The 69,138-nt window shown below is 43.3% G+C and overlaps 3 protein-coding genes across 7 annotated transcripts; all 3 read left to right on the top strand.

Annotated features, from left to right (window-relative positions):
• Nucleotides 1-36,007: 36,007 nt before the first annotated feature.
• On the top strand, nt 36,008-38,182 carry LOC112230578 (apelin receptor B). The gene has a single exon (XM_024396853.1). The coding sequence runs from the start codon at nt 36,195-36,197 to the stop codon at nt 37,308-37,310; it is 1,116 nt and encodes a 371-aa protein (XP_024252621.1). The 5' UTR covers nt 36,008-36,194; the 3' UTR covers nt 37,311-38,182.
• A 7,581-nt stretch (nt 38,183-45,763) lies between these two features.
• On the top strand, nt 45,764-48,031 carry LOC112231103 (NF-kappa-B inhibitor-like protein 1). 2 transcript variants are annotated; one of them, XM_024397658.2, is made up of 4 exons: nt 45,764-46,514; nt 46,604-46,716; nt 46,899-47,010; nt 47,104-48,031. In XM_024397658.2, the coding sequence occupies exons 1-4, from the start codon at nt 46,241-46,243 to the stop codon at nt 47,688-47,690; spliced, it is 1,086 nt and encodes a 361-aa protein (XP_024253426.1). In that variant the 5' UTR covers nt 45,764-46,240; the 3' UTR covers nt 47,691-48,031. The 2 variants fall into 2 exon arrangements, with proteins under 2 accessions (XP_024253426.1, XP_024253425.1); XM_024397657.2 differs by having other exon boundaries at nt 45,781-46,514; nt 47,101-48,031.
• A 1,405-nt stretch (nt 48,032-49,436) lies between these two features.
• LOC112231102 (V-type proton ATPase 116 kDa subunit a2) lies at nt 49,437-65,920 on the top strand. 4 transcript variants are annotated; one of them, XM_024397652.2, is made up of 20 exons: nt 49,437-49,995; nt 52,183-52,261; nt 52,695-52,795; nt 53,074-53,211; nt 53,749-53,870; nt 53,970-54,096; nt 54,208-54,290; nt 54,423-54,516; nt 54,667-54,879; nt 55,248-55,398; nt 55,619-55,758; nt 55,875-56,032; nt 56,959-57,049; nt 60,460-60,578; nt 60,708-60,918; nt 63,549-63,668; nt 63,766-63,900; nt 63,997-64,114; nt 64,243-64,414; nt 64,653-65,920. In XM_024397652.2, exons 1-20 carry the CDS (start codon nt 49,879-49,881, stop codon nt 64,753-64,755), a joined length of 2,592 nt encoding a protein of 863 aa, XP_024253420.1. In that variant the 5' UTR covers nt 49,437-49,878; the 3' UTR covers nt 64,756-65,920. The 4 variants fall into 4 exon arrangements, with proteins under 4 accessions (XP_024253420.1, XP_024253422.1, XP_024253423.1 ...); XM_024397654.2 differs by having other exon boundaries at nt 49,438-49,995; nt 53,776-53,870; XM_024397655.2 differs by having other exon boundaries at nt 49,439-49,995; nt 53,776-53,870; nt 63,766-63,885.
• The last annotated feature ends 3,218 nt before the right edge of the window (nt 65,921-69,138 follow it).

Genomic DNA, 69,138 nt, shown 5'->3' with positions numbered 1-69,138 from the left:
CAGACCAGAGAATATTGTTTCTCATGGTCTGAGAGTCCTTTAGGTGCCTTTTGGCAAACTCCAAGCGGGCTGTGATGTGCCTTTTTACGGAGGAGTGGCTTCCGTCTGGCCACTCTACCACAAAGGCCTGACTGGTGGAGTGCTGCAGAGATGGTTGTCCTTCTGGAAGGTTCACCTATCTCCACAGAGAAATTCTAGAGCTATGTCAGTATGACCATCGGGAACTTGGTCAACCCCTGACCAAGGCCCTTCTCCTCTGATTGCTCAGTTTGGCCGGGTGGCCAGCTCTAGGAAGAGTCTTGGTGGTTCCAAACTTCTTCCATTTAAGAATGATGGAGGTCACTGTGTTCTTGGGGACCTTCAATGCTGCAGAATGTATGTTATCCTTCCCCAGATCTGTGCCTCGACACAATCCTGTCTTGGACCTCTAATGACAAATCCTTCGACCTCATGGCTTGTTTTTTTGCTCTGACATGCACTGTCAACTGTGGGGTCATATATAGACAGGTGTGTGCCTTTCCAAAGCATGTCCAATCAATTGAATTGACCACAGGTGGACTCCAAGTTGTAGAAACATCTCAAGAATGATCAATGGAAACAGGATGCACCTGATCTCAATTTCGATTCTCATAGCAAAGGGTCTGAATAATAAGGTAAATGAGGTATCTGTTTTTTATTTTTAATGTATTTGCCAAAATGTATTAAAAATACAGAGATTTGGATTCACATCATATTCAAAGTCAAATCCTTCAGGCGGTTGCTTTAGCCTTCCTGGAGTGGCAGAAGGGCTGGGTATGAAATTTACAGAGCAGACAGAGCTCCGGAATTTAATATAGAATAATACTGCAGTACTGAAAAATGGATGCTGCTCTGCTCCCTATATGTTCTTATTATCGAAGCGAGGAAAATCTCTCTCCATCCCTCAGTCTGTTCCAGTTTACCATGGTGATCACCAGAGTCACTCGGTCATAGTGAGTAACGACGACTCAAAGACAAGCCATGACTTGTTAAGTGGTTGATCTCCCACACACCCACACTACTAAATGTTGTTTTGAAGGTTTTCATTACATTTGGTTTCCTGGACACTGAGGCCTTCTTTAACCCTGAACCTCCCAGCAGCTACGCCCTAGTCGTGACAGTGTACATGTGCACACGTACTTGTACTCTCTGTAGAAAAAATTTCTCACATGCTTCATAAACAACAGGTGTAGACTAACAGTAAAATGCTTACTTACAGAACCATCCCAACAATGCAGAGAAAAGTATGATAAATAATATGATAAATAATAGAAAAATTGAAAACGTATAACCGAAGGAATACATACACAATGAGTAACGATAACTTGGCTACATACACAGGGAACGAGTCGATGTGCAGAGTTACGAGGTAATTGAGGTAGATATGTACATATACTGTAGGTAGGAATAAAGTGACTAGACAACAGGATAGATAATAGACAGCAAGAGCAGCGTATGTGATGAGTCAAAAGAGTTAGTGCAAAAAGGGTCAATGCAAATAGTTATAATAACTATTTAGGAGTCTTATGGCTTGAGGCTAGAAGCTGTTCAGGGTCCTGTTGTTTCAAGACTTAGTGCATCGTTACCACTTGCCGTGCGGTAGCAGAGAGGACAGTCTATGACCTCGGTGGCTGGAGTCTTTGACAATTTTTAGGGCCTTCTTCTGACCCCCTGGCAGGGAGCTCGGCCACAGTGATATACTGGGCCGTACACATTACCCTCGGTATCGCCTTACTGTCGGACACCAAGCATACCAAGCGGTTTTGCAGCAGGTCAAGATGCTCTCAATGTTGCAGCTATAGAACTTTTTGAGGATCTGAGGGCCCAAGCTGAATCTTTTCAGTATCCTAAGGGGGAAGAGGCATTGTCGTGCCCTCTTCACGACTATGTTAGTGTGTTTGGACCATGATTATTCCTTAGTGATGCGGACACAAAGGAACTTGAAAATCTTGACCTGCTCTACTACAGCCCATCTGGATGGGGGCATTCTCTACCCTCCATTTCCTGTAGTCCACGATCAGATCCTTTGTCTTGCTGACATTAATGGAGAGGTTGTTGTCTGGGCACCACACTGCCAGGTCTCTGACCTCCCTGCAGGCTGTCTCATCATCATCAGTGATCAGGCCTACCACTGTCGTGTCGTCTGCAAATGTAATGATGGTGTGGAGTCGTACCAGTTGTGGGTGAACCGGTCGTACAGGAGGGGACTAAACACACACCCCTGAGGGACACCAGTGTTAACCTCTTGATGCTACCCATCCCGGATCCGGGATCGTGACTACGGCTCAAGCTCATTAGCATAACGCAAAATGCGAAAAAATATTCTTAGACATATTTAACCTCCACACCTACACAAGTCCAATAGCTCAAATGAAAGATAAACACCTTGTTCATCTACCCAGCAAGTCAGATTTCTAAAATGTTTTACGGCGAAAACATAGCACACATTTATATTAGACCACCACCGAAACAAAAGGCAAGCGGCGGCCATTTTGTCCCAGAAAATATAAAATTTAAAAGTAGGATTAAAAAATAAATAATTCACTAACCTTTTGAAAATCTTCATCAGATGACAGTAATATTACATGTTACACAGTACATTTTTTTTTTTTTTTTTCAATAATATGCCATTAATATCCATAAATCTCTGTTTACAATGACGACATTTCAAAAATGCTACTCAAAATGTCCGGAGAAATTATGATAGCTCCGACAGATAACGTCAGATAACAAGCAATAAACATGACTAAATATACATGTTCTACATATAGTTACAAAGATACACTTCTTCTTAATACAACCGCTGTGTTACATTTATTTTTAACGTTACAGAATTCGTTCACTAGTCTATGCTATGAGTCGGCGCTCAGATATTAGCAGTGTCTCCTCTACGTTTGGAGTCCACAGAAACCCAAAATAACCACATAAATATTCCCTTACCTTTGATGTTCTTCGATCAGAAGACGTAGAAGGAGTCATACTTACCCAATACATCGTTTGGTTTCAAGTTGTGCGTCTTTGTATTAGCATATGCTAACAGCTTCAGCTGAAATGCACCCAAAATAACTTCTGCTCCTTCTGGTCCCGCACTCTTGCGCATCAAACTTCAAAATTACATATTATATGTCGACTAAACTGGTCAAACTAAGTGCAGAATCGAGCAAAATGATGTTTTTATCATGTAAAACAATGATAATCGCAAACAAACGAACCGGCTTCAACTGGTGTCTATTGGAAAAGAACGTTCTCCAAATCGGCCGCGCGCATAGAGTGCATGTATGTGAGAGTGAACCGGGCATTTTCGCCTGCCAAAGGATGAGGGAGCGCGAAATTCAAACAATGAACGTGCCAATTGAAAGCAGACATCGCGCTGAACAAATACATACTGTTCCCAGATCGGTAGCTGCCTGGGAAGGGTGGGGGCGATGACGTCAAAGTTGACCCAACTTTTCTCTTGACAAGAGAGAGTTTGGGAGAAAGGCTGCCCTGAGAGTTCTGCTTTACATACAGACATAATTTAAACGGTTTTAGAAACTTTAGAGTGTTTTCTATTCAATAATTATTATTATATGCATATATTAGCAATTTTGGAAAAAAATATTTTCAGTTTACTATGGGCACGCACTTCCTCCAACGGGGGCAGTATTGAGCCATAAGCTCAAGAGGTTAAGGGTCAGCGTGACAGACGTGTTGTTGCCTACCCTCACCACCTGGGAACGGCCTGTCAGGAAGTCCGGAATCCAGTTGCAGAGGGAGGTGTGCAGTCCCAGGGTCCTTAGCTTAGTGATGAGCTTGGAAGGTACTGTGTATTTGAATGCTGACCTGTAGTAAATGAACAACATTCTCACATAGGTGTACCTCTTATCCAGGTGGGAGAGGCCAAAGTGGAGTGCAATAGAGATTGCATCTTCTGTGGATCTGTTGAGGCAGTATGTGAATTGGAGTGGGTGTCTGGGATGATGGTGTGTGAGCCATGACCAGCCTTTCAAAACATTTCATGGCTACAGATGTGAGTGCTACTGGGCGATAGTCCTTTAGACAGGTTAACTTAGCATTCTTGGGCACAGGGACTATGGTAGTCTCCTTGAAACGTAGGTATAACAGACTGAGTCACAGATAGGTTGGAAATGTCTGTGAAGACACTTGCCAGCTGGTCAGCGCATGCTCTGAATATGCATCCTGGTAATATGTCTGGCCCTGCAGCCTTGTGAATGTTAATCTACTTAAAAGTCTTACAGAGAGCGTGATTACACAGTCGTCCGGAACAGCTGGTGCGTTCTGGATGGTTCAGTGTTGCTTGCCTCGAAGTGAGCATTGAAGGCATTTCGCTCGTCTAGTAGGCTCGTATCACTGGGCAGCTCAGCTCACGGCTGGGTTTCCCTTTGTAATCTGTGATAGGTTGCAAACGTTGCCACATCTGACAAGCGTCAGAGCTGGTGTAGTAGGATTCGATGTTAGTCCTGTATTGATGCTTTGCCTGTTTGATGGTTCTTTGGAGGGCATAGCGGGAGTTCTTATAAACGTCCGGATTAGTGTCCCGCTCCTTGAAAGTGGCAGCTCTAGCCTTTAGCTCAGTGCGGATGTTGCCTGTAATCCATACCTTCTGGTTGGGTTATGTACGTACGGTCACAGTGGGGACGACGTTGTGAATACACTTATTAATGAAGCTAGTGATTGATGTGGTAAACTCCTCAATGCCATCAGATAAATCCCAAACATGTTCCAGTCTGTGCTAGCAAAACAGTCCTGTAGCTAAGCATCCGCTTCATCTGACCACTTCCTGTTAGAGTTTTTGCTTGTAAACAGGAATCAGGGGGATAGTGTGGTCTTACTGACAGCATCGGTTTATGGTGGTAAATAGACAGCTACGAAAAATATACAGTGGCAAGAAAAAGTATGTGAACCCTTTGGATTTCTGCATAAATTGGTCATCATATTTGATATGATCTTCATCTAAGTTACAACTATAGACAAAGATAGTATTCATACAATAATTTGTGTGTCATTAGTTTGTTTTTCTTGTCTATATTGAATTCATCATTTAAACATTCCAAGTGTAGGTTGGGAAAAGTATGTGAACCCCCTAGGCTAATGACTTCTCCAAAAGCTGATTGGAGTCAGGAGTCAGCTAACCAGGAGTTCAATCAATGAGACGAGATTGGAAATGTTGGATGGAGCTGCCTTGCCCTATAAAAAACACTCACAAAATTTGAGTTTGATATTCACAAGAAGTATTGTCTGATGTGAAGCATGCCTCGAACAAAAGAGCTCTCAGAAGACCTAAGATTAAGAATTGTTGACTTACATGAAGCTGGAAAGGGTTACAAAATTCTCTCTAAAAGCCTTGATGTTCATCAGTCCACGGTAAGAAATTGTCTACAAATGGAGAATGTTCAGCACTGTTGCTCCTCTCCCTAGGAGTGGCCGTCCTGCAAAGATGACTGCAAGAGCACAGCGCAGAATGCTCCATAAGGTTAAGAAGAATCCTAGAGTGTCAGCTAAAAACTTACAGAAATCTCTGGTACATGCTAACATCTCTGTTGACAAGTCTATGCTATGTAAAACACTAAACAATAATGGTGTTCATGGGAGGACACCACGGAAGAAGCTACTGCTGTCCATAAAAAAACATTGCTGCACATCTGAAGTTTGCAAAAGTTCACCTGGATGTTCCACAGCGCTACTGGCAAAATATTCTGTGGACATGAATCTACAGTTGAGTTGTTCGGAAGGAACACGCAACACTATGTAGAGAAAAAAAGGCACAGCTCACCAACATCAAAACCTCATCCCAACTGTAAAGTATGGTGGAGGGAGCATCATGGTTTGGAGCTGCTTTGCTACCTCAGGGCCTGGACAGCTTGCGATCATCAACGGAAAAATGAATTCCCACGTTTAGCCTAACATTCTCCTGCAAAATGTTTATCTGTCCGCCAATTGAAGCTCAACAGAATGCAACAGGGCAACGATGATGCAACAGGGCAATGACCCAAAACACAGAAGTAAACCAACACCAGGAAAGCTTCAACAGAAGAAAATACGCTTCTGGAGTGACCCAGTCAGAGTCCTGACCTCAACCCGATTGAGATGCTGTGGCATAACCGCAAGAGAGTAGTTCACACCGGACATCCCAAGAATATTGCTGAACTGAAACAGTTTTGTAAAGAGGAATGGTCCCAAATTCCTCCTGACCGTTGTACAGGTCTGATCCGCAACTACAGAAAATGTTTGGTTGGGGTTATTGCTGCCAAAAGAGGGTCAACCAGTTATTAAATCCAAGGATTCACATACTTTTTCCACCCTGCACTGTGAATGTTTACACAGTGTGTTCAATTTAATAAAACATATTGTTTGTGTGTTATTAGTTTAAGCAGACTGTGTTTGTCTATTGTTGTGACCTAGATGAAGATCAGATCAAATTTTAATCAAGTTTTGTCCTGGCGAAGCATAGAAAAACCAGCTAGATGTATCTAATCCATGTCCTTGTTCGGCCACGACTCTGAGAAACATAGGATTTTTTAGTTCTTCCGGTCCCGTTGATAGGATAGTCTCGAACGGGGCTCGTCCAGTTTGTTCTCCAGCGATTGTACATTCGCCAATAGTGGAGGGTAGAAGTTATTTATGTACGTAGTTCGTCAGGGTGCCCGCACATCGGCCTCTCTTACACTGCCTTTGTCTTCGAGTCGTTGGGATTAGGGCCTGGTCAATATGAGCAATATGTCTTGCGCCCCTGACTCGTTGAAGTAGAAATCAAGGTTAGTGATCGCTGTTCTGATGTCCAGAACCCACTTCCGGTCATAGGAAACGATGGCGGAGGCATTATGTACAAAAAAAGTGAAGATCAGCAGAAAAGAACTGACAAAATAGCAGAATTGGTCAGGAGCCCATAAAACGGCTGCTATCCATTGCAGCGCCATCCTTCTCAGATAAATAAGTTGAACTGCTAGGTTTAACACAGTCAAATGTAACAAATGATACATTTATGACATCAATATATGTATATATTTTATTATTCAATACAGTAATAAGAGATCTGTATGTAAAACATTTGGCAATTTAGTCATTTAGCAGATGCTCTTAACCAGAGCTACTTACAGTAAGTGCATTCATGTTAAGCTAGAGACAACTACATATCACAGTCAAATAAATATACAGAATATGAACATTCCAGCTAAACAATAGATACAGCGCCTTCAGAAACTACTCATATCCCTTAACTTATTTCACAATTTGTTGTGTTACAGCCTAAATTCAAAATGAAATATATATTTTTTCTTACCCATCTACACACAATACCTCATAATGACCAAGTGAAAACATGTTTTTAGAAATGTTTGCACATTTATTGAAAATGAAACACAAAAATATCAAATGTGCATACATTTTCACTTTGTAGAAGTCAATAATACTTTGTAGAAGTCAATACTTTGTTGAAGCACCTTTGGCAGCTATTACAGATGTGAGTCTCTAAGAGCTTTCCACACCTGGATTGTTCAACATTTGCTCATTATTCTATAAAAAAAATATTCAAACTCTGTCAAATTGTTTACTGATCATTGCCAGACAACCATTTTCAGGTCTTGCCATACGTTTTCAAGTATATTTAAGTCAAAACTGTAACTCGGCCAAACATTCACTGTCTTCTTGGTAAGCAACTCCAGTGTAAATTTGGTTAAAGTTATTGTCCTGCTGAAAGGTAAATTAATATCCCAGTGTCTGGTGGAAAGCAGACTCAAACAGGTTTTCCTCTAGGATTTTGCCTGTGCTTAGCCACATTCCATTTATTTTTATCCTGAAAAACTCCCCAGTCCTTAACGATTACAAGCATACCCATAACATGATGCAGCCACGACTACGCTGGAAAATATAGTGTGGTACTCAGTAATGTGTTGTATTGGATTTGGCCCAAACATAAAACACTTTGTTTTCAGGACATAAAGTTAATTGCTTTGCCACATTTTTTTTGCAGTATTACTTTAGTGCCTTGTTGCAAACAGGATGCATGTTTTGGAATATTTTCATTATGTACAAGCTTCCTTCTTTTCACTTTGTCAATTAGGTTAGTATTGTGAAGTAACTACAATGTTGTTGATACATCCTCAGTTTTCTCCTATCACAGCCATTAAACTCTGTAACTGTTTAAAATTCACTATTGGTCTCATGGTGAAATCCCTGAGCGGTTTCCTTCCTCTCTGGCAACTAAGTTAGGTAGGACACCTATATTTTTGTAGTGACTGTCAGTATTGATACAATTACAAAGTGTTAAAAACTTTACCATGCTCAAAGGGATATTCAATGTCTGCTTTCTTTTACCCATCTACCAATAGGTGCCCTTCTTTGCGAGGCATTGGAGAACCTCCCTGGTCTTCGTGGTTGAATCTGTGTTCGAAATTCACTGCTCGACTGAGGGACCTTACAATTATCTGTATGTGTGGGGTACAGAGATGAGGTAGTCATTCAAACATCCTGTTAAACACTATTATTGCACACAGAGAGTCCATGCAACTTATTATGTGACTTGTTAAGCACATTTCTATTCTTGAAATGTTGTAGGCTTGCTGAAACAAAGGGGTTGAATACTTAATGACTCAAGACATTTCAGCTTTTCTTTTCTAATTAATTTGTAAAAATGTTGAAAAACATAATTCCACATTATGGGATATTGTGTGTAGGCCAGTGACAACAAATCTAAATGTAATCCATTTTAAATTCAGGCTGAAAAACAACAATAATTGGAAAAAGTCAAGGGGTGTGAAGAGTTTCTTTATAGCGTTTTGCTCAAAAAAATCTGAGAACAGTAATATTTTACACACAAATGAAGGCACCCATAAGCAATCATTTCTGATGAAAAAACACAAATGTGAACAATTTGTTGATAATGTTTTGGAAATAAACTCTTCAAATACTTAAATGTCATACTTGATATATTTCATGCTATTTATAATAAATTATCTCAAGCTGAATTAAGATGTGCAGTGCTACTAGAGTTTCTGTCAGTGATCACCAGTGGTTGGTTCTCACCAGCTTCACCACAAGTGAACATCAACACAGTCAAAATCTACATCTCAACCAGACATTTAAGTTAAAGAATAGGACTAAATCAAAACAAACTTTAGATGCATTTGACAAAGTTTGATTTGATTTAGTCCTATTCTTCCACTTAAATTATTGGTTGAGATGGAGACATGAATCCAAAATATCAATAATGAATTTGTAGACAAACTGGAATTAAAGCCAGACTAAGTTAGTAGCATAAAAGATAGGCCCACATCTCCTTCAAATGTTGATATTTGTTTGCGTTGACAACCAAACAGTAAATAATCTATTAACTTGTCGACAAGTTATCAAATTATATGTTGGATTCATGTCTCCAACTGGACCAAAATTAAAAGTTAAAGAATAGGATTAAACCAGTGGCTCAGATGAAACTATTCAAGCATTAGATATCCTTCCAATGTTGATATTTGGTTGCATTGTCAACCAAACACAATTCCGTATTTATTTTCTAATACAGTAAATAGCCTAAAGTAAAAGGCTATTTTACAAACTAATGTAACAGTTTTTATTCAACCTTAAAATTAGTAACACATCCATGGCCACATTGAGGTTAGCCTACTATACATTTATTTGTATGTAATCATAGAAAGTGTGCATGTCCAAAATAGCATGCATAGGTGGCAGGTCTGTGGGGATGTTCACAGTTGCTATAATAATCTGTGCAGAATCTTGAACAGTCTTGATCATTTGCACTATGTACTTTTAATGTAATCTCAACTGCAATCCAGGTCATTGGGTTGTACTATTAGATCAATTCAATGTCTATTCCACGTTCGTTCAGCTAAATTTAATTGAAAAAAACGTGGACACAATGTTGATTCTACTAGTGTATGCCCACTGGGAACACATTCACCTTTTATTGCAGTGATTTTAGTAATCTGAAACAAATCTCAAAAACAAAAGTATACACCTCACACACATAGTTATGGGCTTTAAAAAAAAAGAAGACACCTGTGTACCATGTCAGATTTTGCATTCCAATATACAGTTGAAGTCGGAAGGTTACATACACCTTAGCCAAATACATTTAAACTCAGTTTTTCACAATTCCTGACATTTATTCCAAGTAAAAATTCCCTGTCTTCGGTCAGTTAGGAGCACCACTTTATTTGAAAAATGTGAAATGTCAGAATAATAGTAGAGAGAGAGATTTATTTAATATTTTATTTCTTTCATCACATTTCCAGTGGGTCAGAAGTTTACATATACTCAATTAGTATTTGGTAGCATTGCCTTTAAATTGATTAACTTGGGTCAAACGTTTCGGGTAGCCTTCCACAAGCTTCCCACAATAAGTTGGGTGAATTTGGGCCCCTTCCTCCTGACAGAGCTGGTGTAACTAAGTGAGGTTTGTAGGCCTCCTTGCACGCACATGCTTTTCTGTTCTGCACACACATTTTCTATAGGATTGAGGTCAGGGCTTTGCGATGGCCACTCCAATACCTTGACTTTGTTGTCCTTAAGCCATTTTGCCACAACTTTGGAAGTATGCTTGGCGTCATTGTCCATTTGGAAGACCCATTTGCGACCAAGCTCTAACTTCCTGATTGATGTCTTGAGATGTTGCTTCAATACATCTACAGAATTTTGCCTCCTCGTGATGCCATCTATTTTGTGAAGTGCACCAGTCCCTCCTGCAGCAAAGTACCCCCACAACATGATGCTGCCACCCCCGTGTACTTCACGGTTGGGATGGTGTTCTTCGGCTTGCAAGCCTCCCCCTTTTTCCTCCAAATATAACGATGGTCATTATAGCCAAACAGTTCTATTTTTGTTTCATCAGACCAGAGGACATTTCTCCAAAAAGTATGATCTTTGTCCCCATGTGCAGTTGCAAACTGTAGTCTAGTTTTTTTATGGTGGTTTTGGAGCAGTGGCTTCTTCCTTGCTGAGCAGCCTTTCAGGTTATGTCAATATAGGACTCGTTTTACTGTGGATATAGATACGTTTGTACCTGTTTCCTCTAGCATCTTCACAAGGTCCTTTGCTCTTGTTCTGGGACTGATTTGCACTTTTTGCACAAAAGTATGTTCATCTCTAGGAGACAGAACACATCTCCTTCCTGAGCAGTATGAGGCTGCGTGGTCCCATAGTGTTTATACTTGTGTACTATTGTTTGTACAGGTGAACGTGGTGCCTTCAGGCGCTTGGTAATTGCTCGCAAGGATGAACCAGACTTGTGGAGGTCTACAATTGTTTTTCTGAGGTCTTGGCTGAGTTATTTAGATTTCAAGCAAAGAGTCACTGATTTTGAAGGTAGGCCTTGAAATACATCCACATGTACCTCCAATTGACTTCATTGAAAGAGTAATGGGAAAAACTCCACAAATAGGGGTGTGCTAGCCTTGTAGCGTCATACCCTGTAATCTCTGCTAAAGGTGCTTCAACAATGTACTGAAAAGGGTCTGAATACTTATGTACACGCGATATTAAAAATGGATAACTGAAATACATTTGCAAAAATTCTAAAAACATGTTTTTGCTTAGTCATTATGGGGTATTAGGTGTAGATTGAGGGAATAAAAACAATTTAATAAATTTTAGAATAAGCCTGTAACCTAACAAAATGTGGGAAAAGTCAAGGGGTCAGATTACTTTCTGAATGCACAGGAAATGCTTTGGACCTTGCCACGGTTGTTAGAATGAACGGACCAAGGCGCAGCGTGATTTGAGTTCCACATACTTTTAATCCAAAGTGAAACTACAACAAACAATAAACGAGCACCGACCGTGAACAAACAGAGTGCACATCAGCACTCAACAAAACAATATCCCACAAAGCAGGTGGGAGAAAGGGCTTCCTAAATATGATCCCCAATTAGAGGCAACGATTACCAGCTAGCTAATTGGAAACCCTACAAATCACCAACACAGAAAATAAATGACTAGAACACCCCCCTAGTCACGCTCTGACCTAAACACCATAGAGAACCGAGGGCTCTCTATGGTCAGGGCGTGACAGTACAGTACCCCCAGACCCCGGATCCGGCCATGGCACTGGGCTGAACGCCGGACTGGGCATCGGCGCAGAGGAAGGCTCCGACCTTGGAGCGATACTGGATGCCGTGTCTGGACTGGGACCCGGTGCAGAGGAGGGCTCCGGCCATGGAGCTGGGTTGGACGCCGTGCCTGTACTGGGCACCGGCGCAGAAGGCGTCTCCGGCCATGGAGCTGGGTTGGCCGCTGTGCCTGGACTGGGCATTGGCGCAGGTTGAACCGGACTGATGACATGCTCCTCAGGTCAAGTGTGTGGAGCCGGCACAGGATGCTCTGGGCTGGGGAGGCGCACTGGAGGCCTAGTGTGTGGAGCCGGCACAGGTGGCACCGGACTGGTGACACGCACTTCAGGGCGAGTGAGGGGAGCTGGCACAGGATGTACCAGACTGGGGAGGCGCACTGGCGGCCTGGTGCGTGGAGCTGGCACAGGTGGCACCGGACTGGGGGGGCACACTGGGGGCCTGATGCATGGAGCCGGTACAGGTTGCACCGGACTGGTGACACGCTCTTCAGGGCGAGTGCAAGGAGCCGGCACAGGACGTACCGGGCTGGGGAGGCTCACTGGAGGCCTGGTGCGTGGAGCCGACACCGGACTGTTGACACGCACTTCAGGGCGAGTGCGGGGAGCTGGCACAGGACATACCGGACTGGGGAGGTGCACTGGAGGCCTGGTGAGTGGAGCCGGCACAGGTGGCACTGGGCTGGTGACACGCACTTCAGGGCGAGTGCGGGGAGCTGGCACAGGACGTACCGGACTGAGGAGGTGCACTGGAGGCCTGGTGAGTGGAGCCGGCACAGGTGGCACCGGGCTGGTGACACGCACTTCAGGGCGAGTGCGGGGAGTCTGGCAAATGACGTACCGTACTGGGGAGGGAGCCGGCACAGGTTTCACCAGACTGCTGACAGGCTCCTCGGGTCGAATGTTGAGCAGAACACACTTGACCAACATCTCTCTCTTCCAACTTCTCCATCGCCTCCTTGACGGTCTCTGGCTCTTCCCTCTGCTCAGCCGCCAGCTCCATGTGCTTCCTCCAAAATAATATTGGGGTTTCTGTGGCAGCGGACTGAAGACACACTCCTCATGGAGTGTGCGAGGAACCGGCACAGGACATACTGGGCTGGGGAGGCGCACTGGTAGCCTGGTGCGTGGAGCCGGCACAGATGGCACCGGACTGATGACACGCTCTTCAGCACGCCTGCGCTGTAGCCTACTCCTCGCCTCCACCTCTCTCCGATATCTTTCATTTAATTCCTCCACCGACTTCCAAACAGGCTCTGGCACTCCCCGCTGCTCAGTCGACCACCCTATGTGCCTCCCCCCCAAAAAATCTTGGTGTTTCTGTGGCCGAGGCCCCCGGCGTCGTTGCTTTCCTTCCTGATCTTTATGCGACTCCCGCCAAGGAAGGGTCTCGCATCCACTCCTGATCTCCTCCCAGGTCCAACTCACCTTCTCCTCCATGGCACGATGCTTGGTCCTTGATTGGTGGGATATTCTGTCACGGTTGTTAGAATGAACGGACCAAGGCGCAGCGTGATTTGAGTTTCACATACTTTTAATCCAAAGTGAAACTACAACAAACAATAAACAAACACCGACCGTGAACAAACAGAGCGCATATCAGCACTCAACAAAACAATATCCCACAAAGCAGGTGGGAGAAAGGGCTTCCTAAATATTATCCCCAATTAGAGGCAACGATTACCAGCTGCCTCTAATTGGGAACCCTACAAATCACCAACATAGAAAATAAATGACTAGAACACCCCCCCTATTCACGCTTTGACCTAAACACCATAGAGAACCGAGGGCTCTCAAACATCTCATTCCAAAATCCTGGGCATTAATATGGAGTTGGTCCCCCGTTTTCTTTTAAAACAGCCTCTACTCTTCTGGGAAGGCTTTCCACTAGATGTTGGAACATTGCTACTGGGACTTTCTTCCATTCAGCCACAAGAGCATTGGTGAGGTTGGGCGATTAGGCCTGGCTTGCAGTCCGGCGTTCCAATTCATCCAAAAGTGTTTGTTTGTGTTGACGTCAGGGCAGGGGGCATTGTCATGCTGAAAAAGAAAAGGGATTTTCCCAAACTGTTGCTGCAAGGTTGGAAGCACATAATCGTCTAGAATGTCATTTTAGGCTGTAGCGTTAAGATTTTCCTTCCCTGGAACTAAGGGGCCTAGCCCAAACCATTAAAAACAGCCTCAGACCATTATTCCTCCTCCACCAAACTTTACAGTTGGCACTATGCATTCGAGCAGGTAGCATTCTCCTGGCATCCAGTGAAGTGTGATTCCTCACTCCAGAGAATGCGTTTCAACTGCTCCAATGTCGGCGAGCTTTACACTACTCCAGCTGTTGCTTGGCATTGCGCATGGTGATCTTAAGCTTGTGCGTAGCTGCTCGGCCATGGAAACCCATTTCCTGAAGCTCCCGCCATTTCTTCCAGAGGCAGCTTGGAACTCGTTAGTGAGTGTTGCAACCGAGGACAGACCATTTTTACCCGCTATGCGGTTCAGCACTTGGGTGGTCCCATTCTGTGAGCGTGTGTGGCCTACTATTCGCGGCTGAGCTATTGTTGCTCCTAGATGTTTCCCATGAACAATAACAGCTCTTACAATTGACCAGGGAAGCTCTAGTAGGGCAGAAATTTGTCAAACTGACACGTTGGAAATGTGGCATCCTATGACGGTGCCACATTGAAAGTCACTAAGGCCATTCTACTGCCAATGTTTGCCTATGGCTGTGTGCACAATTCTATATACCGGTCAGCACGGGTGTGGCTGAAATGGCCAAATCCACTCATTTGAAGGCGTGTCCACATACTTTGTATATATACTGTAGATACTTTAGCCTACTCAAACACATGGCTCAAACAGAGAGGGATGCTATGTTAGCTGGCTGGATATGGCTTTCCAACACTGGAACTCTTCCAAGTCAAGATAAGCTTTTGGTTGTATTAATGTATTGCCACCGGGGCCTGACGGTAATGCTAAACTGCTTGCTGACTGTACACTGTACTGCATAATTGTAACAGGTTTACTAACACATTAGTTCTAGTAGCTATGTTGACTATGACGTTAGCTAATATGGTGACAATGTAGGCTGTGTGTAGCGGTTAGCGGTTATGATGCTTTGGCTTAGACAGGTTTTCTTTCCTTGTCACAGGCAGCTTATTTGTTGTGCACTGACGTCCAAAAGTGAAGGGGAAATGTGAGAGGAGGAGAGTGTGTAGATGCAAGAAGGAATTATACAACGAGCAAAATTATCATACTTGTCAGATGGGGATCGAATCCCTGAGCTGACAAGGTAAAAATCTGTTGTTCTGTCCCTGAACAAGACAGTTAACCCACTGTTCCCCAGTAGGGTTAACTGACTTGCCTAGTTAAATCAAGGTTAAATAAATGTTTTCATTTTTAAAATACTGTTTGTATGTACCTGCTATGAAAGTGAACTGTGTTTGCATGTGATCATGGTTGTATTCATTATGTTGATTCTGTTGAAAAAAGTTTCTTAAATGGAATGAAAGAAGGATAAACATACCTGAATTTATCCAATAGAAACTCTAATTTGCAACTGTTGGTTGATTACACCCTAGATCGGCTCGATGCAGGCAAGAGTGTGCAAGGAGGTATTGAATGTGTCACTGCCTGTCACCTTAATTACTCAAATTTATCTGGAATTGTGCACCTAGGTTGTAAACTTTCATTCATAGGCTAGGCTGTAGCATGATGAGTATAGGGAAAACTTGAGTATCATGTAGTAGCCTAAACCTATCGATGTTACATTGTGCTGTGTGAATGGAATATGAATGACAGTCATCCAATATGCTTTAATAGAAATAAGGCCATGCTCGTAAAAAAACTGAATGGTTCTCCTCATCTTAAACGAGACCGTGTGTGTGTTATATGGCCTATATTAGAAGGCAGGGTGGAGTGGAGCTACTACCATAAGATTCTGTCTTTGAACCCTTTTTTCATAACCACTGGTTGTTGCTGTTGGATAGAGCATCATATTCGCACAGCCCTCATAAGTTACAGAACTCTTCAGACCACAAAGTTTAAAACCACAGACCACAAAGACCACCTGTTTTTCGATCATCATAAACATGTTTTTATCTGTGGTATTTTACCACATCTGCTTGCTCTCCTCTGACACTTCAGTTCCCCAGCTACTTAGGGGAAACCAGATCATATGATTGCCAGGGTAGAGGCTAGGTGTTATCTAGTGGTATTTACAGTGGGAAGAAAAAGTAAACTCAGCAAATAAAGAAACGTCCTCTCACTGTCAACTGCGTTTATTTAACTTAACATGTGTAAATATTTGTATGAACACAACAAGATTCAACAACTGAGACATAAACTGAACAAGTTCCACAGACATGTGACAAACAGAAATGGAATAATGTGTCCCTGAACAAAGGGGTGGTCAAAATCAAAATTAACAGTCAGTATCTGGTGTGGCCACCAGCTGCATTAAGTACTGCAGTGCATCTCCTCCTCATGGACTGCACCAGATTTCCCTGTTCTTGCTGTGAGATGTTACCCCACTCTTCCACCAAGACACCTGCAAGTTCCCGGGACATTTCTGGGTGGAAATGGCCCTAGCCCTCACCGTCCAATCCAACAGGTCCCAGACGTGTTCAATGGGATTGAGATCCGGGCTCTTCGCTGGCCATGGCAGAACACTGGCGTTCCTGTCTTGCAGGAAATCACTCACAGAATGAGCAGTTTGGCTGGTGGCATTGTCAGTGGCGCTGTGGAACATCCAGGTGCTCTTTTGCAAACTTCAGACACCATGAAAGAGCAGTAGCCTCTTCCATGGTGTCCTCCCATGATCACCATTCTTGTTTAGTGTTTTAGGTATTGTAGACTCGTCAGAGATGTTAGCATCTTCCAGAGATATCTGTAAGTCTTTAGCTGACACTCTAGGATTCTTCTTAACCTAATTGAACATTCTGCACTGTGCTCTTGCAGTCATCTTTGCAGGATGGCTAGGAGAGTAGCAACAGTGCTGAAATGTATCCATTTATAGACAATTTGTCTTACCGTGGACTGACTTTTAGATATACTTTTCTAACCCTTTCCAGCTTTATGCAAGGCAACAATTCTTAATCTTAGGCCTTCTGAGATCTCCTTTGTTCCAGGCATGGTTCACATCAGGCAATGCTTCTTGTGAATAGAAAACTCAAATTTTGTGAATGTTTTTTATGGGGCAGGGCAGCTCTAACCAAAATCTCCTATCTCATCTCATTGATTCGACTCCAGGTTAGTTGACTCCTGACTCCAATTAACTTTTGGAGAAGTCATTAGCCAAGGGGTTCACATACTTTTTCCAACCTACCCTGTGAATATTTAAATGATATATTCAATATAGACAAGAAAAATACAATAATTTGTGTGTTATTAGTTTAAGCACACTGTGTTTGTCTATTGTGACTTAGATGAAGATCAGATAAAAATGTATGTCAAATTTATGCAGAAATCCAGGTAATTCCAAAAGGTTCACATACTTTTTCTTGCCTCTTTAAAGATGCAATCTGCATTTAAAACATCAATTTTTAAACTTTTAAATGAATGTTAAATACCCATTATAACCTACACAACCATGTTTTGAAGTTTTACAACTTATATTTGGGTTTCTGATAGGATATGAGAATTTAGTTAAATTTGTGATGCATGTGTAGGTTATATTCTTCAAAACAGAGTTTGGGTGGTCAGAGTTTGGGTGGTCAATGGTCATGTTTTGGGTTGCAAAATTCCAGGAACTTTCAATAAATTCCCTGGTTTTCCAGAAATCTTGGTACAGGATTTCCTGCTTATTCCACCCTGATTTCTGTAATCCTCCAACCAGGATTTTGGGGAAACCAGTCATGTTGAAGGGAGGGGGTAGAAATATGGAGGAAGAGATAAGTAACGAGATTTGTCTGTCTGTCTGTGTCTGTCTTTGTTTCCATGGTGAATTGGGTTGTTAGACAACATAAACTTGGTCCTGATTAGTTCTCTATTTTCTTTCTTTTTGCATTACTGTGAAGGGCCCATAAGTAAGCGTTTTCACTGTTAGTCCACACCTGTTGTTTACGAAGCATGTGACAAATAGTGTTATTTGATGCTAGTCTCTGTGTGTTGTTGCTGTATTTCTCTCCTGTTCTCATCTAGACAATTTGACATTATTCCAGCAGGAAGACTATTTTGAGCCCCAAATGGCAACATATTCCATCGAGTGCATTACTTTTAACAAGAGCCCTATGGGCCAGGATCCAGAGTAATGCACTAAATCGGGAATAGGGTGCCGTTTTGGAGGAAGACCGTGTTTAATTAACCGCTGTCTTTCCATTCCACTGATTTACATTTTAAACACAGGGAGCAAAAGACTACTTTAAATGCAACAAATAGAGCCCATTGAGGGATATCGTCAGATTTAGGGAATAACGTAACCACTGATGCATAAATCATCACAACACAGTGATGTGTGTGTGCGTGCGTGTGGGTCTGTTCCAAATGGCACCTTATTCACTACATAGTGCACTATGGGCCCTGGTCAAAAGTAGTGCACTATATAAGGAATAGGGTGGCATTTGGGATGTATCCTCTGTTTTCAGTGCTGCTGAAATTCGTTCATTTATGTCTCTCCTAGCTGCTTGACTGACTAGTGTTGCATTCAGGTACAAGAGCCAAAGCACTTTGTGTATTTGCAATATGCAAATGCAATATGTATTTTACACACACACATACACACAAAAATATGAGGGCTAAGATTGAATCTATATGATGTGCTTTTGGTTAAACATCGTTATTGTAATCTCTGCTATAGTATCATGGCTCACGAGACATCTTCATATAATTTTCTTCTCTCAGCAGACATTTCCTATATAGTGCACTATATAGGGAATAGAGTGCCATTTTGAAGGCAGGCATATCTGTTTTCTAAGGAGAAATATACATATGATGAATGGAGATGATTATGGTGGGAAAAACGATTGAAAGAAGGGTAGAATACAATGATATCATCTACCCATTGGTCTCTTGTGGCCTTGTGAAGCATCTATCGATTGAGGCTGCATCCCTAATGGCATTCTATTCCCTACATAGTGAACTACACCGAACAAAAATATAAACGCAACCTGTAAAGTGTTGGTACCATGTTTCATGAGCTGAAATAAAAGATTCCAGAAATTTTCCAGATACACAAAAAGCTTATTTTACTCAATTTGTTTACATCCCCGTTAGTGAGCATTTCTCCTTTGCCAAGATAATCCATCCACCTGACAGGTGTGGCATATCAAGAAGCTGATTAAACAGCATGATGATTACACAGGTGAACCTTGTGCTGGGGACAATAAAAGGCCACTCTAAAATGTGCAGTTTTGTTTTGAGGGCACTTGAAATTGGCATGCTGACTGCAGGAATGTCCACCACGGCGGTTGTCAGATAGCTGAATGTTAATTTCTCTACCATAAGCCTCTTACAACGTCATTTTAGAGAATTTGGCAGTACGTCCAACCTGCCTCAGAACCACAGACGATGTGTAACCACAACAATCCATGACCTCCACATCGGACTTCTTCACCTGCGGGATCATCTGAGACCAGCCACCCAGAGAATTGATGAAGCTGTGGGTTCGCACAACCAAAGACTTTCTGCACAAACTGTCAGCAACTGTCTCAGAGAAGCTCATTTGCATGCTCGTTGTCCTCAGCAGGGTCTTGACCTGACTGCAGTTCGGCGTCATAACCGACTTCAATGAGCAAATGTTCACCTCAGATGGCCACTGGCACGCTAGAGAAGTGTGCTCTTCACAGATGAATCCCGGTTTCAACTGTAATGGGTAGATGGCAGGGTATGGTGTGGTGTGGGCGAGTGGTTTTCTGATGTCAACGTTCTGAACAGAATGCCCCATGGTGGCGGTGGAGTTATATGGTATGAGCAGACATAAGCTACGGACAACGAACATAATTGCATTTTATCCATGGTAATTTTAATGCACAGAAATACCGTGATGAGATCCTGAATCCCATTGTCGTGACATTCATCCGGCGTCATCACCTCATGTTTCAGGATGATAATGCACGGCCCCATGTCGCAAGAATTTTTACCCAAGCTGAAAATGTCCCAGTTCTTCCATGGCCTGCATACTCACCAAATTGAGCATGTTTGGGATGCTCTGGATCGATATATACAACAGCGTGTTCCAGTTCCCGCCAATATCCATCAACTCGCACAGCCATTGAAAAGGAGTGGGGCAACATTCCACAGGCCACAATCAACAGACTGATCAACTCTATGCAAAGGAGATGTGTCGCGCTGCATGAGGCAAATGATGGTCACACCTGATATGGACTGGTTTTCTGATCCTAGCCCCTACCTTTTTTTAAGGTATCTGTGACCAACAGTTTCATATCTGTTTTCCCAGGGATGTGAAATCTATAGATTAGGGGCTACTGAATTTGTATCAATTGACTGATTTCCTTATATGAACTGTAACTCAGTAAATCTTTGAAATTGTTGCATGTCGCATTTATATTTTTATTCAGTGTACTTTTGACAGAAGTCCTAACTGCCCTGGTCAAAAGTAGTGCACTTACATAGGATGCCATTTTTACCCTTATTTAACTAGGCAAGTCAGTTAAGAACAAATTCTTGTTTTCAATGGGTTAACTGCCTGTTCAGGGGCAGAACAACAGATTTGTACCTTGTCAGGTCGGGGGTTTGAACTTGCAACCTTCCGGTTACTAGTCCAACGCTCTAACCACTAGGCTAGCCTGCCGCCCCCAAAACATTTGAGACACATACTGAACCTCTCTTACCAACCAAAGGTTTCATATAGAGAGAGAGGGACAGGAGGAGGAGAATTTTCTGATATACAAACACATAATTAAAGGGATAGTTCGGGATTTTGGCCTCAGTCAGGTTGCTTAAGATTCACATCGAAATTGGATTTTAGTCCATGTCCCGAGACTGTCTGGAGATGCCTTTAAAACCCGCCATTAGGGGAATCGGTGAGCAATATTACCATCAAGTAGGCTTGGGTTTTGGTAGGGTGTTGGGAACGAGGATGGCGGATGGGTGTAAACTGTGAGCTCCAGCTCCAATGGTCGATTCAATCCCAGTGCTAGTCACTCGTTTTTTAAACTTGTTTTTATCCTGATGCCAAACATTAACCCTTAAGAGGAGAAACCCAGGGTGTCCAAAACACCTCAGAATTTGACGTTTTGAGCAACTTTGAAATTTTACATTTGGAGAAATATGGATAAACGGCAGAATCTGAAGTCAAATGGGTCAAACCGTGAGATCTGGTTGTTTGGCCTAGCTTAGCATACTAGCTGTACCCGAAGACTTCCAGTTTTTGTGCTAAGCTAGTTAGCATTGTATCTTAAAACTACCTCTAACTTCCTTCATACTGGACGCAGATAAATAAAGGGTATCCAAAGTTTCATCTGACTCGCGGGAAGTAGATAAAGGTCCAATATCCCAAACGATATATTGTGCATAAATAGTGCATTACTTTTGACCAAATTCCGAGGTCTGACCTGGGACCAGAGCGGACTATTTTAAGAAACCAGTTCAGTTAAGTTAACCAGTTCCAGTTAAGAAACCAGTCTAAACCAGTTCATTACATATGCAAAAAGTGTTTTGATTCATTTCTTGACACAGTTTTGTTGGCTAAATGAAGTTTGAACTGTCTTTTTCATTTTGTGCTATATTTAGTTACAGTGCTTTCTGAAAGTACTCGCACCCCTTGACTTTTTCCACATTTTGTTGTGTTACAGCCTAAATTTAAAATGGATTCAATTGAGATGTTGTGTCACAGGCCTACACACAATACCCCACAATGTCAAAGTGGAGTTATGTTCTTAGAAATGCTGAAATGTCAGTCAATAAGTACTCAACCCCTTTGTTATGGAAAGCCTAAATTGCTTAAACCTTTAAAAAATTAAAAGGCTAGACCTATATTGCTAAAATTACCAACAAAGGTGAGTGCCTACTCTAGGCCTACGCAACAAATAACAGCAGTAGGCACATTTATTTAGGCCTATTTTTAACCTACAGTGCCTTCAGAATGTATTCCTAACCCTTGACTTTTTCCACATTTTCTTGTGTTACAGCCTTGAATTCAAAATGGATTAAATTACTTTTTTCTCTCGCCCATCTACACACAATAACCGATAATGACAAAGTGAAAACTTGTTTTTGACATTTTGCAAATGTATTGAAAATGAAATCTCTAATTTACATAAGTACTCACACCCCTGAATCAATACTTTGTAGAAGTACCTTTGGCAATTATTACAGCTGTGAGTCTTTCAGGGTAAGCTTCTAGGAGATTTCCACACCTGGATTGTGCCACATTTGTCCATTTTTATTTTAAAAAGTAACATTTTGTTGATCATTGCTAGACAGCCATTTTCAGGTCTTGCCATACATTTTCAAAGATATTTAAGTCAGAACTGTAATTCAGCCACTCAGGAACATTCACGGTCTTCTTGGTAAGCAACTCCATTGTAGATTTGGCCTTGTATTTAGGTTTATTGTCCTGCTGAAACATGAATTAATCTCCCAGTGTCTGGTGGAAAGCAGACTCAACCAGGTTTTCCTCTAGGATTTTTCCTGTGCTTTGTTCCATTCTGTTTATATTTTATCCTGAAAAACTCCCCAGTCATTAACGATTGCAAGCATACACATAACATGATGCAGTCACCACTATGCTTCTAAATATTGAGTGTGGTACTCAATAATGTGTTGCAATGTGTTTGCCCCTAACTTAACACTTTGTATTCAGGACAAAAAATGTATTGCTTTGCCACATTTTTTTGCAGTATTTACTTTAGTGCCTTGTTGCAAACAGGATGCATGTTTTGGAATATGTGTATTATGTACAGTCTTTATTTTTTTCACTCTGTCAAAAAGGTTAGTATTGTGGAGTATCTACAATGCTGTTGATCCATCCTCAGTTGTTTCTTATCACAGCCATTAAAGTCTGTAACTGTTTTAAATTCACCATTGGTCTCATGGTGAAATCCCTGAGCGGTTTCCCTCCTCTCCGGCCTGCATCTTAGTAGTGACTGGGTGTATTGATAACCATCCAAAGTGTAATTAATAACTTCAATGTCTGATTGTTTTATATTTACCCATCTACCAATAGGTACAGTTCTTTGTGAGGCATTGGAAAACCTCCCTGGTCTTTGTGGTTGAATCTGTGTTTGAAATTCACTGGCCTTACAGATAATTGTATGTGGGGGGGTACAGCAATAAGGTAGTCAATCAAAAATCATGTTAAACACTATTATTGCACACTTATTATGTGACTTGTTAAACAAGTTCTTTACATAGGCTATGCAACATTTTCAACATGTCTCTGATTGAGTCTGTAATACCAACATGTTTCAAGCAGACCACCATAGTCCCTGTGCCCAAGAACACAAAGGAAACCTGCCTAAATGACTACAGACCCGTAGCACTCATGTCCGTAGCCATAAAGTGCTTTGAAAGGTTGGCAATGGCTCACATCAACACCATTATCCCAGAAACCCTAGACCCACTCCAATTTGCATACCGCCCAAACAGATCCACAGATGATGCAATCTCTACTGCACTCCACACTGCCCTTTCCCACCTGGACAAAAGGAGCACTTATGTGAGAATGCTAATCAATGACTACAGCTCAGTGTTCAACACCATAGTACCCTCAAAGCTCATCACTAAGCTAAGGATCCTGGGACTAAACACCACCTCCCTCTGCAACTGGATCCTGGACTTCCTGATGGGCCGCCCCCAGGTAATGAGGGTAGGTAGCAACACATCTGCCATGCTGATCCTCAACACTGGAGCTCCCCATGGGTGCATGCTCAGTCCCCTCCTGTACTCCCTGTTCACCCACAACTGCATGGCCAGGCACGACGCCATCACCATCATTAAGTTTGCAGACGACACAACAGTGGTAGTCCTGATCACCGACAACGACGAGACAGCCTATAGGGAGGAGGTCAGAGACCTGGCCGGATGGTGCCAGAATAACAACCTTTCCCTCAATGTAACCAAGACTAAGGAGATGATTGTGACTACAGGAAAAGGAGGACCGAGCACGCCCCCATTCTCATCGACGGGGCTGTAGTGGAGCAGGTTGAGAGCTTCAAATTCCTTGGTGTCCACATCAACAACAAACTAGAATGGTCCAAACACACCAAGACTGTCGTGAAGAGGGCACGACAAAGCCTATTCCCCCTCAGGAAACTAAAAAGATTTGGCATGGAACCTGAGATCCTCAAAAGGTTCTACAGCTGCAACATCGAGAGCATCCTGTCTGGTTGCATCACTGCCTGGTACGGCAACTGCTCGGCCTCTGACCGCAAGGCACCACAGAGGGTAGTGCTTACGGCCCAGTACATCACTGGGGCTAAGCTGCCTGCCATCCAGGACCTCTACACCAGGTGGTGTCAGAGGAAACCCCAGTCATAGACTGTTCTCTCTACTATCGCAAGCGTTACTGGAGTGCCAAGTCTAGGACAAAAAGGCTTCTCAACAGTTTTTACCCCCAAGCCATAAGACTCCTGAACAGGTAATCAAATGGCTACCCGGACTATTTGCATTGTGTGCCCCCCCTATAACCCCTCTTTTTATGCTGATGCTACTCTCTGTTTATCATATATGCATAGTCACTTTAACTATACATTCATGTATATACTACCTCAATTGGGCTGACCAACCAGTGCTCCCGCACATTGGCTACCCGGGCTATCTACATTGTGTCCCACCCACCACCCGCAAACCCCTCTTTTACGCTACTGCTACTCTCTGTTCATCATATATACATAGTCACTTTAACCATATCTACATGTACATACTACCTCAATCAGCCTGACTAACCGGTGTCTGTATGTAGCCTCGCTACTTTTATTGCCTCGCTGTTTTATTTCTTTACCTTCCTAATGTTCACCTAATACCTTTTTTTGCACTATTGGTTAGAGCCTGTAAGTAAGCATTTCACTAAGGTCTACCTGTTGTATTTGGAGCACGTGACAAACAAACTTTGATTTGATTTGAACAAGTGTTTTGTTTCATTCTGTTGATCCATTTTTCATGATTAGAGTTTTTCTAACAAATTTTTTAAATTTTAATTTTACCCCTTTTTTCGATCTTGTCTCATCGCTGCAACTCCCCAACTGGCTTGGGAGAGGCAAAGGTCGGGTCATGCGTCCTCCAAAACATGACCCGCCAATCCGCGCTTCTTAACATCCGCCCGCTTAACACCGGAAGCCAGCCGCATCAATGTGTTGGAGGAAACACCATTCAACTGACAACCGTGGTCAGCCTGCAGGCGCCCGGCCCACCACAAGGAGTTGCTAGAGCTCGATGAGCCAAGTAAAGCCCCCTGCCAAACCCTCCCCTAACCCGGACAATTGTGCGCCGCCCTATGGGACTCCCGGTCACGGCAGGTTGTGACATAGCCTGGGATCAAACCTGGGTCTGTAGTGATGCCTCAAACACTACGATGCAGTGCCTTAGACCGCTGCGACACTCGGGAGGCCAATCCATATTCTTTGTCCAAATTATGTTCATGTTGTGTTTACCTCAATATATTTAGAAATACCGGTAGGCCTATAGGGCTACTCACACTCAAACCATGAAAATGAAAAACCAAAAGAGAGCAAGATGCAAAACTTAATTGAATGCAGCTATATAATAACCTGTTCATATTTGTCCTATAAACAATGACTTGACTTTTGATATTACCCCAATAAAGTTCAGAAACTTTTGTGAAGGTTTGGTGCAGTATGGCTATTATTAGGCTTAGCTATGAAGGCCTAAGAAGATAGTACGCGCCAGGGTTCCAGTGCGCACAGTTGAATATGAGGTGAGGAAGAATGTTTTAGGCCTACCAGAGTTACTCCTTTAATCTAACAATATAACACTTATCTTTATAAAACATATTCTGATTGAACATTTTGGAATTAGTCTCCTTCTGTTTGCCTATACTGTATCTGTATAGCAGTAACTGATAAGTAGCCTGTAAAGAAATGCATTTATATTTTAAATATTAAAATCATACAGTGGACGCCTATAGGTCTATGCATGCAATGCCCTGATGCATTTAGTGCTCAAATCTCTGACAGCTGAACCATGAGGTGGACAATTATTGTTTTAGGAAAGTAAAAAACAACAAAACAATAGGCTAAAAAGTTTTGAAAATGCTACACACGAAACACAACAAATATATTTGTAAATATGATATAGGCAGTTTAAGGACATATAACTGTGGATCATTTGGCCAATATCGCTCATTTAGTGATGATGCTGGCAGCGCCCAGTCTGATATTTATTTCTCTCTTGGATCTGAACGGGTCTCTCGGATCCGAACCGGCGCGGGTTTGTTTAGGACGGTTTTTCCACAGACCTTTTCGGAACGGGTCTTACTGTCCTCGGGTCCAATCGTAACGGAATAAGCAATTACAGTAAATACTGACCTGAAAAGTAGGTCCTCTTCACTGTCTTATTGAGTCAGCTCGACAACTATAGAGCTAGGCATGAAACTGAAACTTGCCGTAGATTATTGAATGGTGATGCCAGAGAAAAATGTCCATCATATTCTACTCTAGATTATTCTCTACTCTAGATTATTCTTCTCTATGTCCCCTGAGTCATATTTTATCTTCACCCAGGTTGCGTAGCAAATGACACCCAATTCCCTATGGGCCCTGGTCAATTGGAGTACAATATAAAGGGAATAGGGAGCCATTTAGGATTTAAACCCGGTTCCTAGATGAAATACAATCCAAAGGAATCAGCCAGTGTTTTGCATCCTCATTGCGATCAACCAGGTAATAAAACCTAACGTCTGCTGTGTGTATGTTGCCTCAATGCTTCATTGTTACATCTCCACGAAGCCCCTGATAAACAATTAAGCAAACCAATATAGCCATTTAAGTGACTCCCAGAGCCCAGGGTAAAGGCAGAAAATCGGCAATCAAAATAAATGTTTTACCACAGCGACCATGTTATTTTTGTGATGCGTATTTGAGTTGGGACATATAAAGTTTGTATTTGAGTTTCTATTTCTAAGACACTTACTTTCAGTTTTTCTGAACTCACTCTTGTGTAGATCAAATACACAGCTGGAATGCCAATTAAGCTGTTTACATGTCCTAATAATTTGAAAGATTGCTCAGAAAACCAGGTATTTTAATCTGCGTATGCTTAGTTCGATTTTGACCTTACGCTTATTAAGATAAGCTGAATAAATTGTTTACATGACTATTGCTATACACGGCCTTACCTAGTCCCCAAAAACAACGTCTTATGGTACCCAAACAAAGATCATCTCCTGAAGCACTGGTCCACATCCTGTGCCAGACAGGAAGTCCCTATTGAACCTTTGACCCTGCTGCGGCAATGTCTATCAGCGCTAACAGACTTGTGTGCCAGCTAGGTTGGGATGCTGCTTTGCTGTCCCAATTGTTATAGCCAACTAGCTCTGAATCGCTTTCTCCTCTTCCCTCTGGGGTCTAAACTCTGCAGTCTCTCCTGCTTAAGAGATATATTGGCTCCCCATCTTCACATGCTAGTCGCTGCACTCTCACTGCTGACCCTGAACAGTGAGCTATTTATTTATACTCAATATTAAAACAATGAATGGGGATTTCCCCTGTTGTGCACACATTTGCTATAAATATTTTTATTACACAGTCCCCCTTTATAAAGACAACAACCGAGTGAAAGGAAGATGATTAATCTGAGCAAGGTAGCCAGCGTCGTGAAGTGTGGCCCACAAACAGAGACCGGACACTGGTGCGTCAGCCAGGGTTTAAAGCAAAGCTCAAGATAGCTCTCGCTGTTTTGTCTGTCCAAAGGGCAGGAAGTGGGCATGGGGGCAATGAGGTCAGAAAAACACCTTGTGAACCTTATTCTTGGGGTGCTGAAACAAAGTGGTTACAGTGGATACACTCTATGAGGGTCTTTTTATGTTGTTTTCTGACATAGAAAGTGCTCTGGGTAGCTTTGTCTATACAACATTGTCTGTACAACTAAGCTCAAACCGTTTAGGGGTGAACTTAATGCTACAAGGTTGTGGTGTATTGTCAAATGCAGAAATGGCATATCCTTACAAAGTTACAGTTATGTTGGCACTAAATTGTACAGTTTAGTTTCACATCATTGTAATGCACAAAATAAACCATGTCTACATACTGTATGCCTATATTTATTTAAGTGTTGTTGTGTCTTACTTTCACTTACTGTATATTTGCTTTACTTTCACTGAGGATCACTGAAAGTTCTTGGCTAAACTGTCGCTCCCACCATACCCTCTCTGTTCTCAAGCATGCCATAAGAAAGCTTCAGTATGAGACAAAGAAACTATGCACCCACTGAGAGTGGACTTCCCTTTCCACTGGCATGTCGCTTATGCACATGGAATGCCATAAAAAGCTAGAGAGGAAATCTTGTAGTAAGGGGACATGCTCTGGGCCCGTTATCTCCTCTGTTTGTCCCAGGTAGGGTTGCAAAATTCCAGTAACTTTCAATAAATTCACTGGTTTTCCTGTTTATTCCCTCCTGATTCCGGGAATCCTCCAACCGTGATTTTGGGAAAACCAGTGAATTTATTGAAAGTTCCTGTGAATTTTGCAACCCTAGCCGCAGGCCCTCTGACGCGGGATGATAAGGGACATTTAAGTGAACACAGCACTGGTTGCATGCTTCCTCCTCAGCAGCTGGGAGCTCCCATATTTCACCTCATCTAATTGACAGAGGGAAAGGCCCAATCATGCAGATTTCTAATCACCGGTGCTCCGTCATCAGGACGATGAAGACCGGAGGTCTGGGTGCGTGTGATCGTCCAGCCACACGTGTGTGTTTGGGATGTTGAGGGGCTTAAATGCACGGCTACTCGTTAAAGTGTGTTAGGCACGGAAATAAGTCTTGCTGGGGAAGGCTGAAATGGAAATCCTCATGGTGCAGTACAATGATTTCATAAGTTTTTATATATAGAGGAAGCAGAGAGAGAAAAATTAGATGAGCCTCAAAAAGCTCATTCAGTATTCTCAGCTCTTGGGTCACTGTGGGACAAGACCAAATATAGGACAGAACATAGCTTTCTGTATAGCTCTGTCTGCAGGAAGCAGTTAAGAAAAATAAGGAAATTATGCACATTTAATTTTAACTAGGTTTTTTCACATTCATTAAAATGTTTAAACCCTCCAAAGCAGCCTGGAGGTGAACTCAATAGAGAGGCCTGTTATGAGGTCAGTTATTCACATTTCATTGGATCCCCTCTCTTTGACTATCTTGTGGGTTCTTTCCTAACAAGTGAAACAAGACACAGGTCCTGGCTGGTTTGTCCAAGTGTTTCTAGCCCATGTTCCTTGCAGACATGAGACATGATAAGACCTGACATGACATTACACTGCCTGGCCTATTTCTCATCTAGCTTTTGAGCAGCAAATCATATGGGTGTGTGTTGTGTGGTAGACCACATCCAAGTGTTATGACATTTTGTCACATGAACATTCGGCACCAGCCAAGGGTATCAGGCAGTCTGAGGTCTCACAGAAGCAGATACATGTCCAATCAATCGCATGCATTATGATTGTTTACATGTCCAAACCGACGGTCACACTCTCCGTCATGTGGTCTTCCTCTCCCCAGCAGTGGCCCCAGTGCTTAACAGGCTGGTGTAAACCATCTCATCCCCCTGGTTGAAGGGAGGTGGAGAGGACAGGGGGATGAACCATAAAGGTGCCCAAATGTGCGCACTCCAACCAGGAAAGGGTGTTAGTTTTGGAGACTGTACACAATATCGGTCTTATTTTGACATTGATGGTACTTCACTGGTGTGACTTCATTATTATTCTCCTCTGTGTTTGTTATGTGTTTGTACACTCTAAATATAAAGTTATAAAACAGATATGTATGTCACTGGCTGTAGTAGTGACTAACTGGCTCAGTGTTGGTCAGCTCACAAATCAATCCCCGCAGAGCCAGCTGTCACAGTAAGTTACAGGGGCAAATGTATGTGGTCTCTGACAGCTTTACACACACACACACACACACACACACACACACACACACACACACACACACACACACACACACACACACACACACACACACACAAAACACAAACACAAACACAACACACACACCCTGCCGTATCACCTCCTACTCATTTGGTGAAAAAAACACAACAGAACCCCCTGGCTCATAAACACACATCAAAGGAGCGCTCAGCTGCCATGCAGACATATGTAGACCCTCTGTCTGTATGTGTACGTGTGTGTACGTTTGTACATTCTTGAATTTGTGTGTGAGTGTATGCATGCGTTTGTTTGGTTGTGTGTGGTCTCCATTCTTATCCCTCTCTTTTTCAATATAGCAACGTTTTAAAACTCGCTATGTAAACCAACGGATTATAGATGAAGACCTTGGGTGAGAACAGGAGATGACATGAGATGTCATGTGGTCAACAGCAGAACACATGTATAGGAAGCTTCATGGTGTCTTGCCTGTGCATGATTTACTACACAAGGCCACACAGGAGAGGATGAGAGCAAAATAAACAGCACATAGTAGCAAAAACAATCTATTAAAAAACAGGTGGGCAATTTAGAGAGAAAACACCAATGGAATGTTGGAAAAACAGAACTAAGCTCACACTGACTGACAAAAGGAAAAGTTAGAATTCCTTTGGATATCAGCGAATCTCTCAGGGCAACATGGGTCGACACATCAGGCAACATTGCAATGGACATAGGAAGATTGGAAGGTGTCGTTCATGTTAATCATCAGCATTAGCCATCTGTTTCTTATATCCGATCTCGGTCAAATTAGCCTATCTGCTCGTTAGAGGGTTGATAAAGTCTATGGTGCTGAATGGTGGGCGGGTGTGAATGGGATTAGGTGTAATCTTTTATTTACCTTTAGATTTCACGGCCCTGACCAGCATATCCTCCCAACGTCCCTACAATGCTGCACAAATTACAACCTCACATATAAATAGAGCCCCTTTAGAACAGGGGAAGCTTGCTTTGATTCAACTCACTCTGCTCCTTTCCTGCTCCGAGTTGCAAGAGAGCTCAGGAGACAGCTCCAAGGAGAGAGAGTGGGTTAGGAGACAGAGCAAAGAGAGAAAGACAATTCGACCAGGTTACTCACCACACAAACCACTAAAATAAGTAACAAAAATAACTGGTCAATGTAGGGTAAGTGACGCTTGAAGACTAGTACTGACGAGAACCAGAGACTTTCACATATCCTGGTTCTGGCTCGTCGTCAGAGGAAGAGAGAGATGGCTGTAGAGGGGTCGGGGGATGGAGAGCGAGAGAGAGCTGTGGGTGAGATAGGAATAGGAGGATGGAGGAGGAGGGAACCAGCTGAGCAGATTTTTGAGTAATAGTTGTGTCTGAGAGGGTCAGGTCTGTGGCGCCACTGCTGCCACACTACTGAGAAACAGAGGGTAGAGAATGAGCCTTCCCACCTGGGCTCCTCCAACGTGGATATACAGCGACTAGATCAGATTCACTTTACATCAGTCAACTGATGATTCTCACTAACTAAACCATTTGGACAAAATCATATTTCTGAGTGGATATTAGACAAACTATTGAGCACTTGTATTTAAAATGATAAGGCCAGGTCTCAACCTCACAGTAACACACTGACCCACAGGATAATGAGTATGTCTGACTGTCCCCAAAGCACCAGATCAGTCAGGGAAAAAAATGTTATCAGGGAAAAAAATGTTATGATGAGCAAGTCTGTTGTGATGTACACTATATATATATATATATATATATATATATATATATACACACACACACACACAAGTATGTGGACACCCTTTCAAATTTGTGGATTGGGCTATTTCAGCCACACCCATTGCTGACAGTTGTACAAAATTGAGCACACAGCCATGCAATCTCCATAGACACACGTTGGCAGTAGAATGGCCTTACTGAAGAGCTGTGACTTTCAACGTAGCACCTTTCCAAGAAGTCAGTTTGTCAGATTTCTGCTCTGCTAGAGCTGCCTCGGTTAACTGTAAGTGCTAATATTGTGAAGTGGAAACGTCGAGGAGCAACAATGGCTCAGCCGCGAAGTGGTAGGCCACACAAGCTCACAGAACGGGACTGATGAGTGCTGAAGTATGTTCCGCATTGTCTGTCCTCGGTTTCAACACTCACTACCGAGTTCCAAACTGCCTCTGGAAGCAATATCAGCACAAGAACTGTTCGTCGGGAGCTTCATGAAATGGGTTTCCATGGCCGAGCAGCCGCACATAAGCTTAAGATCCCCATGTGCAATGCCAAGCATTGGCTGGAGTGGTGTAAAGGTCGCCACCATTGGCATTCTCTGGAGTGATGAATCACGCCTCATCTGGCAGTCCAACAGACAGATCTGGGTTTGGCGGATGCCAGGAGAACGCTACCTGCCCCAATGCATAGTGCCAACTGTAACGTTTGGTGGCGGAGGAATAATGGTCTGGGGCTGTTTTTCATGTTTTGGGCTAGGCCCCTTAGTTCCAGGGAAGAAATATCATTAAAGCTACAGCGTACAATGCATTCTAGATGATCATGTGCTTCCAACTTTGTGGAAACAGTTTGGGGAAGGGCCTTTCCTGTTTCAACATGACAATGCCCCCGTGCACAAAGCGAGGTCCATACAGAAATTATTTGTTGAGATCGGTGTGGAAGAACTTGACTGGCTTGCACAGAGCTCTGACCTCAACCCCATCGAACAGATTTAGGATGAATTGGAACGCCGACTGCGAGGCAGGTCTAATCGCCCAACATCAGTGCCCGACCTCACTATTGCTCTTGTGGCTGAATGGAAGCAAGTCCCCGCAGCAATGTTCCAATATCTAGTGGAAAGCCTTCCCAGAAGAGTAGAGGATGTTATAGCAGCAAAGGGGGGGGACCAACTCCATATTAATGCCCATGATTTTGGAGTGAGATGTTCGACGAGCAGTGTCCACATGCTTTTGGTTATGTAGTGTAATTTGATATCAGGTAGTGATGGCCAACAATAGCATTGTCCTGGATGTGGGGATATGTCTGAACTGATGAGCCCTCGCAGACCAAGTCTTCCTGGCTGCCTATATCCAAAAAGTATGCTGTTTCTTGGGGTTGTTTTTAGGTAAATTACAATAAATAATATTTTCTTGTTCTTTAAGACTAACATAGGGCAGACCCCACTCTGATAGGGCAGACCCCACTCTGATAGGGTAGACCCCACGCAAAGACATCTAATGGTTAGATAAGAAAACAGTAAGCTAAACATTTACTGTACATAATACAGTATATGTACAACATAGGCAAATACCCTTTTCAGTCTTATTTCATGCAGAACAACAAATTCCCATTCAAAAGAGAATATAATATTTATAATATAATATTTTATGAGCCAATTTTCTCCATCAATGTCTATTTGCTAGACCAGGATAATTGATAATTTATTAACATTTATTATGTTAAATACTGTGTTATACTCATATAGCACTGCAGTAATAACATATTTAATTTGTTACATTGCACAGGATACAAGCAACATGTTTGAACACGCAGACCGTTGCAATGGCGAATGTGCATAAAGGTGGCAAAATTCTGATTTGACGTCATTGTTTTAGCACTATCCACAAAGAGTTTTAAAACTACCGTGAGCGATATGTTCAATGTGCCAATAAATCCGCATAATCTACTTTTTAGTTTTTCTAAATGCCGGCGGCGTCTGGAAACTAAAATTGGGATCATGTATAATCTGCTAATGACCTTACAAAAAAAGACTAACGGAGAGCAATGTACAATACAGCGAACCAGCAAAACAAGGAATTTGTGGTAAGTGCATGGGGGCCACCAACTTTATGCACCTCCGCTATTGTGTGATCATTGACATTGAAATGTACACTACCAGTCAAACGTTTTAGAACACCTACTCATTCAAGGTTTTTCATTTTTTTATTTTACTATTTTCTACATTGTAGAATAATAGTGAAGATATCAAAACTATGAAATAACACATATGGAATCATGTAGTAACCAAAAAAGTATTCTAAAATATATTTTGATTTTTATTATTTGAGATTCTTCAAATAGCCACCCATTGCCTAGATGACAGCTTTGCACACTCTTGGCATTCTCTCAACCAGCTTCATGAGGTAGTCACCTGGAATGCATTTCAATTAACAGTTTATTTGTTGAATTTCTTCAATTCTTAATGCATTTAATGCATTCAAATGTGTTGTGACGAGGTAGGGGTGGTATACAGAAGATAGCCCTATTTGGTAAAAGACCAAGTCCATATTATGGTAAGAACAGCTCAAATAAGCAAAGAGAAACGACAGTCCATCATTACTTTTAATACATGAAGGTCAGTCAATAGAGAGCATTTCAAGAACTTTTCAAGTTTCTTCAAGTGCAGTTCCAAAAACCATTAAGCACTATAATGAAACTGGCTCTCATGAGGACCGCCACAGGAATGGAAGACCCAGAGTTTCCTCTGCTGGAAAGGATAAGTTCATTAGAGTTACCAGCCTCAGAAATTGCAGCCCAAAGAAATGCTTCACAGAGTTCAAGTAACAGACACATCTCAACATCAACTGTTCAGAGGAGACTGTGTGAATCAGGCCTTCATGGTCGAATTGCTACAAATAAACCACTAGTAAAAGACCCCAATAATAAGAAGAGACTTGCTTGGGCCAAGAAACACGAGCAATAGACATTAGACCGGAGGAAATCTGGAGTCCAAATTAGAGATTTTTGGTTCCAACCGCCGTGTGGGTGAACGGATGATCTCTGCATGTGCATTTCCCACCGTAAAGCATGGAGGAGGAGGTATTATGGTGTGGGGCTGCTTTGCTGGTGACACTGTGATTTATTTAGAATTCAAGGCACACTTAACCTGCATGGCTACCACAGAATTCTGCAGCGATACGCCATCCATCTGGTTTGTGCTTAGCTGGACTGTCATTTGCTTTTCAACAGGACTATGACCAAACACACCTCCAGGCTGTGTAAGGGCTATTTTACCAAGAAGGAGATTGAGGGAGTGCTGCATCAGATGACCTGGCCTCCACAATCCCCCGACCTCAAACAAATTGAGATGGTTTGGGATGAGCCGGACCACATAGTGAAGGAAAAGCAGCCAATAAGTGCTCAGCATTTGTGGGAACTGTTGGAAAGGCATTCCAGGTGAAGCTGGTTGAGAGAATGGCAAGAGTGTGCAAAGCTGTCATCAAGGCAAAAGGTGGCTATTTGAAGAATCTCAATTATAACATTTATTTTGATTTGTTTAACACTTTTTTGGTTACTACATGATTCCATATATGTTATTTCATCATTCTGATGTCTTCACTATTATAAAGAAAAACTCTTAAATAAGTAGGTGTAAAACTGTGTAAAACTTTTGACCGGTAGTGTATATTCAAATTTGGGTGTACAATTGCCAAATTAGCAGTGGTTTCCCCTCAAATGCCGTCACTTTATTATTGTAATTGTCAAATGTTAGACTAGTGGCTTGCCCTGGCTTGCCAAGACAGGCAATACAACGAATGGTGTTCAAATTAATTTAATTCTACTTCTTATGACTTCTGAAGGTTGTAAAATGTGTCAGATCCACAAGATGCGCTTTCACAAATAGGCTACAGTCTCAAAGATTGTAAAAGTGTGCTTCATAAGAGTTGCAATAGTGTATCTTTTCATGCCCTATTTGTAATTTCATTACGGTTTCGCTTTTAATTGAGCCCTGCTTACCGGCTATTGGAGAGTTATCTTCACAAGGGCATGTGTAGGGAGTCACGGGGGGAATGGGTGCTGGTGAAAGAGCGAGAGCGTATGGGAAAGGGGGGTTGGGAGTGCTGGGATCGGCCTGGTAGGAGGGGACAGAGGGGTGTGTGCAGAAATGACTAGGTTTAAAAAGGCAGCCTGCCCCGGCACTGTGACACCAGACCTGAAATTGCCCTCGACTGAGCAGGAACTATTTTGAAACTCATGTGCTTTTTCTGAACTTCTTTCATATATATTTGGACTACGTTTCTAATTGCTTTATACATTTTATTAATATATTAGATAAAATTCTTTAAACTGATCAAATAATAGAAACTTTGAAAGAAAAAAAGGAAAGGATACTCTGAGACGAAAGAATGGAGCCGTGGACAACCACCGAGAGCCCTGACTACTATGACTATGACTATGAAGAGCAGGAGAACAGCACCATGTGTGACTACTCTGAGTGGGAGCCATCCTACTCGGTCATCCCAGTCCTCTACATGCTCATCTTCATCCTGGGTCTCTCTGGCAACGGCGTGGTCATCTTCACTGTGTGGAGGTCTCAGGCTAAGCGCCGGACAGCAGACATCTACATAGGCAACCTGGCCATGGCTGACCTGACCTTCGTGCTGACTCTGCCACTGTGGGCAGTGTACACTGCGCTAGGCTACCACTGGCCCTTCGGTGTGGCCCTCTGCAAGATCAGCAGTTACGTGGTGCTGCTCAACATGTACGCCAGCGTCTTCTGCCTCACCGCCATGAGCTTTGACCGCTACCTAGCCATCGTGCACTCTCTGTCCAGCACCCAGCTGTGTACCCGTGTTCACTTGCAGTCCTCCCTGACGGCCATCTGGCTCCTCTCCGGCCTGCTGGCCGCCCCCACCCTCATCTTCCGAACCACCAAGTACGACGAGAACAGCGACCGCATCTCCTGTGGCATGGACTTCAGCCTGGTGTTGGGTGGGGACAATCAAACAATCAATCAATCAAATTTATTGAAGCAGCAGGAGTTCATGTGGATCGCAGGGCTCAGCATCTCCTCCTCTGCTCTGGGCTTCCTCCTGCCCTTCCTGGCCATGATGGTGTGCTACTGCTTCATCGGCTGCACCGTGACACGCCACTTCAACAGTCTGCGTAAGGAGGACCAGAGGAAACGGCGTCTACTGAAAATCATCACCACCCTGGTTCTTGTGTTTGCTGCCTGCTGGATGCCCTTCCACATGCTGAAGAGCGCTGATGCCCTCTCCTACCTGAACCTGGCTCCAAACACCTGTGCTTTCCTCCGCTTCCTCCTGCTGGCCCACCCTTACGCTACCTGCCTGGCCTACGTCAACAGCTGTCTCAATCCCTTCCTGTACGCCTTCTTCGACCTACGATTCCGCTCCCAGTGCCTTTGTCTGCTCAACCTGAAGAAGGCCATGCACGCCAGCCCAAATAGCTCCTTGTCCTCCCAGAAGACAGAGGCCCAATCGCTGGCCACTAAGATGTAATGTTTGTGCTGTAGTCAGGGCACAGGAGAGGGACGCCAGCCAGAGGGAATGGTTCCCCAGCTGCCCTGCCTCCACCTGAACACTGCAGGTACATCTAAGACTTCAGAGGTGCATGACATAATTACCTATCCAGTCAGTTCCTGGGGTTGTCATCATCTGCCTGCCCCATACATGTGGACTGCAGACTGAGTGAGTGGGGAAACTGATAGACTCACTAACATCCTCCAAGCCCACTCTCAGTGATTGAGAAGTTTGTACAAATCCCTTGAACTGCTTGATACAGGGGACCAAGCTCCATACCAGGGTGATGCAAACCAGAACCCAGACATTTTGGACAGAGTTGAATGTATTTCAAAAGGACAAAGTAGCTCATATTGTTCTGCTGGTGTCCTGTGTGGACTTAAGGCAAGCTCTTGGATGGGGGTCCCAAGGCTCTGGCTTTTAACACTGGTGGAATGTATTATTCATGCCTGTGTACCATGCTGTTCTTGTTTTTATTTTGTAAGCACTTGCTAATTGGAAAGAGGTGAGACCCCATCGTCCAGACTGTCTTTGTCTTATCTGCCCCAGTCAGCCAGTCAAAGAAAGGTGTTGCAGTTTGATTAAAGGGTTGGAAGGGGAGACAAGGGCACGGCGAGTGGGGGTTCCAGACGGACAGATGGCAGCTGACAAATGTTGTTGAGGGGGAGAAGGGCTAACTAATAGGTGACTGCTCTGACAGATGACATTTTAGTGTGTGTTTGTATGTGTTTTTATTGAATTAGAATTGGAGAAGGCATGAATTAACTTGTCTTTATTTGACAAAGATGTGAATACATGCTGTATAATGCTTTTATGTGTGTGATTTGTAATTAAAAAAAAGTTATCTTTTTAACTAAAATCTTCATGTCACTCTGTTGCTGGTTATGATGTCATGGAAACACTATTCAGTAGAATGTGTTTTTTCCTGTTAGCACACAAGGTTGAAGGGTGGCAGTCTCCCTCCCATTGTGTGCAGTCAGACCATAATCAGAGCTGTCTAAAGGAAATACATGTTTGAGTTCTCTTTCCCCCTCCAATTTGTTTATTTCTATGCTCCTTTGCGGCAGTTTTTCCCCTTAGACGATTAACAGAAATGTGTTGGAAGATTTGTTAGACATACAGTATAAACTCACAGAGGACAATCTTCTCAGAGAACATACATGTTAATTATGTAAACCACTGCAACCATGCTACCACATCTCTCCCTCACTCCCTCAAGCAACACATAAGCTTCAGTAGCTTATTTGAAAATAAAATAGGTAATATTCACGCCTTGTTTGAAACAATTGCAAATAGTGTAGTGTACTATTATCATGTTCCAATGTTGGGAGGTTTTGCACTGAATCCAGTTCAAGCCAATAACAATAATGTAAATACTGTATGAGACATTTGCAAACAAGCGTGGTGCGTACAGCGGGTCATTGACCTGTAAGAGACGATCACCATGATTAACTGATTTGGCTGTAATGAGCTTCAGGATATAATCAGTGACAGTAGGGGGGATAGGAGGAGTGGGCTACTAATCCTGGATCACTTATGGACACCACACTCCTCCTGTGAGACAATATTTGCCTTTGTTGACAAGATAGATTGGGCTTGGTGGAGGCTGAACCTGATTCAACAGTTAAAGTGTGGACCTGGAGGCCAGTTGGAAGTTATTTCTCAGTCTGTTGTTTATTTCTTATAGTCTCAAATGTACAGACACCAGTAAAACTCTTCCCAATTAGAAAACCTAATCCCTGTCTCTAATCTACAACCCAAACATGTCATCTGTCATTATACCACCATGTTGGAATTCTCTGCATGTTTCAGAAGCCCAACAAATGCGCACACATTTATTCTGCCTCTTTCTCATGCATGCTAAACCCATCGCACAGAACGCAGGCCCATAGACAGATTGAAATCACTGCTACAGTATGAACTAATCTCATGTCTGATACAGGTTAGGTTCATTTATCAGACAGGAGATTTCACAGGAGATTCCCCCCTCATCAGCAGCTGTCCTGACCTGGTCCACATCAGACACACCAGGCATCGCTCACCATGTAAAAACATGACCCCATCTGCCGACTCCACAATTGTATTTTATTTATTTTCATTTAACCTTTATTTAACTAGGCAAGTCAGTTAAGAACAAATTCTTATTTACAATGACGGCCGACCCCAGCCAAACCCTCACTTAATCCGGACAGGCCTGAGCCAATTGTGCGCCGCCCTATGAGACTCCTGATCACGGCTGGTTGTGATGCAGCCCGGGATCAAACCAGGGTCTGTAGTGACGCCTCTAGTACTGAGATGCAGTGCCTTAGACCGCTGCACAACTCGGGAGGGTCAAAGAAGGGTTAAAAAAAAAAGTGTGAAAGAATCTGAATAGATTATGCTCTGAGGTTGTCAAGTTTTATGGAGGTAATTTGATCATATTGTACAGATTTCATGGCCGGAACCTTGCATTTGCTGGGCAACATGGTTTCTCTTTGAGCTAGAGAGGGCATTTAGCCATAGTAACATGAAAAGCATTTGTGTGTCTGTTCCCTGCACCCCTCTGGTCCCTGTGTGAGATGGCATAGATGGTATGGCGTAGAGAACTTTTCAAAATTGATTGCACAAGAGATGTCAAATCAACATTCCTATGTAATAACAGTGTGTGAGATTCAAGTGGGCCTATATTTATGACAGCAGCAGCCGTACCATGGGTACGTACCATTTCCCATTCAAAACACCTCTCATTTGATTATCTTAATTACCTTTGCATTGGATGACAAAAAAGTTCACAAAATGACTGTACAGACAAACATCTCAATCGAACAAGGAGAGAAAGACAGGGGTAGAGTTTTTATTTTCAAAGGGGCATTACCTCAAGCGTAATGGCTGCAGATCAGAATTCTCTGGAACCCTCTTTCCAATAGCTAAAGGTACTGTAGGAAGCTTCTATGCATTTGCAAGATGTTCAACATATTTTTTTTTACATAGATGCTGCTTACTCCGCTGTAGCTCAAATGTTAGATGGCCACCCTACTGTAGACCCACAAAGGCCCTTAGTATTAGGTTCTCGACATAGCTTTGCTGACACTGTAGCAAACCGACTCATTTGACATTGTGGCGCCAGTATGAACAAAGTTGTTTTTCTGACAGGCAAGAAAATGAGCACTGTATAATGTATATTGTAGCTATTGATCAAGGTATACAGGCACAGCTCTGCAATGACACTTGTGCAACTGATCCTTCATCTTTTCACTTCTGCTGTTGTAAGATAAACATATCAACAGCCCACTCAGCCATCTACACGACCATTGTAGCCCCTACCTGGGTAAAGGCAAGCATCAAAGGGTACTTAAACTATTTTTAATGTTTTCAAGTAGTATGAGTGGTAAATGCAAGACCACTCTGCCTTACCAATATCAAGTCACCCATTTCTAATGGAATACAAATGATGGCAAATACACAGTACACACAAGCTGCAAAGGCATCCTCACAGTAAAATGCCAAACAACATAGAAAAATGTGAAACAGCACAGAAATAATTTCACCTTTAGAAAATAGTCAGGCTTGAATATACCACTGAATGTCATTAGACTAGGGGAGAGTAGTAGAATTGAAGTGTCCTAGTGATGATCTCCTTTAGCCTAATGGCTATCATCAGTAGACATGCCCCTGATAGACTGTATGGAAGGTGTTACCACACCCAGGAAAACTCCAAGGAATATTTACCAACCATAGCACATTGTGGGTCAAATAAGAGTTTATTCCTTGTTGACATGTTGTTAACAGGAGTGTGTTTTTACAATCGTTGTAAATAAGGCTGTGGTTTGCATGTGAGGTGTGAAAACCGCCTTGACATCCTTATGGGCAATAATGGTGAAACTGAAATGGCCCTCTTCAAACCCTTGTTCAGGAGATGAGCCATTTCAGACAAACACCCTTCCCTCACTACAGTCCTCCACAACTGCTCTACATGCTATGAGTGACTCCAGCCAACTTTCACAATGGGGTAATGCTATTACAACAGGGATGTCATACATTACACATATCTCCAGATGTCCGAAATCAGAGCAAAAAAAAACAGACAAAGACAGATCCAGAGGAAGTGTGTGGACGTTTCTCTTCCATCTGAACAATGGGGAGAAGGTAGCCCAGGCCACAAACCGGACCTGGGGCCAGACCTAGCTGTGCTTTGGCGGTATAGGGAGATGACCCTTGGAGTGTCTTGTAGGACCCCTGCCTTCCTGCTGCCTGCCTTACCCCGCCCCATTCCCCTCCCCCCTCCTCCCTCTCTGCAGGGTGATGGACCTCAGTGGACAGGATAGAGTCAGCAGGCCAGGCAGGGCAGACAAGAGTAGGCTGGGGCAAGGTAAGGGTTCCTGTCCAGGGATATCCTGTCTTTCAGCAGTATCGCTTCATTCCCTTGGCCCGAGAGACGCATGCCCTGCCTAACCCCATGGGAGTTCAGGGTGTTAGCAGGAACAGCTACGTAACACTGTGATATGATCTGATCAAACCTGGAACATGACCCCACTCTGAGGCAATGGTATGGGGGTAGGTGATCCAGCTCATCTTGCTGAAACAGACTGTCAGTGAGAATCACATCTAGCGCTTTCAGCCTAGTCTCTACAGAGAAGTAAGGATGTGACCCAAACACCTGAGGTGAGCATGTGACCCAATCACCTGAGGTGACAGAGTGGAGCCTTCTCTCTGACATTTCAAAGGCTTTCACACAAGAGGGGTATCGTTAAAGGAGTCACGTCGTTTCCGACAGCCATGTGGGTGGAAGGGGGTTGTGACTGGGGAAACGCTCCGGATCTATGGGTGTGAGGAACTGAATTATTCCGAACAGATCCTGCTCTCCAGGGCACAAAGCACGCCTTCATCTCCTCTATCCCCTCCATTGTGAGGGAGCCCTCTCTCTGCACAGAAGGCCTCTCCCTCCCTAAGACCCACCAGAGGGCTAAATGAAGCCCCTGTCATCAGCCCCAGCACAGAGGCAGTTCAGCTGGACTCATTCAAGCCCTATGAGCATAACATTACTGCATCTCAGGGACTGACAGCTACACTGACAGACAGACAGACCTGGAGACATGTACAAATGTGTGAGGTTTGCTGCACTTTAGGACAAGAGTTAGCTCAGCTGATTACATCCTTATTTGATCACAGGGTAAGTTTGTAATACAAATACAGTGCATTCGGACCCATTGAAGTATTCAGACCCATTGACCTTTTCCACATGTTTTTTACGTTACAGCGTTATTCTAAAATTGATTGCATTACTTTTTTCCCTCATTAATCTACACAGAATACCCCATAATGAGAAATAAAAAACAGTTTTTACCAATTTTGCAAATGTATAAAATAAACAGAATGACTTATTTATAAGTGTTTAGACCCTTTGCAATCAAATCAAATCCAATTTATTTATATAGCCCTTCGTACATCAGCTGATATCTCAAAGTGCTGTACAGAAACCCAGCCTAAAACCCCAAACAGCAAGCAATGCAGGTGTAGAAGCACGGTGGCTAGGAAAAACTCCCTAGAAAGGCCAAAACCTAGGAAGAAACCTAGAGAGGAACCAGGCTATGTGGGGTGGCCAGTCCTCTTCTGGCTGTGCCGGGTGGAGATTATAACAGAACATGGCCAAGATGTTCAAATGTTCATAAATGACCAGCATGGTCGAATAATAATAAGGCAGAACAGTTTAAACTGGAGCAGCAGCATGGCCAGGTGGACTGGGGACAGCAAGGAGTCATCATGTCAGGTAGTCCTGGGGCATGGTCCTAGGGCTCAGGACAGTTGAAACTGGAGCAGCAGCATGGCCAGGTGGACTGGGGACAGCAAGGAGTCATCATGTCAGGTAGTCCTGGGGCATGGTCCTAGGGCTCAGGTCCTCCGAGAGAGAGAAAGAAAGAGAGAAGGAGAGAATTAGAGAATGCACACTTAGATTCACACAGGACACCGAATAGGACAGGAGAAGTACTCCTGATATAACAAACTGACCCTAGCCCCCCGACACATAAACTACTGCAGCATAAATACTAGAGCCTGAGACAGGAGGGGTCAGTAGACACTGTGGCCCCATCCGAGGACACGCCCGGACAGGGCCAAACAGGAAGGATATAACCCCACCCACTTTGCCAAAGCACAGCCCCCACACCACTAAAGGGATATCTTCAACCACCAACTTACCATCCTGAGACAAGGCTGAGTATAGCCCACAAAGATCTCCGCCACGGCACAACCCAAGGGGGGGGCAATGAGACTGAAAATTGAGCTCGGGTGCATCCTGTTTCCATAGATCATCTTTGAGATGTTTCTACAACTTGATTAGAGTCCACCTGTGGTCAATTCAATTCAGAGCCATGCCATCGAATGAATTTTCCGTAGAGCCCCGAGACAGGATTGTGTCAAGGCACAGATCTGGGAAAGGGTACCACAAAAGTTATGCAGCATTGGAGGTCCCCCAAGAACACAATGGCCTCCATCATTCTTCAATGGAAGAAGTTTGGTACCAGCAAGACTCTTCCTAGAGCTGGCCGCCCAGGCAAACTGAGCAATCGGGGGAGAAGGGCCTTGGTCAGGGAAGTGACCAACAACCCAATGGTCACTCTGACAGTGCTCCAGAGTTCCTCTGGGGAAATGGGAGAACCTTCCAGAAGGACAACCATCTCTGCAGCACTCCACCAATCATGCCTTTATGTTAGAGTGGCCAGACGGAAGCCACTCCCCAGTAAAAGGCACATGACAGTCCGCTTGGAGTTTGCCAAACACTTGGAGTTTGCCAAAAGGCACCTAAAGACTCTCTGACCATGAGAAACAAGATTCTCTGGTCTGATGAAATCAAGATTGAACTCTTCGGCCTAAATGCCAAGCGTCACGTCTGGAGGAAGCCTTGCACAATCCCTACGGTGAAGCATGGTGGTGGCAGTGTCATGCTGTGGGGATGTTTTTCAGCGGCAGGGACTGGGAGACTAGTCAGGATCGAGGGAAAGATGAGCGGAGAAAAGTAGAGAGAGATCCTTGTTGAACACCTGCTCCAGAGCGCTAAGGACCTCAGACTGGGGCGAAGTTTCACCTTCCAATAGGACAACGACCCTAAGCCAAGAAAACACAGGTGTGGCTTTGGGACAAGTCTCTGAATGTCGTTGAGTGGCCCAGCCAGAGCCTGGACTTGAACCTGATCAAACATCTCTGGAGAGACTTGAATATAGCTGTGCAACGACGCTCCCCATCCAACCTGACAGAGCTTGAGAAGATCTGCAGAGAAGAATGGGAGAAACTCACCAAATACAGATGTGCTAAGCTTGTAGCGTCATACTCAAGAAGACTCAAGGCTGTAATTGCTGCCAAAGGAACTTCAACAAAGTACTGAGTAAAGGGTCTGATTTCTTATGTAAATGTGATATTTCATGTGATATAATAACATATGGAAAAATCAAGGGGTCTGCATACTTTCCGAATGCACTGTGTGCACTGTTTACTATTTATAGATATTTTCAGAGGAGTTATGATTAATACAAATACGGCATTAAAATGTGTGGCGAAATCGGTGTTTATCAAAATTCCCTCACACACTCACATTCAAATGCACACACACAGATACAAAATATTATTATTATCACTGCATTGTTGGAAAGAGCTCTCAAAGTAATAATTTCACTGTACTATTTTACACCCATTGTATCCTGTACACGTGGCGAATAAACTTTGAAACTTGAAAAACAAATTACTCTTGTAAAAAAAATAGATTAAGTCTGATGTTCCACATTTTGGTTATGTTATTCTGTTATTTCTGGCGCCATTGATGTTGGTGCCTGCGACAACAACTAGCTGCTGCCCACCAACACACAACACCCACACAGAGACAGACAGATGCTCTCTCATAGCCTATATAGTATCCTCTTCCTGACAGGTGGTAAACTGAAAGGACCTCCAGAACAGATCATTGCAGAGCATCAACACCCAAATGAGAGGAAAGGAGGAACTTGAGATGAGAAACGATGATCAGACCAAAATAATTTAATATAAAGATGTTAGGGGCCAACAAACAATTAAAAAGAGAAAAATACACTTGCTCAACAAACTTCAGCTCTATAGCTACATCATATGTTATGTAATTTATGGCTAAGATTTATATCAGTTGCCTACACACAATCAATCAATCACACAAATTCACATTGCTATTTAAAGCAGCACAGGGAATCACCAGCTCCCCCCTGCTAAAGCGGTCTACCTCGAAAAGTATGATCACTTGGATTAAAAGCTGACGTTAGTTTTACCAATCTTCTTTTAAACACGAGCAATCAGAACAAGAGATTAAGATATCAATTAAGTGCAGTGCAAAAAGTCAGTAATTTAACGTTTTGATTATAGCAGTATACCGCCACTTGGTGATTAAATACAGAATTACAACCCACCCGGAACTGAATGACTCGGAAGAAATATACAGGGGGCGTTAACGATAGGACATGGGAGGAATCTCAATTCAATTCTCATCGCGTCTTTCTCTACCTCCATTGGAAGAGAAGGTCAGGGAGGCGGGATCTCTGGCTTTATTATCCAATAGGTTTTGAGGACGCGGGAAATCGATTTTAGATTTTCCCATGATATTGACTTTGTGTTACATTGTTATTTGTCCGTGCTACCTCAAATTTGGTCGAGGTTACAAGCATTAGATAATCGGCAAACTAGCTAACTAATGGGGGATGCGAGCCATTGACATTGGTTTAATCAATTGACAAAAGCCTTTATGCACCAGAGACGGGTAATAGGATTACGCCATCCATTTTTGGTATTTTATGACAAGCTATAGCTAGATATTATTTTAGTTGTTGTTGACTAGCTAATTTGGGTAGCTGAGTTATCAAACTACTAGCTATTGTTGTTACAGCAGATTACAGTAAATCACCATACAGAGGCAAGTCATGGTGACTCGTACACAGAAAAAGATGATAAAATACGTGGAAGAGGGCAGTTTAATGAAGCTGAAGTCGTACTTGCGGAAACACTCCGACCTTGACGTCAACTTCTCCCAGGGGAAAAAGCGCAGGACTCCCCTGCACCTGGCCTGCTCGCTTGGTGATGACGCCATCCTCCGGCTTTTGTTGAAAAATGGAGCCGACATCCTTTTGAAAGACAAAAAAGGGGACACGCCTCTACACATTGCTGCTAACAAGGCTCTGAAACATGGCAAAATAGGTAATGGAATGCCAATATTAGCTACTAAACAACAAAAATATGTAGAATAATAAAAACATGCCTTAACCTTGTTCTTCTTCTTTATCCAGTATATGATGACCTCGTAGTGCCCCTTCAAAAGAGTTGCCCAGAAGCCATGGTTGCACCAAATAATGCAGGAATTACACCTCATGACCTACTGCAATGGATGAAATTTGAGAAGGTATGAATGTCTCGGCCATATGTATGAGTTGTATTTTAGGAGAGTGCTGGGACATAACCTCGTACAACCATCCAGAAGTCTTGCACATTTGGTAACCAGTCTTGTAATTATGAAGCTAGGGGTATGGTTGTATTGTGTGTACTGTACATCCCTGAGCACTGATTCTTTCTTTTCTCCAAAAGACTGCAGCGAAGGGAAACACATCTAAAGAAAAAGACGCTGAGAAAGAGTGGCAAGAGAAGCTTTTTGGGGAATGCCAGGATGAGTTCTTTGAAACCTTTGGACCATATGATGGTAAGGTGGCAAGATTTCACTCCTGAATAATCTGATTTCATTTAGATCATTGTCCATATGTCTTTTCTTCTTTTTTTCCCTCTCTTACAGCAGATTATTTATTTGAGGAGAATACCGGTGAGGAGGACTTTCAAGACTGGGCAGATAGAATTAGACAAGAGTATGTCACAAAACGGCACGCAGAAGCTCAAAGACTGGCATCCTCAGGCTCTCATGGGAAGAGGAAGAAAGGAAAGAAAGAGGCAGAGGAGGAGGAGCGTGCTAACAGAGAGCTGCATGAGCGGCTACAAAGGGAGCATGAAGAGTACCTGGCGCGTGCTGCACAAAAAGAGGAGGAGACACGTCAGGGGAAAAAACAGCACTATGAAGAGCGATGTGCAGCTACCTTCAGCACTGACACTGCAGCAGCAGTCACCACAAAGCTGAGTTATGGGGACATACCCTGGCCGGCACCGAAGGGTTCAGTGGGGGAGATGGTGGAGGTGATGTTGCATGGCGCAGACAAGAAAGATGTTGCAGTGTTCCGTAAACTTCTCAGGCGCCAGCAGGCCGTTTGGCACCCAGATAGGTTTGCCCAGCGCTGTGGGGCCCGGCTGGAGGATGGAGACAAGCAGAGGATCCTGGACACTGTCACTGCTCTCTCACAGGAGCTCAATAGACTGGCTCAGAGCCTCCGGTGACAGTTTGACTGGAAATGGGCTTCTGAGATGTTGAACAGTCTGTCATTTAGCCACGGCTGGTCCTGTATATGCAGCACAGTGGTTCTTTCCAGTGGAGGTCAGTTGTTTTGACCAGTCAAAACAAATCTCCACTTGAAGCACCTAATTTATTGGATAAACTTGGCTAAGCTTCTGATATGTTAAGTGAATTACATTTTTCTCTGACTGTACTTCTTGGCACTAGTATAGGACTTTGTAAGAGATGATGTTGCTAGAGAAAATACATGTTTACAGTGCCTTGTGAAAGTATTCATACCATGAGTTTTAATTTCTACAATTGATTAAAAACAAATAACCTGTGATTTCTTAATTGCTTAACTATTGCTTGAATCAATACTTGGGAGAAGCACATTTGGCAGCAAATTGCCATTAATCTTTATGCACACCTTTGTGCAACATTTATCCATTCTTGGCAAAAGTTATGCCGAGTTAGGGATCATTGATGGACACTGGATGGACACTGATTTACAAAGTGTCAGAACTGAGAATATTTATACCCACAAATAAATGTTGAAACAAGTTGTGTAAAGCCTGTGTGCAAAATTATAACATCCAATACCACTATTTAGTAAACACTGTTTTTGTAATTGCTACTAGCATCAATAAAATGATCAAATCATGGTAAACCTGCAGAAAAAATACATAAGTCATAAGACAGTTGTTACAATGATGTCAGAAATCATGTCTGCCTCATTCAACATGTTACCCAACTGGATAGATTAGGCTATTTGGGTTAAGGATTCGGGTGATTACGAACTGAACAATTACACTCTACCCTCTAATCTGGTCTTGAAGGCAAAGTGCTGATGAGATCAAAGTGGGTTCCAAAAAAAAAACCATCACAGTAAACAGTTTGATTGAAATACACTTGACTTGACTTAAAATTATAAACTAGTGGATAATATTTGACTCTACCACCACCTAAAATCATCGCACAAGCCTACACAGACTAAGAAAGGGGAGATGGTCGGCTGGAATTTGAATGATGGAATTTAATAAAAATTAGGATGCCTTGGTTGCCAGAATAGGTCCACATTGTAACTATGGTGTGTATTAGTCCGGATGTATTAGTCCCCATACAGGCTATCAGAAAAGTGACAATTTCTTGAGAAGTAAATATAGACTAATACACATTAAATGGCAATTAATCTACAATTCTCCGTGTTTTTGGAAATGTTATAGAAAAATATATTGACAGTACCAGGCCTATTGGATGTGTTAATTTCTCTCTTGCCACAAGGGCTCATAAACGTTATGGAGAATAATGTGGTATTTGCGTATTAGTAATTTCGCAATCAAAATGTGGTCATACTTGAGTATATAGAATATGGGTGTAGTTATACACTTGAAAGAATAACTTTTAAAACTAACGCCCTATGTAAAATCTAAAGATCAGTGCTGAAAGAAAAATATCTGGCAACCAGTCGCAATCTGTCGCTATAGGTGGCCGATGTACTGGGATCAAGGCTGTATTTATATTTACCCACAGTTTAACTTGTACTTTTTATTTATATGTATAATTTTGGATATTATCTGATTATATATATAATTATATATATGATTATATATATATAATCAGATAATATCCACAATTATACATATAAATAAAAAGTACATGGTAAACCTGCAGAAAAAATACATAAGTCATAAGACATATATATATATATTATTTTTGTTTTGCATAATGAGCAGTCTTGCCCAGCATTGCGACGGGGATAGAGTTGACTCGTTGTGATAGCGACAGCTATTAAAGGTACAGGATGACGCGTAGTATGTGGCTCGCTCGATAAAATAGGTGCAAAGCGATAGAAGGGTTAGGGTGGGTTATAGTGTATTCTTTTTTTTCTCATATTTTAGGGGACCTAAGGATCTAAGAGCTCGAGCGCTATTATCGATTAAATAACTAAGACGGCTACTGTCACCAGGCAGAGTAATTCAGCAAAATTGAGAGAGCTCATACTCGATACGATGTATTAATTTTCGGAAACGTTATTGCGAAACGTGGCATAGTAGAAACCGACAGAGTTGTGTTGTCGCGTTGTTATGATTTATTGAACGCAAGCACCTAGGCAACTGCTACAGTTCACGTAGTGTAAATTAATAGGCCTAGGCCGGAGATTTCGTCAGCAAGGTGCCGGTGGCAGATAAGATGGGCTCGGTGTTCCGAAGTGAGGAGATGTGCTTGGTGCAGTTGTTTCTGCAGTCCGGTTCTGCATACGATTGCATAAGTGAGCTGGGAGAAATGGGTCTGGTCGAGTTTCGAGATGTAAGTACACCACCTGTCTGTCGAGCCTATGTACAGACTTGCAATGCAATAATACCAGCACAAGTGTATATCAGTTAGGCCTGCTCAGTGCCTGTCAGTTGTCAATTGTGTCTGGACCAAACATGTTCTTGTTTTCTCTGTGTGTGTGTGTGTGTGTGTGTGTGTGTGTGTGTCTGTCTGTCTCTCTGTCTGTCTCTCTGTCTGCCTCTCTGTATGTCTGTCTGCCTGTCAGTCTGCATCTATGTGTGTGTTACAAGACTACCAGTGCCCCCATCATTAATCCTAAATGTGCCTGCCTATCATCATTCATCCCAAATGTGTCTGTCTATCATCATTCATCCTAAATGTGTCTGTCTATCATCATTCATCCTAAATGTGCCTGTCTATCATCATTCATCCTACATGTGTCTGTCTATCATCATTCATCATAAATATGTCTGTCTATCATCATTCATCCTACATGTGTGCCTATCATCATTCATCCTAAATGTGTCTGTCTATCATCATTCATCCTACATGTGTGTCTATCATCATTCATCCTAAATGTGTCTGTCTATCATCATTCATCCTAAATATCATCATTCATCCTAAATGTGTCTGTCTATCATCATTCATCCTAAATATGTCTGTCTATCATCATTCATCCTACATGTGTGTCTATCATCATTCATCCTACATGTGTCTGTCTATCATCATTCATCCTAAATGTGTCTGTCTATCATCATTCATCCTACATGTGTGTCTATCATCATTCATCCTACATGTGTCTGTCTATCATCATTCATCCTACATGTGTCTGTCTATCATCATTCATCCTACATGTGTCTGTCTATCATCATTCATCCTACATGTGTCTGTCTATCATCATTCATCATAAATATGTCTGTCTATCATCATTCATCCTACATGTGTGCCTATCATCATTCATCCTAAATGTGTCTGTCTATCATCATTCATCCTAAATGTGTCTGTCTATCATCATTCATCCTACATGTGTGTCTATCATCATTCATCCTACATGTGTCTGTCTATCATCATTCATCCTAAATATGTCTGTCTATCATCATTCATCCTACATGTGTGCCTATCATCATTCATCCTACATGTGTCTGTCTATCATCATTCATCCTACATGTGTGCCTATCATCATTCATCCTACATGTGTCTGTCTATCATCATTCATCCTACATGTGTCTGTCTATCATCATTCATCCTAAATGTGTCTGTCTATCATCATTCATCCTACATGTGTGTCTATCATCATTCATCCTACATGTGTCTGTCTATCATCATTCATCCTAAATATGTCTGTCTATCATCATTCATCCTACATGTGTGCCTATCATCATTCATCCTACATGTGTCTGTCTATCATCATTCATCCTACATGTGTGCCTATCATCATTCATCCTACATGTGTCTGTCTATCATCATTCATCCTACATGTGTGCCTATCATCATTCATCCTACATGTGTCTGTCTATCATCATTCATCCTACATGTGTGCCTATCATCATTCATCCTACATGTGTCTGTCTATCATCATTCATCCTACATGTGTGCCTATCATCATTCATCCTACATGTGTCTGTCTATCATCATTCATCCTACATGTGTGCCTATCATCATTCATCCTACATGTGTCTGTCTATCATCATTCATCCTAAATGTGTCTGTCTATCATCATTCATCCTACATGTGTCTGTCTATCATCATTCATCCTAAATATGTCTGTCTATCATCATTAATCATAAGGTTGTCTATCAGTCCAGTTAATGTGATACTTATTGACCAATTATTTGTCAAGGAAGTAGCACAAGCTGATTAAGCAAACGATTAAAAGCCTAATTGGATCACATATCGTTGTTCCTCCTATTCTGTGATTGGCTGGTAGTATTGATGGAGGTCTCAATGCAGCTGTATAGTCTGACTAGATTCAGGGGCTCCAAAAACATCTTACCCAGGTACCTTGGTCACATGGTTTGTTTAGTCTAATTGAACTGACCTGGCCTAGATTTTAAAAGCAATGGATTTCGATCTTTCAAAATTATATGTTGATATTTGAGTGAAACATTCTGCAGAATAGAAAAAAAATGGACTGGAAAGGCATCTATTTGATGAATTCCATGGTGTGAGCATTGCTCCACCTGGCAATGTCACCTAACCACTGTGCTCCTCTGGTTTCAGCTCAACCCCAGTGTCAACTCGTTCCAGCGCCGTTTCGTCAGTGAAATCAAGAGATGCGAGGAGATGGAGAGAATTCTGGGTGAGGTCACTGAGATGGACACTAAAGCAGGACTACTACCACCATACGTTTGATTTACTGGTGGGGTTTGATCAGGCTCTGGTCTACTCTACAGAATGACAGATTGCTTTTGGTAACAGCCATGCAGTCAGATTGAATTTACAAGTCATGCTAAATATAGTGATGACAACAGCAGGAGAATGTATTATCAGCTAATGATATATATTTTTTGCTGTGAAAGACTAGCTTTGTGCTAGATATAGATCTCAGTTGTTCCTCCACAAATATTTTTAGCAAGGCCTCTTTATGTTTTGATCAAACCTGTCTGGGTTTTCTAAATGTGGATGTTTCAACAGATTCCCATAATGATTGTGTGTTCTTATGTGCTCAGTCAGTGTTTGTTTAACTGATTAAACAATAACTATTTTCTTTCTCACTTTTTTTGTTTGGACAGGGTACCTTTTGAGGGAAATCCGAAAGGCAAATATTGCCGTGCCAGAAGATGACGAAATCTGTCCAGTCGCCCCTCCCCCCAAACATGTCCTTGAGATCATGGTAGGTCTGAGATGCTGTTTGTCATGTAAAAACAAGTGAGTGATGTGGTTGATGGGCACTGCCATTGAGTGCACTGTGTTTAGGTTGAATCACTGAGTTGGTAAATGTTTCAAGATAGTATCGAGCAGGGTTTAGGGTATTGATTTTGTGTTAATAATGGTTGAGGGGAACTGATTCCCATATGATTGCTGTGGTCAAGGGGAGTTGACCGTGTGTGGTCTCTCTGCTGTGGTTAAGGGGAGTTGACCGTGTATGGTCTGTCTGCTGTGGTCCCCCAGGAACAGCTCCAGAGGCTGGAGGTGGAGCTTAGTGAGGTGGCCAGGAACAAAGAGAAGCTGCAGCGGAATCTTCTGGAGCTGACTGAGTACACACACATGCTGAGGATCACGCGCACCTTCGTACACAGCCGCTCCCGGGTTAGTGCCAGGTTATCATGTCTATTTACACCATACACTCTACTATCACATGACCTCGCCTCATAACTACCTCATGCCATTTAAGTAACACATACTCTTATCAGACTCACCCTTTGCTCTATTGCACTCCCAGATGCATTTGTTTGTTGACAGTGACACCATATTTTGGCTCTTGCTGTCCTCTCCATGTGAGTTCCCATAACCTGAAATAAGACAGGGTGAAGCAGAGACCGTGCTGACATGATACGGTCACACCACGCGCATGAATGTCACCTGACTTTGAACAATGAACACAATATGTCAATTGGTCATGTGATTCCACAGCCTATGATGCATTGTTTTTAGCTTGCAGATTATAGGCTACACTTGACAATAGGTGTAGCAATGAAGTTCAACCATTATGTCTTAACTTTTCTAGTACAGATTTACAAACTATCTATAAACTAATAAATTAACATTTAAAAACTACTTAAATACCATTTTATTTAATCATTACCAATTTTTGAAAGAATTACCAATTGTTTTTATTAAATCTAGGCTAACCTGGCCTTTCCTTGTATGCAGCATGAGGCCCTTGGCCCCCAGTATGAAGAGTTCCAATCCATTGAGTCAGACTCTGCAGGCTGCACTGGTATGCAGAGACTGGGAGCCAAGCTGGGGTGAGTTTAACAGAGAAATAGACACTCACATTATGTGTAGCTAATCACATTCAGAATCAGCTTTAGTCCTGAATAGTAAAGTATTCCTCTTGGCTGTAGGTTCGTGTCAGGTCTAATCCACCGGGTGAAGGTGGAGGCCTTTGAGCGCATGTTGTGGAGGGTGTGTAAGGGCTACACTATCCTCAGCTATGCAGAGCTGGGTGAGAGCCTCGCTGACCTGGACACGGTGAGTAGATTATAGATAGATTCCTGAAATCTGTATTGCTATGTCCACCATGTCAATTAATGTCATAATACGAGGAATACTATAAGTGTTGTGTGTGTGTGTCCCTTTCAGGGTGAGATCAGCACAAATGTGGTGTTCCTCATCTCATTTTGGGGAGACCAGATTGGACAGAAGGTCCAGAAGATCTGTGATTGGTAAGTGTACTTTTGACATCACAAAACAGAAAAAATCATCGATTATCAGCATCAGATCTGCATCATCTGACAAGCCTGTCTGTCATTGATCTGTATCAGGCCACAATTATATTTGTTATTATTTTCTTCCAGTTACCACTGTCACCTTTACCCCCACCCTGAGAACGACGAGGAGAGGGCAGATGTGATGGACAGCCTAAGGACACGCATCCAGGACTTAAACAATGTATGTATATGTCTCTGCTTTTATGTTGAGGCAAAGCCCAAACCATGTATGACAGAGGATGGCTAGATGATTTGCATTAACACTAGTAACAATACTACATGTAAATGCTTGAACGTGCAACATCTTGTAAATGTCCCCTGGCTTCACCAGGTGCTCCACCGCACTGAGGAGTACCTGAGACAGGTGCTGCAGAAGGCCTCAGAGTCAGCCTTCACCTGGGTAGTGCAGGTGAAGAAGATGAAGGCCATCTACCACATCCTCAACCTGTGTAGCTTTGACGTTACCAACAAGTGTCTCATAGCTGAGGTGTGGTGCCCTGTCAATGACCTGACCAACCTGCGGGGGGCGTTGGAGGAAGGCTCGGTGAGTGAGGCTGTTGAGGATACTGTAGTCCTACAGATACGCACATCAACGTTTATTGGGATGATTCTTGTCCTGTTTGATTTCCACTAGATTGGCCATATTGTAAAAATTCATGAAAACAAAAATGTGCTTTTTGGTCTTAATTTAAAGTTACGGTTAGGCATTACGGTTAGCAGTGTGGTTAAGGTTAGGGTTAGGTTTCAAATCTGATTTTATGACTGTGGCTGTGCCAGATTGTCACCACTTTGCAGAGCTGCTTACAGTACGTGAGTCATTCCAATAAATGCTAACCTGCTACAGACACAGTTTGTTTCGTCAAATCTGACAGTAGTGTATAAATGTAATACATGGATTTTTTCCCTTATCAGAGAAAAGGTGACGCCACTGTACCATCCTTTGTAAACCGAATCCCAAGCAATGACACTCCGCCTACGCTCTTGAGAACAAACAAGTTCACCTCTGGCTTTCAGAGTATCGTAGAGGCTTATGGGGTTGGAGACTACAGGGAGGTTAGTCCAGGTGAGTACAAATACAGTTCACAGACAGACCTACAGGTAAGCTAGTTTGGAACACTTCAGACACAATATTTAGGCAAGCACAGCTGAGCACTTTTATAGCATTAGAAGTACAACTAACCACTTCATGTAATGCAGACAGGTCAGGTTGAGCAAAGTTACATAGGACTGAATGAAGGCCAGCAAAGTTGTCCACTCTGATCATGTTTATCTCTGATTGGCAGCCCCCTACACCATCATTACGTTCCCGTTCTTGTTTGCGGTCATGTTTGGGGACCTTGGTCACGGCATGGTCATGGCATGCTTTGCCCTGTGGATGGTGCTGACAGAGAAGAGCCACAAGCGCAAGCGCTCTGATAATGAGGTAAGAATGTTTAAAGGGAAATTTCTATCACATTCGACTGCGTTTTTGTGGTCATCTTGATTTTGTTGCGTAAATTGATAGATTTCCATTAATATTGGTTTCTGTGTTGTCCTCAGATCTGGACAATGTTCTTCGAGGGACGTTATATCATACTAATGATGGGCCTTTTCTCTGTGTACACGGGGCTGATCTACAATGACTGCTTCTCCAAGTCACTCAACATATTTGGCTCAGGCTGGAGTGTTAGGGCTATGTTCACAGATCAGCAGTGGACGTGAGTCTAAACTAACACACAAAAACATGCACAAGCACAGTACGCACGTACATTTTGTCAGTGTACACTACCGTTCAAAAGTTTGGGGTCACTTAGAAATGTCCTTGTTTTTGAAAGAAAACCACAAAACTGGCCTTTAGACTAGTTGAGTATCTTGAGCATCAGCATTTGTGGGTTCGATTACAGGCTCAAAATGGCCAGAAACAAAGAACTTTCCTCTGAAACTCATCAGTATATTCTTGTTCTGAGAAATTAGGGCTATTCCATGCGAGAAATTGCCAAGAAACTTAAGATCCTGTACAACGCTGTGTACTACTCCCTTCACAGAACAGCGCAAACTGTCTCTAACCAGAATAGAAAGAGGAGTGGGAGGCCCCAGTGCACAACTGAGCAAGAGGACAAGTACATGAAGGTCTAGTTTGAGAAACAGATGCCTCATAAGTCCTCAACTGGCAGCTTAATTAAATAGTACCCCCAAAACACCTGTCTGAACGTCAAAAGTGAAGAGGCGATTCAGGGATGCTGGCCTTCTAGGCAGAGTTGCAAACAAAAAGCCATATCTCAGACTGGCCAATAAAAATAAAAAATTAAGATGGGAAAAAGAACACTGACACTGGAACTCTGCCTAGAAGGCCAGCATCTCGGAGTCGCCTCTTCGCTGTTGATGTTGAGACTGGTAGATATTCCTTCATTATTTATTTTTTAAATCCGTTGCCATCTACAATAGTCATTTACAACGTTAACAATATCTACACTGTATTTCTGATCAATTTGATGATATTTTAATGGGCAAAAATAAAAGTGATTTTATTTCAAAAACAAGGACATTTCTAAGTGACCTCAAACTTTTGAACGGTAGTGTACCTGTAGTTTTCATTCAGCAGTAACTGGCTGAGGTTATTGTACTCATTTATCTTTTATTCCAGAAATGAAACACTCCAAACAAATACTTTGCTCATCCTTGATCCTAATGTCAGTGGTGTCTTCGTTGGACCATACCCTTTTGGCATTGATCCTGTGAGTATACATGCACAGGATAGTTTCAGATGCTACACACAATTATACTCTTCCTTGTGTAACCGATGTGAAATGGCTAGCTAGTTAGCGGTGGTGAGCGATCGAGCGATCGTCAATCGGGTGACGTCACTCGCTCTGAGATCTGAAGTAGTTGTTCCCCTTGTGCTGCAAGGGCCGCAGCTTTTGTGGCCCGATGGGTAACGATGCTTCGTGGGTGACTGTTGTCTCTGTGCAGAGGGTCCCTGGTTCGAGCCCGGGTGGGAGCGAGAGGGACGGATGAAAGCTATACTGTTACACTTGTGCCTTTCACTGATCTCAAATATCCAGATTGTAACGAAGACACAGGAATCAGGTGCATTCAGTGAGTTTAATACGAATTAACATAAAGTGAATACACAAACAAGAGTAGCGTCTGAACATGAACATAGATACAATACTGCCTGATGGGTGATAACAACGGAGTGCTAGATAAAAGGGGAGAAATCAGGGAAGTGATGAGGTCAAGGTGTGCCTAATGAGGTGCAGGTTTGCGTAATGATGGGTTGTCAGGACCGGTGGTTAGTAGACCGGCGACATCGAGCGCCGGAGGGGGGAGAGCGGGACTAGACGTGGCAGTACCCAGCCGCAGGACGACGCCGGCCAGGAGGGCGAGGAGCGGGCCGGACAGCAAAGGTGGAAATCTCAGATGATGTTGAGATCTAGAATGTCATCCACTGAAACTCAACACTGCTCCTCTGGACTGTACCCATGCCAGTCCACCAGGTACTGGAGCCGACCCCCAGGACATCGGGAGTCCAGGAGGGATCTGACAGCATTGCCGGGGCTTCCCTTGATGTTCAGAGAAGGCGGGGGGGGGTCGTGGGGTACGGCATCAGCAACCACCGGCCTGAGTAGGGAAAAGTGAAAAGAGGGTGAGAGGTGGGCCACCAGTACTTAGCGGAGATGGGGTTGAATGATGTGGGGGATACCTGGGTGTGCAGCAACAAGGGATGTGTGCGCCCAGGTCAACAGCGAGCCCTTACCTGCGTGGGCACATAGGTGCGCTCCGGAGGGCAGGTAGAAGGTGCGGGTTCCCCCACCAGAGCTTGGCGGATGTCCACATCTACGTCCCAGAGCACAGGGGCAATGATTCGGGAGAGTGGAATGACTTCACCGCCAGGAGCTCCGGTCACCGACGCCGTATTTCCTCTCTGCAGGAGTTAGTTTTTTTGAGTAATATGCACATGGATACAACTTTTGTGGGTTACCTTGGCGTTGTGACAGGACAGCCCCCACACCCACCTCCACCACAAAGGGCAGCGTAGGATCTGGGTGTTTCAGCAACGGGGCGGAGGTGAAACACCCCTTCAGTAGGCAGAAGGCCTCATCGGCTGCAGGACTCCACAACTTACGGGGACCACCTTTGAGGAGAGAGGTGAGGCGATGGCGATGGAGCTGAAGTTAATGAAGTGGCGGTAGAAGTTGGTAAACCCCAAAAAACATTGTAGCCCCTTTATGGTGGTTTGGACTGGCAATGATCTGACTGCCTCAACCTTCCATTCCTCCATAACCACTCCCTGTGGGCTGATCCGGTATCCCAGGAAGGAGACAACGGCCTAATGGAACTGGCACTTCTCCGCTTTGACATAGAGATGGTTCTCCAGGAGGCGTCACAGAACTACCCGGACGTGGGCGATGTGCTCCTCCAAGGTGGCCGAGTAGATCAGGATGTCGTCGATATACACGACCACCTGGCGCCCAAGGAACACCTCGTTCACGAATGCCTGGAACATCAACGGAGGATTGGCTAATCCATAACGCGTCACCAAGTACTCGTAGGGCCAAAACATTGTGCTGAAGGCCGTCTTCCATTCATCCCCCTCTTGGATGCAGATCAAATTGTAGGCACTCCACAGTAATTTCCATTGTCGACCAGGAGATGTTGGGGTCGTGGCATTGGAACCACGGGAGGCCGAGGATGACTGTGTGAATGGGTGCCTCGATGAGGAAGGGAAGGCTTTCTTGGTACAGGGGTTCCACTGTGATGGTGAGTGGTGCTGTGATGTGTGTGATTGTCCCAGATCCCAGTGGTTGATTATCCAGTGCTTGAACTGGAGAGGAGAGCAGGTATGAGGTTGTTCAGGGAGGAGGCAAAGGCCTGGTCAATGAAATTCCCTACGGCACTGGAGTCCACTAGAGCTTTAGAAACAGCACGAGGGACAGCCAGCTAGTGAAATCAGTACTAAAAAGGGTTTGGCGGAAAGTGATGACTCACGCCTACCACTGGAGATGGATGATCACGGGGCCATCCCTCTGCTTTAGTGGATCCTGGGTTGGGAAGTAGTGGACACCGTTGAAGCTGGTGCCCCTACTGACCATAACAGGAACAGAGCCACAGCTGTCTCCGACAGTGTTGCTCAGCCGCGGGGAGGCGTGTGGCTCTGAATCAGAACGGTTAACGAAGCAGGGAGAGAGGCGATGGGAAGATTAAATATCCAGACTGATGGCCATCGTGATGAGTGCGAGAGGGTGTCGTATCGGCATGCTAACTCCGTCTGGACCTCTTCGCACAATCCTCTTCTTAATAAGGTGCAGCGTGCCGGCACATTCCAGCCGCTGGATGCTGCCACTGTGTGGAAGTTGAGGGTGTACTTTGCAGCGGTCTGGCCATCCTGCAGTAGTTGGAGTAGGCGCTTACCCCCCTCTCTGCCCTCCAATAACCGTGGCAACCTTGGACCTCTCAGTGGCAGGGGCTCCCATCTGATGAGCAAAATAGTGTGAGCACTGGAGTAAGAAGCCACAGCATTTGGATAGTGTCCCGTCATATTTTTCCGGGAGGGACAAACAGGCATCGCTGACCTGGCCGGACTGCTGAATGGGCTAAGGTGCTGGGTCGACTCATGGTAGAGGATCCTCAACTCGTTGGAGGTAACACCTCTTGAGGAAGATCTAGACGTTGAAGAACACAGAGGACCTCATCCATCACAGTCCCCGGTTGCTCCAGCTAGCTGTTTGTCGACCATCTTGGAGATGTCTTGGGTTGGCTGCTGCTTCCATTTTAGGAGGCAGTATTCTGTAACGAAGACACAGGAAGCAGGTGCAGTCGGTGAGTTTAATATGAATGAACATAAAGTGAATACACAAACAAGCGTAGCATCTGAACATAAACAACACTGCCTGATGGGTAACAACAACAGAATGCTAAATAAATGGGGAGAAATCAGGGAAGTGATGATGTCCAGGTATGCCTAAAGATGAGGCACTGGTGTGCGTAATGATGGTTGCCAGGTGATGAAATGATGGGTTGCCAGGACCGGTGGTTAGTAGACTGGCAACGTTGAGTGCCGGAGGGGGGAGCGGGGGTAGACGTGACACAGGTATTGATATTGTCTAATGTTATGTTCATGTTATGCTTTGTATCACACCTACAGATATGGAACATGGCAGTGAATCGCCTGTCCTTCCTGAACTCCTACAAGATGAAGATGTCTGTCATCATAGGGGTCATGCACATGAGCTTTGGGGTGGTGCTCAGTGTATTCAACCATCTGTGAGTGACCAGTTAGTGGTTCCTAACAGTAGTCACTACTGTGGAATACAAAACATCAGAAAGAGTTCCTCTACATTTATATACATTTGTTCTTCCCCTTCCCTTCCCTCTTCTCTTCCATTTATCCAGGCACTTCAAACAGAGGTTCAACATCTACCTGCTGTTCCTCCCTGAGTTTCTGTTCCTGATGTGTCTCTTTGGCTACCTGGTCTTCATGATCATCTACAAGTGGCTGGCGTTTGGTGCACGTGACTCCCGCCTGGCCCCCAGCATCCTCATCCACTTCATCAACATGTTCCTAATGCAGGGAGGGGACAACACCCCTCTCTACCCCGGACAGGTGGGTGTTTCCTTTCGGAAAAGCTGACCACGACTCCATTTTGTTGATCCCTGCCTACAGACAGAAACTAAAACAAGAAGCTCCCGCGCTGAGGTCTGTTCAACGCTGGTCCGACCAATCTGATTCCACACTCCAAGACTGCTTCCATCACGTGGACTGGGATATGTTTCGTATTGCGTCAGACAACAACATTGACGAATACGCTGATTCGGTGAGCGAGTTCATTAGAACGTGCGTTGAAGATGTCGTTCCCATAGCAACGATTAAAACATTCCCAAACCAGAAACCGTGGATTGATGTCAGCATTCGCATGAAACTGAAAGCCCGAACCACTGCTTTTAATCAGGGCAAGGTGACCGGAAACATGACCGAATACAAACAGTGTAACTATTCCCTCCGCAAGGCAAACAAAAAAGCTAAGCATCAGTATAGAGACAAAGTAGAATCTCAATTCAACGGCTCAGACACAAGAGGTATGTGGCAGGGTCTACAGTCAATCACGGATTACAAAAAGAAAACCAGCCCAGTCACGGACCAGGATGTCTTGCTCCCAGGCAGACTAAATAACTTTTTTGCCCGCTTTGAGGACAATACAGTGCCACTGACACGGCCCGCAACTAAAACATGCAGACTCTCCTTCACTGCAGCCGACGTGAGGAAAACATTTAAACGTGTCAACCCTCGCAAGGCTGCAGGCCCAGACGGCATCCCCAGCCGCGCCCTCAGAGCATGCGCAGACCAGCTGGCTGGTGTGTTTACGGACATATTCAATCAATCCCTATCCCAGTCTGTTGTTCCCACATGCTTCAAGAGGGCCACCATTGTTCCTGTTCCCAAGAAAGCTAAGGTAACTGAGCTAAACGACTACCGCCCCGTAGCACTCACTTCTGTCATCATGAAGTGCTTTGAGAGACTAGTCAAGGACCATATCACCTCCACCCTACCTGACACCCTAGACCCAATCCAATTTGCTTACCGCCCAAATAGGTCCACAGACGATGCAATCTCAACCACACTGCACACTGCCCTAACCCATCTGGACAAGAGGACTACCTATGTGAGAATGCTGTTCATCGACTACAGCTCGGCATTTAACACCATAGTGCCCTCCAAGCTCGTCAGAGGGCACTATGGGTGCCCTCTGAGGGTAGGCAACAACTGAGGGTAGGCAACAACATTTCCACCCCGCTGATCCTCAACACTGGGGCCCCACAAGAGTGCGTTCTGAGCCCTCTCCTGTACTCCCTGTTCACCCACGACTGCGTGGCCACTCCAACTCAATCATTAAGTTTGCGGACGACACAACAGTGGTAGGCTTGATTACCAACAACGACGAGACGGCCTACAGGGAGGAGGTGAGGGCCCTCGGAGTGTGGTGTCAGGAAAATAACCTCACACTCAACGTCAACAAAACTAAGGAGATGATTGTGGACTTCAGGAAACAGCAGAGGGAACACCCCCCTATCCACATTGATGGAACAGTAGTGGAGAGGGTAGTAAGTTTTAAGTTCCTCGGCGTACACATCACAGACAAACTGAATTGTTCCACCCACACAGACAGCATCGTGAAGAAGGCGCAGCAGCGCCTCTTCAACCTCAGGAGGCTGAAGAAATTTGGCTTGTCACCAAAAGCACTCACAAACTTCTACAGATGCACAATCGAGAGCATCCTGTCGGGCTGTATCACCGCCTGGTACGGCAACTGCTCCGCCCACAACCGTAAGGCTCTCCAGAGGGTAGTGAGGTCTGCACAACGCATCACCGGGGGCAAACTACCTGCCCTCCAGGACACCTACACCACCCGATGTCACAGGAAGGCCATAAAGATCATCAAGGACAACAACCACCCGAGCCACTGCCTGTTCACCCCGCTATCATCCAGAAGGCGAGGTCAGTACAGGTGCATCAAAGCTGGGACCGAGAGACTGAAAAACAGCTTCTATCTCAAGGCTATCAGACTGTTAAACAGCCACCACTAACATTGAGTGGCTGCTGCCAACACACTGACTCAACTCCAGCCACTTTAATAATGGGAATTGATGGGAAATGATGTAAAATATATCACTAGCCACTTTAAACAATGCTACCTAATATAATGTTTACATACCCTACATTATTCATCTCATATGTATATGTATATACTGTACTCTATATCATCTACTGCATCTTTATGTAATACATGTATCACTAGCCACTTTAACTATGCTACTTTGTTTACATACTCATCTCATATGTATATACTGCACTCAATACCATCTACTGTATCTTGCCTATGCCGCTCTGTACCATCACTCACTCATATATCTTTATGTACATATTCTTTATCCCCTTACACTTGTGTCTATAAGGTAGTAGTTTTGGAATTGTTAGCTAGATTACTTGTTGGTTATTACTGCATTGTCGGAACTAGAAGCACAAGCATTTTGCTACGCTCGCATTAACATCTGCTAACCATGTGTATGTGACAAATAAAATTTGATTTGATTTAGATTTAGTGATGGAGTCATGATTCAGAGTGTCCCCCCTGACTCTGGGTTTTCTCAGCATCTCTATCTGAATCTCTGAATGTCTCTTTTGAACGTCTCTGTACATGTGGCTCTGTGTTTGACCCTGTGTATTTTGCTCCACAGACTGGGCTGCAGGTCTTCCTGGTGGTGGTGGCTCTGCTGTCTGTGCCTGTGCTGCTGTTAGGAAAACCTGTCTACCTCTACTGGCTGCACCGGGGAGGGAAGAGCCTGCGATTGCGCAGGGTGAGTATGGTGGAAAGAGTCGTGTCATGAGTTTGTTACCCATGTGTTTTTAGTGAATAATATATGTGCATTTTAACGTCTGTTGTCTGTATTTTAGGGTTATGAGAGAGTTCGGCGTGTGAGTGAGGATGATATGTCCCAAGCACCAGCTTACGCTGATGATGAGGAAGAGGGATTTGATGACCTCATGACCAGCAGGGACACCCAGCCTAAGGAGGTCAAAACCGCAACTGTACATACATCTCATATAAACATTTGAGTAAGAGCAGTTGTATTTCAGTCATCACTGTTGCCTTTCTATCTAGTCAATGTGTTGTACATCTTTCAGTTTGACTTTGGGGATGTGTTCCTGCACCAGGCCATCCACACCATAGAGTATTGCCTGGGCTGCATCTCCAACACGGCGTCTTACCTACGTCTCTGGGCCCTCAGTTTGGCCCATGCTCGTAAGGATCGTACTCACTACACCTTTAAAAGGCCACAGGGGGGCAATTACTATCAATTACTGTCTCCATGTTCAGATATTGATTCATAAATCTCCCTCTTACTGTGTGTCCATCTATGTGTTTGTCAGAGCTTTCCGAGGTGCTGTGGGCCATGGTTATGCGTCTAGGCCTGAGGATGACCTCCAGACTGGGGGTGCTGTTTCTGGTACCAGTGTTCAGCCTGTTCGCTGTGCTCACTGTGTCCATCCTGCTTGTCATGGAAGGGCTCTCAGCGTTCCTCCATGCCCTCCGACTGCACTGGTGAGTCTATCTGTATACATTAACTAAGTGATGCCTTACTGAATGACTCATTCAGTCAGTCAATCAATCACTCTCTGTTAATCATTCATCTACTCTCACATACTCTCTCATTCCCCAGTGGTCACCTACTCTGTATACTTTTTAAAATCTTTAACTCTCTTCTAATTATTCACTCAGTCATTTATTCACGCATGTATTCATACTGGTTATTTACATATGTGAATGCTCTCCTTTGTAGGGTGGAGTTCCAGAATAAGTTCTATCATGGGACGGGTATCAAGTTTGCCCCCTTCGACTTCTCTGCCCTGCCCTCAGTCTTTGAGCAGGACGGTTTACTGTGACCAGCGACAACCAGATTCACTGGATTTGAATAGGAAATCATGTACCAGGAAGGATGCTCTGAGTTAGAGCAAGATGGCACACTGATGAAGAGGAGAAACTGCAGAGCAGTGGTGGGATGACTTGTAGCAAAGTCTTTCAGCATATGACTTTTGACACTATTGGCTGCACTGACTTCCTTACATCATAATTGCGTCCATAACCAGCTAACCTCGATTCAGTGGGATTCAAAAGTTTTCATCTAGGTCTGTTGATATGTACTTTGTAATATTCTGGAGGAATTGATGCATCTCATATAGTGGTCACTTTAAGCCAATTTGGTGGCTCTGAGCATTTTATTTGCTTTTTGTAGAAAATTATAGTGTATTTTAAAGCTAATTTATTACTTGACTCATATTCATCCGAGGCAACTTTAAAGTACAGAAGAAAAAATCTAGAGATTCAAAACATAAAGGACTAGAGGTCTTATCAAATATCCTGATTTCTAAGTGCCATAAAAATTTCTTCCCGATAATGACAAATGCGAATACCATGGCTGCTAATTGTGCAGTTTTTCAAAGTGCTCATACACATGAATACAATTCTGAAGAAATAGTATTGTCTAATGAATTGTAAACTTGTAGAACATTATGTTCCTCCGGTTTTGCCATTATACACTCCTTGTGGCATTTCGGGAGGATAAAAGATGACAGCTCAATTATGAGTTTTTGCAGAGGACATTGCCACAGAGCACTTTTCAAAGAACAATGCAGAAATGATTGTACAATAAAAGTCAGCATTTTCACTAATAACTATTACTCTGACGATGCCAAATGTTAGGAGATACTTACACCAAGACAAATTGCACAGGCTTGAAATATTTGTTTAAATGTTGGTGGTGAAGGACATCCACTGAAGTTGACTTGAAGCTCAAATTATAATTTTTGTAGACATTAATTGGACTCTGACCATAGACTGTTTGATCCGTCTGGATGGTGTCTATAATGAAGGGAGGTGCAATTCATTTGATAGTTGGTAAATGGATCACTGGTATCATCATGATTCATGTCATTTAGCTTCATGGATTTATTTATGTCTTTTTAAGAAGTTAGGATCTTAATCCTTTTTTAGACCTAGTTTTTGGATGTGATGCACAAATGCCAGAAAATAAAGAATCAATGCTCAATACCATGAATACAGACTAATCAATGACATTTTCTAGATCTTGTAAATATATCTAATTTAATATGCCATGAATACAATAGGTATTCCAGGTGGCTGACTAACAAGTTCCTGTGTGGATTAAAGTTTTCTTCAGATTGATGCCATGTCCATTCACACTTTTACTGAAGTATTTCAGAGAGGAAGAGGCAAAGCGAGAAGTTTTACTCAGCTCAAAATCTGCCCACGAAAATAAGCCTACAAAATTAGGAATTTTTGTATGGAGGTCAATGATGGTGTCAAATTTGGTTAACAAACAATGTAATTGCCAATTTTCCATATGAGGGTTATTTGATTGAATATACGTTTTGTAATAGTTTGGATGTTAGGAATGCACTGATATAAATGGACGCATGTGGCATTTCTCAACTTTGAAAAAAACAACTGAATTGTGACTGCTGGGATAGAGCTAGATAGAAGATGGATATAACCCATTTTAGCAAGAACATTGCCATTGAGGGCTCCCGCCATTTTAAAGTAGTCAACTGAGTGAGGATTCCTTTGAGTTGGGAGAAATCAGCCAATGAAGAAGAAAATGTACTACTTTAAAATAAAGATAGCCTCAATGGTGCTGCCCATGCTGTCACAGACAGCATAATGGCACATATACAAAGATGAGTCCTCTATCTCTATGGCCTGTTGTTCACATGCGTATCTGCCCTCTCATTGGCTAGAATGGTCCCACATAATCTTACATATTTGAGGACATCTATTTCCATTGTTGGAGCAGTCACTTGACTATCTTGTCAGTATAATAGACTCCCTTTGACTGTGTCCAATCCCCAGGGTTTCAACTAGTTACCACAGCCACAAAGTGAAAATTGGCTATATTGTAAATATTCATGAAAACAGGTTAGGATTAGGTTTAAAATCAGATTTTAAGAAGATGAATGGTAGTAGAAGCATCAGGGTGTAGGAGGGAGATTCTTAGACGTGAGAAGTGTGCAGGCGGACATGAGACAAAGCAGTGTATAGTATTGATGGAAAAAGTTGTGTGTATAAACTTTAGGGGTACCCATGGTACTGGAGATCAGAGGTGTCTGGTGAGAGAAAGGCCGGTTGAGGGTGCCAGGATCACATTAGTGCAGAAGGTGTTGTATGCTGAGGCAGTGAAAAGAGTAGTAGAGGAAGATGGGGCCCAGGGTGAGAGATTCTAAGAAGATCCTTGTGAGTAGGCCAAGGCCAATAGAGAGTGATAGGAATAATGTCTTTCAGGAAGCTTGTTTTTTTGCCGTTCATAGCCATGGTCGTCAATTGTACGGCAGGAATGGAATGTAAATCACAGAGGATAGATGTGGTGGCAGCTGCAAAGTACTTTGGTGTACGAGATTTTACTGCAGAAGCGTTACAAGATGTTTTGAACTATAGTGTTCAGTCCTCCCAGGCTGCTGGCCTGGAGTAGGATCAAATAGAGCCAAAGTAGTGGAATAGTGGTAAGGTTGTAATGGGTGCAGTGTTAGTTGGTAGGGAAAAATATATACAGCACCAGTCAAAAGTTTGGACACACCTACTCATTCCAGGGTTTTTATTTTATTTTACTATTTTCTCCATTGTAGAATAATAGTGAAGACATCAAAACTATGAAATAACACATATGGAATCATGTAGTAACCAAAAAAGTGCTAAACAAATCAAAATATTTTTATTTGAGATTCTTCAAAGTAGCCACCCTTTGCCTGGATGACATTTTTGCATTTTAGAATTCTCTCAACCAGCTTCATTTATTTCCTTCTTAATGCGTTTGAGCCAAATTGTTGTGTTGTGACAAGGTAGGGTTGGTATACAGAAGATAGCCCTATTTGGTAAAAGACCAAGTCCATATTATGGCAAGAACAGCTCAAATAAGCAAAGAGAGACGAGAGTCCATCATTACTTTAAGTCAATACGGAAAATTTCAAGAATTTCAAGTGCAGTAGCAAAAACCATCAAGCACTATGATGAAACTGGCTCTCATGGGTAACGCCACAGGAATGGAAGACCCAGAGTTATCCTGCAGAGGATACGTTTATTAGAGTTATCAGCCTCAGAAATTGCAGCCCAAATAAATGCTTCACAGAGTTCAAGTAACAGACACATCTCAACATCAACTGTTCAGAGGAGACTGTATGAATCAGGCCTTCAGGACAATGCTGGGCCAAATGTGCGAGATTCATGGTCGAATTGCTGCAAAGAAACCACTACTAAAGGACACCAATAAGAAGAGACTTGCTTGGGCCAAGAAACACAAGCAATGGACATTGGATCAGTGGAAATCTGTCCTTTGGTCTGATGAGTCCAAATTTGAGATTTTTGGTTACAACCACCATGTCTTTGTAAGACGCAGACTAGGTGCACGGATGATCTCTGCATGTGTGGTTCCCACCGTGAAACATGGAGGAGGTGTGATGGTGTGGGGGTGCTTTGCTGGGGACACTGTCTGTGATTTATTTAGAATTCAAGGCACATTTAACCATCATGGCTACCACAGCATTCTGCAGTGATACGCCATCCCATCTGGTTTGCACTTATTGGGACTATCATTTGGTTTTCAACAGAACAATGATCCAATACACCTCCAGGCTGTGTAAGGGCTATTTGACCAAAAATGAGATTGATGGAGTGCTGCATCAGATGACCGGGCCTCCACAATCACCAGACCTCCACCCAATCGAGATGGTTTGTGATAAGGTGGACCGCAGAGTGAAGGAAAAGCAGCCAACAAGTGCTCAGCATATGGGGGAACTTAAAGACTTTTGGAAAAGCATTACAGGTGAAGCTGGTTGAGAGAATGCCAAGAGTGTGCAAAAGCTGTCATCAAGGCAAAGGGTGGCTACTTTGAAGAATAAAAAATATATTTTGATTTGTTCAGCGCTTATTGGGTTACTACATGATTCCTTGTGTGTTATTTCATAGTTTTGATGTCTTCACTATCATTCTACAATGTAGAAAATAGTGTAAATAAAGAAAACCCCTTGAATGAGTAGGTATCCAAACTTTTGGCTGGTACTGTATATATATTTTTTTGCCACAATTGTAATGAATTCATACTACAAAATAGTAGGCTGAAACACAACCAATACAATATGTGGCGGCATGCACCTATAACATTTGTTTGCGGACCGCCATAATATCAAAGAAGAAGAAGAAGAAGCGCTAGAAATGGGAAGAAATTTGACTTTGTGGCTGTGGTAACTAGTGACGACAGG

Source organism: Oncorhynchus tshawytscha, linkage group LG33 (genome assembly GCF_018296145.1).
Source record: "Oncorhynchus tshawytscha isolate Ot180627B linkage group LG33, Otsh_v2.0, whole genome shotgun sequence".
Taxonomy (NCBI): Eukaryota; Metazoa; Chordata; class Actinopteri; order Salmoniformes; family Salmonidae; genus Oncorhynchus; species Oncorhynchus tshawytscha.
The sequence above is the reverse complement of the archived record's forward strand: the minus strand, read 5'-3'. Positions and strand labels throughout refer to the sequence as shown.

Coding starts and splice junctions, on each gene's coding strand:
- LOC112230578 (XM_024396853.1), top strand. CDS start 36,195: ATGGAGCCGTGGACAACCACCGAGAGCCCTGACTACTATGACTATGAC.
- LOC112231102 (XM_024397652.2), top strand. CDS start 49,879: ATGGGCTCGGTGTTCCGAAGTGAGGAGATGTGCTTGGTGCAGTTGTTT. Junction 52,796..53,073: donor AACATGTCCTTGAGATCATG/GTAGGTCTGAGA, acceptor GTGGTCCCCCAG/GAACAGCTCCAGAGGCTGGA. Junction 53,212..53,748: donor TCGTACACAGCCGCTCCCGG/GTTAGTGCCAGG, acceptor TATTAAATCTAG/GCTAACCTGGCCTTTCCTTG.
- LOC112231103 (XM_024397657.2), top strand. CDS start 46,241: ATGGTGACTCGTACACAGAAAAAGATGATAAAATACGTGGAAGAGGGC. Junction 46,717..46,898: donor AATGGATGAAATTTGAGAAG/GTATGAATGTCT, acceptor TTTCTCCAAAAG/ACTGCAGCGAAGGGAAACAC. Junction 47,011..47,100: donor AACCTTTGGACCATATGATG/GTAAGGTGGCAA, acceptor CCTCTCTTACAG/CAGATTATTTATTTGAGGAG.